Source organism: Amaranthus tricolor, chromosome 12, assembly GCF_026212465.1.
Source record: "Amaranthus tricolor cultivar Red isolate AtriRed21 chromosome 12, ASM2621246v1, whole genome shotgun sequence".
Lineage (NCBI taxonomy): Eukaryota > Viridiplantae > Streptophyta > Magnoliopsida > Caryophyllales > Amaranthaceae > Amaranthus > Amaranthus tricolor.
Genome location: NC_080058.1, coordinates 15,212,016 through 15,284,104, shown reverse-complemented (window position 1 = coordinate 15,284,104; position 72,089 = coordinate 15,212,016). Strand labels below are relative to the sequence as shown.

Here is a 72,089-nt window from a genome sequence, read left to right as displayed (position 1 = left end):
GGTCTTCTGAAAAGCAGTATTGCTCCTTCAGCAGCGGCAACATGATTGGGTCCTCCTCACTTATGCGAGATGCACAATAATGCAGCCATTTGCAATCTTGAGAGAGATCTTTTAGCTCCTCATCAGTCAAAATTGGAGTGCTTGGCATCGACTTTGACCCAGTCGACACCTTTGCTGAGGAACCGACCTCTCTACAAGATCCCTTTGGACTCTTCTGCTATTTCAATTTATACAATTAAATTAGTGTGAGCATGCAATTAAAAAAATAAAAATAAATAAGGTACAAATGATTCTTACCATGTTAGTGAATCGGACCCAAGCATATGGCCATGTGATGAAACTACCTAGGGCGTCTGATAGTTTCTCAAGGTTCCATGCTGGCATTGGAATTGGGAGTGAGAAATCTTCAAACCCCTTTACAATAGTCTCCACGGCCACACTGATGTGGCCACTTGTAACAGGCATTGAATGCACTGTTTGGCCCTCTTTATTTGGCTGTGCCATACCATATGCAACCTCAGTTAAGTCGCCATCACTAGCAACACCTAACTGAGGCAGCAAAAGAGAACAAGGAGTCGCCTCCTGAAAATTGTGTCGTTTAGTATAATAAGCATCATAATAAAATTTTAATTACGCGTTGCAATTTAAATTAATAAGTGCTTATATATTTAAAAACTATGTACCTGTAGCACTGGCTCCGGATTTTGAGCAACGAAGTTTATGTTTTCCCCTTCAGGGGTATTAGTAAAGAGCTGGGGTGCTACGGGGGTAATGGGCTCGGGTGTTGGCTCGACCAAAGCGTTAGAATCCCCATGTTGACTTCCCTGATCCTCGACAATCAGGTTTGCCAAGTCCACAATGGGTGCACCCATCTTTTGCAACACGGTGGCCACCTTCGCGAGAACGTCCTTCGTAATCTCCGCTCGGAGGGTTGCTGCTTCTTCCCGCAGTGCCGTTCGGGATTGAGTAGCAACACACTCTTTGCCGAATGCCTTCTGTAACCCCACGCGAACGCCTCCTTTTCCGACTACCCGCCCACTGTGGTCTTTCCCTAAGACCATATGCAATGCGTCAACATTGCCTTTTGGGGTGAACTCCCCCGTAGCTTCTTTTTCCTTCCAGCCCATCTGTTCAAATAAAAAGTGACATATATAGTAATTAGTATAAGTACATCAAAGCCAAAGAATACAAAACAAATGAAGAATATACTTAATAATTTCAAAACTCACCACAGCATCAGCAACCTTCTTCGTTCCCGGATCATTAATGGTAAATTTACCACTTGCATCTCGGGAATGAAGCCCGCAATACCAATCACGCACCCGATCTCCAGCAAGAGTATGTACGGATGCGGAGGTAGTCGTAGATGAGGGTGTGGATGAACTTTGATTGGGGTATAAACCCGCATCCACCCACTCTTTTCGGACCTCATCGTACGTTTTCTGGCCTAAGCGATGGTAAAACTTCCTTTTGCTTGCAGAATCAGAAGCTTTACCACGCTTTTCCTAATTAATCAATAGAAATCGAATGTCATGTATTAGTTTAATGACTGAATCAAAAGAAGTAAATTCAAATTGGTAAACTATAATATAATATAAAATACTTACAACTTCTATGAGAGTTGTTCTTTTGGCAACAAAGGCCTCCCAATCCCTCTTCGATATGTGAACCCATATTTCGTAAGGCATCTTCGAAGGTGCTTGCTCTCCACCTTCGTTTCCCGTTTTGACCTTTTTGGTCGTACGGGCACGGGTCTTCGTAATCCAGCCAGTTACTAGCTTGGATTTGAAATCTCTGAATCTTTCAGCAACAGCTGAAAGAAACACATTCTTCTTGTCCTCATCGCTCTCGATGTGGAAAAGATTCTACAAAAAAAATTTATATTTGTTACTGTCAATTAAATTAATTTTAAAATGAAACTAAATGAGTAACAATAGTAAAGTTGCTTACCACAGTATCATTCCATAGAGAGTTTTTCAAACCCTCTGGAACCTCGTTCCATGCGTGCAATATGGAAATCTTGCGGATACATAGGCCTACTTGTTTTCCATATTGCCTACACCATTTTCCGCAGGGTTGACTCAATGCATTGTATTCCAAATGCATTGGTTCTGTGACTTTGAGGTTTTTTGTAGGACCTCGCCCTTTTCTTTTCTTACTGGTAGTGGGAGCATCCATTGGTGGGGCGTCTTCAGTCTCAAAATCATTGTCTAGAGGTGGAGCGTCTTCAGCCATACGCTCGAATCTCACAATTTGGTCCTCTTCACTGTCGTAACTACGATGCTCATTATCCGAGGTCTCAATCTCGGGGACAATTTCGTCTCTGAATAGATGCATTATATATCAGTACCTGAAAGAGTATGAATAGAAATATATTAGAACATAAGCTAAGTAATATTAAGAATATGACTATGATTTACAATTCTAATACGTACGTTCAACACAATAATATATAACAAATAAGTGTTCTGTGCAAAGTTTCATGCAAAACAAACCAAGTGCCAAAAAAACTTTTAAAAGTTTTAAATTCATACCTTGTGAATCACTTAATTCAAATGTATTCCTTCCGTGTGATCTACACGCATATAACCAACATCTACATCATCTACATCATCTTGATCCACTGATATTGGATTGATAAAGGGAGGGGAGTCTTCAAAAGCTTCATATTCTTCCTCATCCTCAACATCACCTATACCAAGAATGCTTCTTTTTCCCGGTACAACAATAGACCATTTTTTATCAGACGGGTCTACAATATAGAATACTTGCTTGGCTTGTGTGGCTAGTATGAATGGCTCCTCACTATCACGCAAACGAGCTAAGTCTACAAGAGTGAATCCACAAGGGTCGTCATTTTTTATGCATCGTCGATTATTATCTACCCACTTACATTTGAAAAGACCAATATTGAAAGTAGAGTAGTCAAGCTCCCATATTTCATGTACCCGCCCGTAGTATACCAATTTAGCATCAACCGGCGCTTGATCCTTCGCACTCGCGTAAAATGTAGATGACGCCAAAATAGAAACCCCAATATTCTGTAGATACGATGACTTCTTGTCTTGACCCTCAGTCCAAAATGTGAAGCCATTGACATCGTAACCCTCATATTTGTTGACATCATCACGAGGACCAAAAGCTAACCACTTAACAATTTTGGATACACCCTTGAGTTCTTCGCATATTACTCGATTATGAAACCAATTAATAAACGTCTTGTTATGCAACTGCATCAATGCCCTATCCCCTTTAGAAGGATGTTTTGCGCGCAATATATCAAAATACTCACTCAAAAAAGGATGAACTTCCGGAATATGATGCAACACATACAAGTGTGCTTGTAGAAGGCTTTCTCGAGGAGGTGTGACCGATTTGGAGCCAATTGTTCCTTTTCCCTCAAGCCTTCCTTCATGTCTAGAGGTGGGAAGTCCAATAGGCTTTGCCTTGGTCAAATACTCGGCTATAAAGTTACTAATCTCATCGCTCACAGTGCCTTGAATCATACTCCCCTCGGGTTGTGCTGGATTCCTCACCTTGTTTTGTAAAACACCCATGTGTCTTTCAAAAGGATAACACCACCTTAAAAAAACTGGACCCAAAAGTTTGATCTCACGAACGAGATGGACAATAAGATTAACCATTATGTCAAAGAAAGAAGGTGGAAAATACATCTCAAACTTGCATAAAGTTACAATCACGTCGAGTTGAAGTGCATCAAGTTTAAAGGGATCAAGAACTTTACTACAAATTGTGTTGAAGAACGAACATAGCTCGGTAATAGCATATCTCACATGTTTTGGCAGTATTCCACGGATTGCAATTGGTAAGAACACTTGCATCATTACATGGCAATCGTGAGATTTCATGCTTCCCAACTTCAGCTCACCATTTAGGCTAACAAATCTCTTTATGTTGGATGAGTACCCAGACGGAACCTTAATGCCATACAAACACTCACAAAATGTCCGCTTCTCTGCTTTGGACAATGTGTAGCAAGCTGGAGGCAAACAAACTTTGTCATTAAGCATCTTCTTCTTACTGCCACCAACTTCATCATCAGCTCTATTTCTTTTCTTACTCACCTTAACATGTGCCCACAACTCCGGACGAAGACCCTTACATTCAAACCAATCTCGCACGGCCCTAACATCTTTTGTCTTACCCGGAATGTTCATGAGAGTCCCGAGTATGGCATCGCATACATTTTTCTCTATATGCATAACGTCAAGACAATGCCTAACCTGTAGATCTCTCCAATATGGAAGCTTCCAAAAGATGGATTCTTTTTTCCATAATCGGCCTTCACCTCCTTGCACTTGCCCCGTTTTACCAAATACAGTCTCAACTCCCTTAACCTGTTCATAAACCTCATAACCGGTCAACGGTCGACGAGCTACACGGTCCTCAACCTCCCCATTGAACAACTTCTTCTTCTTACGATATTAGTGGTCTCGTGGGAGGAACTTTCGATGGTGCATGAATACGTGTTTGCACTTAGGAATCCACGTGGATTCCATGTCATCGATACATATCGGGCATGCTTTCTTCCCTTTGTTCTTATACCCCGATAAGTTGCCATATGCCGGAAAATCATTAACGGTGCATAAAAGCATTGCACGCAAGGTGAACTCCTCATTAGCATATGCATCAAACACTGAAACGCCTTCATCCCACATCTTTCTCAAATCCTCAACGAGAGGTGCAAGATACACATCTATGTCATTGCCAAGTTGTTTAGGACCCGAGATAAGAAGCGAAAGCATTATGTACTTACGCTTCATACACAACCAAGGTGGCAAATTATAGATCACTAAAAGTACCGGCCAAGTACTATGTTGAGAACTAAGATTGCCGAACGGGTTCATTCCATCCGTACACAGTCCGAGCCTTAAATTACGAACCTCATCCCCAAAAGTCTTATGCAACCTATCAATACTCTTCCACTCCGGAGAATCAGATGGATGTGTGAGCAAGTGACCTTTCTTCACCCTATCTGCATGCCACCTCAAATTTAACGCATCTTTCTTTATAGAAAACTAGCGCTTGAATCTAGGTATTATTGGAAGATACCACAATACCTTAGCCGGGGGCCCTTTAGCATTCCGAGCCCCTTTACGCTTGTAGCGCGATAACCCACACCTAGGACACTCTTCTAAGTTCTCGTTTTCATTCCGATACAACACACAATCATTCGGACACGCATGAATCTTCTGGTACTCTAAGCCGAAAGGACACATGAGCTTTTTGGCATAATATGTCGACTTTGGAAGTTCATTTCCCTCAGGAAGCATCTCACCTTACGCTTCTAATAACATTGTGAAACTAGCGTCACTCCAATTGAACTTTGACTTAATGTTGAAAATTGTCAACACTGCTGTTAGTTTGGTGAACTTTGTACATCCAGGGTACAAAGGCTTTTGAGAAGCCTCTGTCAACAAGTCAAAAACACGAGGACGTTTTCCTAACTCATCCTCGACTCCCTCCATCATTTCATCAACACGATCCACATCCTCATCGACATTCTCTTCATCTGTCTCATACCCATCAACATGATCTACTACATCCTCATTGACATCGGCCACATTATTGACGCCCTCAACAACACTTTTCTCTTTGTAAACTCCCTCCTCACCATGCCAAACCCAAACATGATATTGAGGTCTAAACCCACGTCGAAGTATGTGCTCCCAAAGGATATCAACACTATCTACCTTTGATACATTGCCACAACTGACACATGGGCAATAAAAACCAACTCCCCCCGTCCTAACTTGATGTTCAACCGCAATACTACAAAATTCTAATACGCCATCAATAAATTCCGACGATTCAATGCTTCCATACATCCAAGAACGATCGTTTGTCATCCTAATTAGTGTGATTAATTGATTCAAAACAAAATTAATACACAACTTTTAAACATATATACTTATTTATAATTCTAATAAGTATAACAATTAACAACAAACCACATTTTTAATAAATATCAAAACATCCGAATTAAAATTAATTTTAAATTATAAGTCAAAGTATTTGACTTATGATCTACTAATTTTCTTAATGAATTCAAAATTTGATAGTTGTATGAGTGACAAAAAGCAACAAACCTCCACACCTCCCTTAGTTCGTATTCTTAGGTAGGCCTTTTATAACAAGAATAAAAAGTGATCAATCCATGTGGTAAAATTGTTTGACTAGGTTTATCCTTTAAAGTATATACCAAGGGAAAAGTAAACAAACAAACACCAATAATACACAACTACAACTTTTAAATTTATTGTATATTGTATTCAATAAAAAATATTTATTAATTAATTATAAAAAAAAAAAAACAAAGTCATATTAAGTCAAGGGTCACTGTTTCATTTATAAAAACCCCAAAACCAAATAAAAATCCTGTTGTTTAAAAATCCTTTTCATTTCTCATGCCCATTTATATTTTTTTCATCAAGATTGGATAAACGATATTTTATATGCAATTTAATCTTTGAAAACTTCTTTTTTTTGTCAAATTTAGATATTTACAAACCCACGTACATCTTCATTTTTAATTTTAATTTTTTAGTTTTCTTTGTTTTGATCATCATCTAGATTAGATTGAACTAATATATAATCTAATCAATGAAATAATAAGTGTAAAACAATCACATGCGACCAGCAACAAGAACAAAGCAAATGCGACCAGCAACAAGAACAGAAGCAACAATGAGATATTTCAATGCTTATTGAAATTAAAAAGAGAAATAATACCTAAATTCGTGAGTTTTGAAGATGAACAAGCAAATGCCTTTGGTTTCAAACAACGGTTTTGAAGAATGCGCACACAGTAGAACAAGCAAATGCACGAAACAAGCAAACGTTTGTGAACACAGTAGAACAAGCAAACTTTTGATTTCTGGGTTTGTGAACTACAATGAAGATGAACACGTACAGTAGAACAAGCAAACGTTTGTTCTGGGTTTGTGAATGAAAATAAAGATGAACACGTACAGTAGAACAAGCAAACGTTTGATTGAGAGAACAAAGCAGCAGTAGAACAGCAGTAGCAAACGTACAGTTCTGGGTTTTTGGTTTTCAATGGGTTCGTTTGAGAGAACAAGGCAGTTTAATCGTTTTGTATGAAGGGTTTTGTGAAGGGTTTATTGTGAAAAAGAAACTGATGCTTATGACGGGTTTTCTAAAAATTCCAAAGCTCATTTGCTGCGGTTCAATGGAAACCGGAGCAATTAAGTTATTTTCCCGGTTTATTTGCTGCGGTTCATGAAAAACCGGAGCAATTAAGGAAATAATGAAGAGCTATTTGCTGCGGTTTGGTGTTAACCGGAGCAATTAATGTGTTTTGAATAGTATTTGCTGCGGTCCTTGGGTTAACCGCAGCAATTAAAGGTTTTTTTTTTCCTTATTTATTCTCCTCTTTATTGCTGCGAATATGAAAAAACCGCAGCAAATAATGAGCAGCAAATACAATTTTTTTCACTAGTGTTTTGACTCTTTCAACACAATATCTCATACCTGATTGTAAGATATTAGAGGTATTAAACATTCACTACTTGCTATCTCTTAAATACCACCTAGATCTAAACCCAATCAATTGAATCCTCATTCAATCCCTAGATAGAAACTCCCCACCAAAAGAAAGTAGACTCAAACACCAATACCTACATCCAAACCACCTCCTCCACCACCTGAACCTAAGACTACGCCAAGAGTGAAGTATGCTGCAAGGAAAGGTACTACACCACTAAAAAGGAAGTCAACACCACCTTCAAGCAATCCAACACCATCAACTACTGTTCCAACTCCCCTTTCTTCTTTCACGGCACCAACTCCATTTTCACCAGCTGCTGATCTTCAACCACCCTGCACTGATCCCACACCACCCTGCACTGATACCACATCACCCTACAGAACCACTACACCAGCTTCACCACCTATATCTGACCCAACACAGTACACAGATCAGCATCCACAACATTTATTGCAGCATAAACATGCACAGAACAACCACCTCCTCCATCTAATTTACATGTGCATATTGGTAAGGGAAAAAACTTGTTGGTAAAGCAAAAAGACCAGTCAATAAACCCTAAATACCAGTTCATAAGAAGAGGAAACTTCTTTCAAAGGGAAAGGGTAAAGAAAAGGTTAAGACCAAGCCCAAGCCCAAGGTAAGGAAATTGGTGTTTAAGGATGATTCATGTGATGATTCTGAAGTAGATCTTAAAGATGATGACTTTGATGATAGTATAGATGCAGATTTGTTCTTTGAAAATGTTGGAGAAATTGTGTTTGATTATATTAATAGGGTTGCAGTTGGTGGGTGGTTTTCACATGTTGAAAAGAAAGTTTCTGACGATAAGGAACAAGATTATGCTTTTGATGAGCTACTGTCTGAAGAAGTAGAGTAATGAGGAAGAAGGTATCCAATGTTTACCCAGAAACTGATTTTAGTAGGAAGATTAATTTGAAGGCTAAAATCGTATTTCCAAATGTTGAGATTTTAAGAGCAGCAGTTCAACAACATGTTGTAGAGAATAAGTATGATTTTTTTTTTCTATACACAACAACAGTACAAGATTTGATGCTATTTGTGTGGATAGATGTGATAAGTGTCCATGGAATAAGAAACGTTCTGTGAGAAGTAGGTATACATTTCACAAGCAGACTTGTAATTTTTACATTCATGCAAGGGAATTAAGGGAAGAGCTCACAATGCAGATAAAGACATGTAGGTTAGAACATCAATGTTGGAGTAAGTACCATACTGGAAGATTACTAGCAAATTTCTCGCTATTAGGTATCTTGAGGTTTGGAGAAGATATCCAGAGTGGGATTTAGTCAAGGGCCTTTAGAATAAAGTGAAGGAAGATTATGGGATTGTTGTGGGTTATCACAAATGCTGGTATGCAAGGGCTAGAGAAAAGATTATGCTATATGGTGATGGTGCTGAGCAATACAAAAAGGTTTATGACTATGCAATAGGTGTTTTGAAATAAAATCTAGGTGGCACTACCTTGGTTGGGGTGATGACAAGTCTTGAAAGACCTATGTTCCAGAAGATGTTTATCTGTTTGAAGCCTGTTTTGGATGGGTTTTTAGCAGGTTGTACACCAATTATAAGATTAGATGGTTGTCACTTGACTGGTGCATACCCTGGTATTTGTCTAACAGCTTTGGGTAAGGATGGAAACAACAACATATACCCCCTAGCATAGGCTGTTGTTGATGTTGAAAAGCATCAAACTTGGGTTTGTTTTTTGAGTCAACTAAAAAATGCTTTGGGAACTAAAACATGTAAAAGGTTATACTTTCATGTCAGATAGATAGATGGGCCTAATCAAGGCACTGGATAGTATTTTACTAGAAGCTTCATCAAGGTACTGTTAGAGACACCTTTGGAGCAACTTCAAGCAAAGATGAAGTGGTAAAGCTTTCAAATTTGTTTTATGGGCTGCAGCAAAGGCTACAACAGAGGTATCATTTGCAGATTTGTAACTTGTGTAATAATTATTATTAAATACACTTTAATGACTTAGATATCTTCTGTGTTGATAGATTAAATTTAAGGAAAAGATGAATGAGTTTAAAAAACTAAGCAATGAAGCTTATGATTACATGGCCTTCATACCTCCAAGTGCTTGGAGTAGACTTGCTTTTGACACCCACTACAAATCCAACATGTTACTCAATATCACGTGTGAGTCTTTCAACCACGTTTTAAAACCAGTTAGGGATAAGCTAATCTTAACACACATGGAATGGATGTGTAGGTATATAATGTAGAGGCATCACAACAAGAGAGAGGGTGTGTTGGCATTGAAGATTGGGCTTTTGCCTTATGTGAAAAAGAAATTTGATTGGGCCACTAAAGCATACAAAGGTTGTGTTGTTAGGGTTGCAAGCAGCACTATTTTTGAAGTAGATTTCAAAGAACACACATGCCTAGTTGACTTGGTGGAGAAGTCTTGCACATTTTATACGTGGTAGCTTACTGGTATTCCTTGCCATCATGCTTACGCTATAATAATGGAGAGTAGGGGCAATCCTAAGGCGTTTGTGCACGAATATTACAGCAAGGCTACATATGCAAAGGCATATGCACTTATCATTAAGCCTATGCCTGCACCATCAGATTGGACCTAACACAACACACTCAACCTGATCGATCACCATACAAGAAACAACCTGGTAGACCAACAAGAAAGAAGAGAAGACTAGAACCTGGTGAGAAGAAGAAAAACATCAAGAAGCAAAAAGTGGGGGTTGAAAAAGTTGGGAAGGAGGTTGGTAAGAAAACCAAATGCTCTGTGTGCAGGCAGGTTGGTCACAACAAGAGGAATTGCAAAGCTAATAAGCCAACACCAGCCCCTGAATCAAAAGGAAAAGGGGGAAGGCCTATGGAGGATGACCCTTTTGTAGAAAAAACAAGAGCAAAGAGGCTTAAAAATCAAACTTCAACATAGGTAAAACAAATATATTTTATACATATGCAGGCTATTTAATGGATGCAGACATAATAATATGCATATGCAGGCTAGCACTAATTTCTCTCAAGCATCCACTGTTATCAATGACCAAGACTACCCAGATAGCCCTACGTCTGTTTGTGTGTAATGACTGATGTAGTTTTAAAGTAGTTGCTTAGTATATGTATGTAAAAAATGTAGGAGTTATGTATGTTTTTTGGATGGAACATTGGGATGGATGTATTTTTATATACTTTCTGACATTGAGGATGTATGTATTTTGCAACTGTCTATGAATTATGAATAATTCATGTGTTATGAATGACAAATGTAATTTGATAATTTGTGCTTAACACAGCCATAATTTGTGCTATGAGGATGTGTGCTTAACTCATGGATGGAACAATTTGAAAGTAAATTTGATAATTGCAACCTTGAATAACACAGCCACAAAAAAATGCATACATAAAACGTTTTCGATTACAAAAAACATTGCATACATTACAGTGCTATTCAATCACCATTCCTAAATAAATTAACTAATTAGCCAACTAACAACAAGAACTACAACCATACAATTCATAATCAGTCCACATCTTCAAACCCTTTGTGGGTAAGCATGTTCATCACAATTCTATCAGATGTTGTTTTTCGAATCTTCTTGTTCGCCAATTCTAACTTTCTTTGGAAAATTTCAACGTCCATTTGAAGCTTACTTCTTTCTTCCATTAGCTTCAAGATCACATCTTTCAGCCAATCAGTCATGTCGCTGTCCACCCACCAGAAATAATTGCAACCTCTGGTATTGTTGTGCACATCGTAGTCGAAACAAGCAACAAACCATCTACCAGGATTTTTATTAGTCCAACCATGTTGAACAGTGACATCATACCCACAGTAGCATTCCTTTTGCTTATTATGGCTCAGAGAACAATATGACATCTGCGAAAATTGAAATTAGGGTTCGAAGTTTCAAATTGAAATTTAGGATTTTTAAGGAAGAATAAAACATTAAAAACTTTGCTGACCTAAATTGCAATTCATTAATGTACAGAATAAAAGAAAAAGAAAACTTTACCTTCTTTAACAATGGAGCCTGTAAAAATAGTGGTCTTTGAATGTATGCCAAACAATGACAAAAGGGAGAAGGGCCTTTTAAAGGAAGATGGGTAGAATACGTTGGTAGTTGCTTGGGTTAAATGTTAACCCACAACTAATTTAATGGAAAGAGAAAGGGTCAAAGGTAAAAATGCTAATCAACTGATCAATTTGTACGGATTCGGTCACCTGGCCTGAATAGTGGTCAAAAATGAACTATGGAGGCTGTGATTCGCAAAATAAAATTTAAAAAAAAAAAAAAAACATCAAAGCTATAATTCGCCAAACCACTAAACATTAAAGCCGTAATTCGCAATTAATTCTTTCCAATATTAGTTCCAAAATAAAAGAGAATAATATCTTGATACAGCAAAATCATTTTTTAAAATTATTTACCAACTATAGAATAATTGTATTCATAATTATATTTACATGCAAAATAAATTCATATTATTGCTACTTATCTACTCCATATTTATATTTGGTTTAAAAAATAGTTTTATTATTAAATAGTAAATTCACCTATAAATAAATTTCTTTTTTTAAAAAATTGTACAATGGTAATATATTTTCAAAATCTTTAAAATGAGACCAAATATGTAACATTTTTGACTTTTTTAAAAACATTTCAAAAAATCATTCAATTATTCAAAAAATATTAAGCTTTATTATAAAAAAAAATAATTTATTTGAATTTATTAAAAAATTAAATTAAATTTATCCATGAAAATATATTTATTAAAAAAAATATAAGATCCCACATTACTATGTTTTAGCTATATAAGGTCGAAGAGTGATCTCTTGCTATATTTTCCAAAATTCATGTAATCATGCCATTGCTACCTGCTTATTTCCTATTTCTGTTTGCTTAAAAAATAGTTTTGTTTAATAAATGGGTAATTTCATCTATAAATAATATTTTTTTAAAAAACTATATGAACGGTTATAATTTTTCAGGATCTTTCAAAATGAAACCAAATTCGTAATATTTTTGACTCCTTTTAAAAATATTCAAAAAATCTATCAATTATTCAAAAAAATTAAGCTTTATTATAAAAAATAAATTAATATTAATTTATTAAAAACTTTAATGTTTATTTATTTTTAAATTATAGTTCTCCAAAAAATAAATATAAAATTTTACTTGACTATGGTTTACCTAAAAGAGGTCTAATAGTGACTTGTTGTCCGTTGAACAACCAATCGACAGGGATAAAGTGATATAGTTTTACATGTATGAAATTAACTCAAAAACTTTTTTTCAATCTTCGTGCATAGTACGGTTATTTATCTAGTATTTGTGACTATTACGATAACATGCCTATAAAATGTACAGAAGAAGTTAAAATCCTTCACTGAGAAGAGGAAGTGAAATTAACTCACTCAAAAATCAAACACCTTTATTGTAATTAGAGGATTTCATTCAAAGCCCCTTCAGTACTCCATCTAATCTAGTAATTGTAGCTCGTTTCTCGAATGCACTTGCTGATGTTACTGATGGTGATCTTAGATGATTCCACATCTTTCTGGACCACTACAAAATGATTTCAGCAATTATCGGTAGGAAATAATATTAGATTTAATAATACTGAACTACTAATAGAGTTCATTGACGTTATAAACCCGACTCAACTCTTAAATTTGCTTGTTTTGATGAAACAGTTTTTGTGCACCAAGACCTAACCCGACATCTTTCAACCCTAACCGATTAAAAGACTCGAATGCTCACCTCTAAAATGCAAAAGGAATTAGCTTAGCCTTAAAAGAGGAGAGTTTTATCAGCCTTACCTGATGAAATCAACTTTGAAATCGAGGTGTTGAACGTGTAAACTTCTTCTTTCTCCCCAGGTCCTAAGCTTGATTGCTAAAAGGAGTATGAAATATTCACTCAGATTTTTCAACATTTCTGGCAACACTCAAATCCTGCAAAATTTCTATATGTAATACTTACCCGACTCGAAAACTTATATCTAACACGAATACGTGCTTGAAAAATAAAATGTTTCTGGTCCAAAATGAAGCATCCAAGTGTAGTATCGTCCATCATCATGGATTCAAATTAAGATCACAGGTAACCAAGAGTGAAAGATCAAGGCCATGGTGAAGGCAGAATTTACATTCTTAATCCAATTAGTAGTAGCATTTAGATCATTATTTTCTATAGCTTCACCTGCTTCACTTAACTTGTACATATATAGTGAAATGCCTTGATTAAATTTGCACATATATAGTGAAATGCAAGGGTTTTATGGGTTTTGGTGAAGAACTAATGGTTAATGACGTAATATAACAGAGCACAAAAAATAGAAGAGTAAACACAAAGATTAATGAGGTATCTAAAGATACCTATTCCTCAAAACAAGTTTCTTATCATTAAATTAATCAACATAAATCAATGAATAAACTCACTCAACCTTTGAAATTACTCTCTCAAGGTAAAATACCTCGTCTTTAATTATGATCTCTCACAAACGCACTAATACATGGAAGAACTCTATTGGTGATAAACCCTAGTTACTTCTAGTTTATTAGCCTCTCTCAATGCTTTCTAATGATATTCTAAGACTCCCTTATGTAGCCTACAACATATTAGAAACCCTAGTGGAATTGCTCGGACCAGCCACTAGGGTGCTCGAACGAGCGCCTGCTTCCATCCAACTACTATCTTTGTGGTTTAGCTGCCTTGTTCGAATAATGCCCTCCTTGTGTTTTGCCATGTTCAAGGCACACCCTAAAGCCTTCTTTGAATGCTCTCTTGCTTTGAGCAAGCGACCCATTTACAAATCATCATCACTAATCACTTCATCCAGTGATCCAAACCTTAACATCCCATTCACCATGGCACACCCCACACCATTCTCAAGTGTGTAAGACATTGCATGACCTACAAGATGCTCAAAGTCATCTTCAATATCATGGGAATTGGTTATTTCTTCAACATATAGATATAAAACAAATCCATGGTTTCGACACAACTGCACATATTACTTATCCATCAAAAGAGATGCTTTTGATTTATGACGTAATTAGGTTTAGGTGTGTTCATTTGGGTCATCAAGTGGATTTCAGGTCAGGTTTTGAGGTTAGTTCAAGGTCAAGACTTGTGTTTGTGTTGCTTTTTACATAATTATAAATTCATTTTGAAGGGTCAAATTGAGTTCGTTTACAAGGTCGAGTACATTAGTGGTCATCAGGTTTATTTCAACACTTTTAGGTTTGTGTTAATTGTTTCACAAAAGAGTACAGAACAAAAATGAATTGTTATTTCATGTTAAGAAGAATAAAGGATACAAGGAGCCTATAATATAGGAACCTAAACTAGAAAGTTGTTAAAAAACCTTGTAACTAACTGATAACAAAATAACAAACTATAAAACAACCCTCTATGTATACATGAAGCTAAGATATGTATAAAATCATCTTGTATGCCAAAATTTTGACCTAAGCTTGATATGTCTATTGGTATAGAGGAGTTGTAGTTCTGTTGTTATACTTAATATCCCTCCCTCAAACTACGGGATGAAGGAATTGAAATTCCTAGTTTGTACAAGAGCTTTCTAAAATGAGAAGAAGGCAGAATCTTGGTTAAGACATCAGCCAACTACTAATGAGAAGGCAAATAGGCAAGTTTAAGAAGACCTTCCAAGATTTGTTCTCTTGTATAGTGGCAAGCAAATTCAATGTGTTTAGTGTGATCATGAATAATCAAAGTTCATGAAGGAATCTACCTACCCATACAACCCTAGATGGAACATTGTACATAGCTTTATACTTAGCTTCTCCGCTAGATTTAGAAATAGTGTTTTGCTTTTTTGATTTCCAACTAATTAATGAATTACCAAGAAAGAAAATTTATCTTGATATTGATCTTCTAGTATCAGAACAGGCTGCCCAATCATAATCAGTATAGGCATTTAGGTTTGGTTAATTTGTTCCTTTGATAATAATGTCGTGGCTATGTGTAGAATAGACATAATTCAAAGTATAAGTTAAGACTTTCTAGTGAGATGTCCTAGAAGTTCACATGAATTGACTTAGATTTTGGACAATAAAAGCTAGATTAAGCCTTGTGTTTGTTAAGAAATTTAACTTTCTAATGAGGGATCTATATTTATAAGGGTGTTCAAGCAAACTGCCTTCATTCATAGATAGCTTTAGATGCATAGAGAGTGGTGTAACAACCCTCTTAAAGGTACTCATCTTAGATTCTTTTAGCAAATATTTTGAAAACTTAGACTGAGTAAGAACTATACTTTTAGGAATATAATTCACTTTTATCCCAAAGAAGTAACGAAATTTTCCTAAATCTTTGATTGTGAAGGCTTTGTCTAAAAGCCAATTCACATCTCATATTGATCATTCCCTTTAAATAAAATATCATCTACATATACTGCCATGGTTATTAAAATCACGATTTTGATCTACGATTCTACAATTTTACGATCCAAAAATAAACGAGCGATTTGAATCGTAGGTAGAATCATAAGTTGGTAGAATCTTATGATTCTAATTAAAATAAAACTTGTAGAGGTAAAATCACAACACAATTCTACGATCTTACGGTTTAACGATTCAATTCTACAAATTTATTCTTAATTTTTTAAAAATTTTCTTATATACCATCTATCATTATTTTTTCTTACAATTTAACGATCCATCATCATAATTTTTAAGTAAATTTCTTCATCGATATGAAGATATAAACTAATTATTAAATATTTTTCTATTGACCCTTTATGTTTTGTTGATGACTAAATTTTACTAGTATCAACAAGTTAAATTTTAAGAGATCATACAAATACGATCCATATTAGGATCAAGGTACTACAAGATCCGGAGTAGGATCGTTGATGATAGCACCAAAGGACTTGGTCAAGGACATTTTGATAAACTATGGTAACCAGAAAGTTGAAATGTAGACAAGAGGTCTGTTGTTCAGTTTGTTGTTCCTAACTAATATCTCAGAGACAATGCAATGTTCCCACGAATCAAGTCTGGAGTTTGACTTCAACTCAGAAATTTTGAAGACAAAGTAGTTTTTATTTTTCTAGTTGAATGTATGGATAAATTTAGTGAGTTGTACATTAAAATAGTAATTAATTGGCAAAATAACTTAAATTGAATTAATCCTAGTATAACTGCCACATACCTTGTTTAGTGAAGATAAATACTTCTATTTTTTCTCCACTTAATAAGGGCAGTTTTTATTGGTTAATTTGATAAATTCAAAGTGCGCTTTTCCTAGTAAAAACCGTAACACATTTTTAGTTATACACTTACCCACTCCTTCTTTATTTTAGGATCAAGGGGTCAAGTGGGTTAGTTATTTTACAAGAGCTACATGATTTTTCTAATATAAAAAAAGGAAATTTAAAATCAGTTAAACTAAGGAGCTTACATTTTTTTTAATTGCCATTAGCTAAGCAAGTTTTCTAGTGCAACTTATTGATTTTGATCCTTAATTTTATGAAGTTCTAAAGGGTTTTGAGTGAAACCAGTAAAATAGACTTGGAGAAGTCTAGGGGAGAGCGTGTGCTTCATTGTCGAAACTTAGGCTTAATAGTTGAAGCTTGTGAGAGAGTTTGAGTTTGTTGATGAACTCAAAAGCCCTAAGAGGTTAAGAGTGAGTTTTATATAACTGTTGATCAAAATTTTCTAAAACATAGTAGGTCGTGGTTTTTCTTTCTATTTAGGCCTAAAAGTTCTTCTACGTAAAATCATGTGTCTCTTTCATTAGTGTGTTGCAAGTTCAATCTTTAATTCCACAAAATCGTAAAAAATGCTCCAACTAACTCATACAACAATACACCCCCTCTTGTTGTCTCTAAATAAGACTATAATTGGTATTAGAGACTTGTTCCTCATTTGTTTAGGAAATCCTGAGAGCGAAATCCTAGTAATTTAGAGATGATGAGCATGAATGAAAACCAAAAATTAAAAAAACAAAATAATTAGATTTGGATTAGGTTTGGAATTTTAAGAGAGCAAAAACCGAAATATTTAACAATTTATAGCATAGCCCACTAGCCCAGGCCCAAAACTTTAAACTACATGCCCAGGTCGAAAACCTAGGTGCTAACTGCTAAATCTAATTATTTCCAACCTAAGCCCTAGTGGCATCCCCTACTCCCCGCTCTTGTCTTTCTGATTCCCCTAATCCTCCTTCATTCTCTCTTCACTAATCCTATTCAGCATTTCCGCCTCATCCTGTCTCTCATGTCCATTTTCTCTTTTCCCTATTCCACCTCCAAAGTCCAATCTCTTCAAGGTTAGTTCTTTCTTCTTCCAATCTCTTCATTTGATTTATGTTTCTTCGTTTACTTCAATTGATCTATGTTCTTTCTTCAGTCTTTCATCTCCATTTTTTATGTATTTTTATGTGTCTTTATGTTTAGTCAAAATGTATTTTATGTTTTTTTTATGTATTTTTATGTGGTTTTTTTTATGTATTTTTATGTATTCAACAACTGTATTTTTATGTGTTTTGTTTTTAATCCGCTGTTATGTGTTTTGTGTATTTTTCGTTTTTAATCCATTTTTATGTGTTTAATCTAGATGTAATCTATGTTTTTTCTGTTCAACCTCTAAATTATATATGACTTGTTATTTTGTAAATTATTATAATTAGGGTTAAAATGCTAATGGGTGTCAAGCTAAAAATTCGGTCTGGCGGTTTGGATTTAGTCTACAAATGTAAAATACGATTCGGTTTAGAAATAAATTTGGTTTGGATTTGGTCTGAAAATATGAAAACGGAATAAAATATGGTTTGATTTGGTTTTGATGAAAGTCCAAAATGTTGACTGAACTTTCACCCGTATTTGTGATATTTAAGTGAAGACAAGCATCAGCGCATGCTAACCTCTGAAGATGTAGGCCATGTTCCCGATCTACGCCTTAATTTGTTGTGTGGGAATTCTCTTAATCGAGAAAGCTTTCAACATATCTTTAGTGATGATAAGTGGAAATTATCTAAGGACTCTTAGTGGCTTGAGTTGAGTTGTGTTGCACTTTGTAGAAAACACATTTCAAGGTATGTTTTGATGAGTTGTATGAGATTGAGGAAAGGTCTTCTCTAAACTTATGGCATTGAAGGCTAGGCCATATGAGTGAAAAGGGATTAAACTCTTGGTTAGCTACTGATACTGTAGTTTCTTTTAACCCTTATGATTACTGTTTGGCTGGCAAGCAACATAGAGCTTCTTTTTCTAGGAAGTCTACTAAGAGAAAAGAAAAATTAGATCTTTTGCATTCTAATGTTTGCGATCCAATTAATGTGGAATCCCTTGGTGCAAAAATGTACTTTGTCATTTTTATTGATAATTCTACGCAGAAAACTTGGGTTTTTATATTGAAAGGAAAAAGCTAGGTGTTTGAGATATTCCAAAAATTTCATACCATGGTTGAAAGGGAGACAAAAAAAAGCTAAAGTATCTTTGTACTAACTATGGTGGTGAAGACACTTTAAATAATGTTGAAGGTTATTGTTCACATCATGGTATTAGGAACGAGAAAATTGTTCCAGAAACCCACAACATAATGGTGTAGTAGAAAGAATCAACGGAACCATTGTGGAGAAGGTGGATGTATGCTTAGAATGTCAATCTTCTTAAGCCATTTTGAGCTATAGTTGTGAATGTCGTGATTTATGTTATTAATCAAGCTCCATCAATTCCTTTGGGTTTTGAGATTCTAGAGTAAATGTGGAAAGGTAATGATTCTTCTTATTTGCATTTGAGGGTAATTGGGTGCAAGAAATTCATGCATGTTCCAAAAGAGCAGAGGCTAAAGCTTGATTCGAAATTAACTCCTTGAATATTTGTTGGGTATGGTGATAAAGAGTGTGGTTAAAAGCTTGTTGATCCTGAAAAAAAAGAAGGTTGTGAGAAGTAGAGATGTGGTGTTTTATGAGTACGAGATGGATGCAAACCTTTTAAATGTTGATAAGGCTACTACTTTAGATTTTCCACTTGCTACTAATGATACTTCTACTCATATTCCTATTGATCGTCTACAAAATAAGAAAGTTCATGAAGCAACACTTGATGATGTTGGTGAGGTATATCCTAATGGTGATGTACTTGATCAGCCAGAATATGCAAATGATGATCAAGAATGAAGAAGAGGCTTATAAGAAGGGGAAGTAGCTTGTACCATCGATCCATGATGTTTAGAATGTAGATAATGTATAGGTTTAAAGGCCTAGTAAAGGACATATACCTTTAAAAAGATATCTAAGCTTAAAATATATCCTAGTCACCCATGAGGGGGAGCCCTAGGACTTCTAGGTGGTATTGTCTCAGAAAGACAAAGATTTTTGGATCGACGTAATGAGGGAGAAAATTGGTTCCTTGAAAGAGAATGACACGACGAGATGGTAAAACCTCCTAAGGGTTGAAAATCATGAAGAACAAAAGGGTTTTTAAGAATAAGAAAGACAACAAAAAGATAGTGAAGTACAAGTTTAGATTGGTGGTGAAAGCTTACAACCAGAAAAGGGTATTAACTTTATGAGATCTTCTCACTGGTTGTCAAATGGACTTCTTTCAGAATAGTGTAAGGATTTGTTGCAAGTCTTGAGCTTGATTTAGAGCCGCTTGATGTGAAAACTGCTTTGTTACATGGTGATTTACAAGAAGAGATCTACATGGAATAGCCAGAGGAATTTGATGTTAAAGGGATATAAAAATTTGTTTCCAAGTTAAAAAAGAGTCTTTATGGGCTAAAGCAGGCACTAAGGCAGTGTTATAGGAAATTTTATTTGCTTATGACAAGGAATAACTATTGGAGAACTTTTGTTAATCCTTGTGTGTATTTTAAAAATTTTTTTGATGGCAACTTTATCATTCTTCTTTTATATATTGATGATATTCTGATATTTGGGCAAGATGCCGACAGGATTCACAGTTTGAAAGAAGAGTTTGCCAAGTCATTTGATATAAAGGATTTGAGTCTTGCTAAGAAAGTTTTAGGAAAGAAAATTGCTCGTGAAAGGAAGTGTAAGAAATTGTGGTTATCAAAAGAGAATTATACTAAACGGGTGCTTGAAAGGTTCAATATGAAGCAAGCTAAGCCAGTTGGTACACCACTAGCATTACACTTCAAGTTGAGCAAGAAAGCCTGTCCTACAACAGAGAAGGAGAAAGCAAGTATGTCTTCCATGCCTTATTCTTCTGTTGTTGGTTCTTTAATGTATGCCATGGACAATGATGTGTATTAGGCCAGATATTGCAAATGTTGTTGCATTGGTTTGGTATGCCTATATTTATCTAATTCAGGTAATGTTCATGAAGTACTAAGTAGTGAAGTTGATCTTCAGATACTTATGGGGCACCTAGAAATTGAGCTTATGCTTTGGGATTTGTAATCCGATTCTCCAACACTACACTGATGTAGACATGGCTTGGGATGTTGATAGTAGAAAGTCTACCTCACATTACTTGTTTACATATTCAAGGGGAGCCATTTCATGGAAATTCAAGTTGCAAAAGTGTATAGCATTTTCTACTACTAAGGTGGAGTATATAGCAGCAGTGGAAGCAGGAAAGGAGATGTTGTGATACCCTTAATTGAGCTTTAAAAAGGATTGATAGACTACTCATATCAACAAGGTGCAAGTTCTTTTCTAGGGAACTCATTTAATAAGAACTCCATAATTAAGCGTACTTGGTGGAGAGCAATTTTAGGATGGGTAACTTTATGTGACATCTTCCTAGGTGCGCACAAGTGAGGACAAAGTGCGCTAAAAAGACTTGTGTTGGTTTGTGGGGCCAGTCTTCAGTCTCTAATGGATAGTAACCAACGATTTGATAGGCCTAGGTGTTATAGATGCTTTGATTGAAAAGGTTCCTTCACGAGTTGGATATGAACCAAGATGAGTTTGTAATTCTTTGTGATAGTCAAAGTGCTATGGATTTGAGCAATAACGTATTGTACCACGCTCGTACCAAACACATTGATGTTAGATACCATTGGTTGCGAGATGTGATTGAGGAGAATCAATTGAAGCTAAAGAAAATTCACACGCACAAGAATGGTGCAGATATATTGACAAAGATTGTTCCTAAAAGAAAGGTCGAGCTTTGTAACAAGGTTGCTTGATTGAGCTTCAAGTAATCGTTGTCTCCTTCATATGGAGCTAAAGAGGGAGATTGTAGGATATCCAACCTATTTATAATACTTCCTTCATTCCGAATTACTCGCAACATTAGGAATATTGCACTATTCATTCATCATCATAAGTTTGTGATTAGTGTTTAATCTATAAGTTAAAACATAGTCAAGTGGCTTCTCATTTGATTTGTCTCAATGCAAAGATTATTAATATCCAATTTTTATAATTTTTTTCTATATATAATTTGAGATATTGAGGATTGAATTAATGTATTTAACTGCGTGAAAAAGCAAACGTTGCAAGTAAATTGGAACGGAGGTCGTATTTTTAGGTCACTCATGTTTGAGTCTACTTACTATGTTTTTGCGATAGTTTATCTTATAAGCTTAGGGTGTGTTTTTTGTCTTAATTTAGCTTAGAAAACAGCTGTTGGGACTGCTACTAAGGGGCAAGAAAAAACACACACAAATCAATAAAAGAGTAACGAGAGAGTAAGTGAGTTCGATCCAAAATTCAGCTTGTACATACAGTCTTCATTAAATGGCATTGATAGAAGGGCTTATGTATTGTGGTCTGTTTTGGCTCATTTTTGTAGTATGTTGTTGAGGACACGTGGGGCTTCAATCTGAACAATGGTGATTGAATTTAGTGGTTCGTTGTGCCAAAAATTCAGGCTGCACTATTTTGGGTGGATTTTTTTTTATTTTTATCTCTTATTGTATTTCTCTTGTTGTTGATGCTTGATGTTAGGTGGTGCACTTTTTTGGTTTGCTATTGGTGCATGTACTCACATTTTATCATACACAAATTCTTGCGAGAGGCGGTCTCTTTGAGAGACCATCTCTAATTGGGCTGGCCTATTATATATTTTTTAAAATATTGTAAGTAGGCATTAAGAATGATATAAGTTGACATTTAAGATATTGAAAATAGGTATTAAGGATACAATAAGTAAGCATTAAGAATAATACAAGTAGGCATTAATTTTTAATGGGTTGGGTTTGAGATACGTCTTTCAAAGAGGTGGTCTCTCAAGAGACTAGTTGTTTATCATAATAAAAGTGACCTGGGTGGACTCCCTTGATTAGTTCCATAATTTTTATCCTTCACAACGATGGTGTTTTCCATGTAAAAATGCTTGTGTGTTGTTATTTGCTATTGTCCATTATTGTTTGTGCCATTTATGCTCATTGTTGGTTATGTTTGGTAATTGAAGTGAGTTAGGGTTTTGTCTTGGTTTGGTTGATTCTCTTGCTAAAATTGATCTTAGAGTGGGCGTTGTTGGTGATGTAATCAACCCTTAGTGTCCAACAATTACGCACATGGATTGTCATCCATAATCTAAAAAAAAAATGTGATTTTTAAAGAATCGATTAAGCACAAAATTTGCAATATTATTGTAAACCAATTAAGGATATTTAGATAAAAAATAATTATCCTAGAAGAGCAAATATTGCGATATAGACAAACAAATTAAAATTATTCGTTACATGGTAATGATGTGGCTAAACTTATAAAAACAGACGAATTAGTTTTATTTTGATAATATAGTATTGTAAAGAGTTTATTATAAGCTTTATTTTTGCAAATATGTCATGAAGTTTATTTAGGATAAAAACCAACTAACATTAAAAAATATGGAAAAGTTTTTGTGAAACTTACTCCCATATATGATTAATTAAAAACTGGTTTATACTCTATAAACCCGAAAATTATGTTTTAGATTATTATCATTCTATCTTAATCCTAGTCTACTTATCTGTACACTTCAACCACGTAATTATCATTACCTATTAGTAGGCATGGCCACGGTCCGGGTTGGTCCGGTTCCGTTCCGGTTCCATTTGGAACCTGTCGCGAACGGTTCCGGTTCCGGGCGGTTCCAAACGGTTCCTTGGCGATTCATGAGGCAGTTCCGGCGGTTACAACTCACGGGACGGGCGGGTCGGACCATCAGTTCCATTTTTATTTTTTCTTTAAATATTTATATAATAAAAAAATACTATAATATCGCGGACGTACCTTTGATGATTACTTGATTATTAGCGAAATTCATTGCATGTCAAGTTGTCATCGTTATTGAAATATTTACTAAAAAGAATGAAAAAAATAAATTAATAAGAAACGAATCAATGATAATGTCGATAAAGATGATTAATAAAAAAAGAGGGAGAAAATGGACTTGAACCTAGTACCCAAATGAATACTAAGCTGCCTACGTATCCCGAAGGAATCAAAGCCCACGTAGTTCTTTGTCATACATTTTATTTATAGTTGTTGAATGTTGATTTATCGTTGTCGTTTGTCGGATTGATCCTATTCGTCTTCGTCATCATCATATGGTTGATTAGATGCTTCCGCTGACTCTCCTCCTGACGATGATGCAGATGTATCCATCATCATCCATGGATCATCATCGTCGTCTTGATCATCATCATTCCTTAGTCCTTGTGTTCGAATCTCCGCTTGATCCCAATCTTTCTTGCAAACACATATTTGAATACTATGTGGAGCAAGACGAGATCGCTTTTCGTCCAAAACTCTTCTACCTGCACTAAAAGCAGACTCCGACGCAATTGTTGACGCGGGAATTGCAAGGATATCCTTTGCAATTCTCGATAAAATGGGAAATTTAACAGATTTTTCTTTCCACCACTCCAAAATATCATAGATACTTTGGTCTATTTCAAAGTGTTGTTTAAGATAACTATCTAGTTCTAAATATGAGGTCGAGGAAGAAGAAGATGATCCTACAAAACTATCATCTTGAGTCATTATGTTAGCTATTACCGAATTATAGTAAGAGGGACGTGCCGAAACGCTAGCACGCCTAGACATATCGCGTTTCGGGTTATATACACTAGCGTAAAAATCATAGAGTTCTGCTAAATATTTTTTACATGTTCCTACATAATTATGTACATCAGTAGACGGGCGATCTAACGATTGGTAATAAAATCCTATTACTTTAGTAAGGACCTCAGTTTTAAAACGTGGGTCCAAAATGGTTGCGATTCCATAAATATAAGGAAAATCGGTAAAATATGCTTGCCATTTTTCCATCATATCTGCAAGAATCGGCCTCAATTTTGGGTTAGTATCTTCATGTGTATATTTAAGGAGATGATAAAAAATAGTAATACATTCACTTATTACTAAGTGAACGTTTGGTTCATAAACATAAGAAAAAATCTTAGTCGCGTGGTCATACGCTTCTAATATGTTATGTACACCTATAGCTAATTCCCAAGTGTCATCAGCTATGAAACTATCTGTACACTCACTATATAGTTGTGTTATTACTGGGCGATAAGCAATCGCCTTTCTTAATAAATCGTTGGTTGAGCCCCAACGTGTAGGAGTATCTAATGACCAATACACTTTTTAAAGTTGGTATTGGTCACATAATTGTTTATATCGTCTTTTTATCTTTCCGATCCTAAGCCATTTCACTATATCCCTAATTGGTTCTAATAAATCACTTAATTGTTTTATGCCTACTTGGCAAGATAAGTTAATTATATGCGCACAACAACGTATGTGTAATAAGCTACCCCCAAGGATTAAACTAAAAGCAGGTTCGTTAAACAAAAGTTCTATACATTTAATGTTCGCGGTTGCATTATCAGTTGAACAACAAAATATTTTATCTAATAAGTTCCATTCTCTACATATCTCTACTAATCTATATTTTATGTTTTCACCGGTATGTCTTTCTGGCATTGTCTCAAAAGCAATTATTCTTTTTTGCATAATCCAATTTCGATCTATCCAGTGTGCTGTTACACACATATAAGGTTCTAAATGTGGGGGAGCAGACCAAATGTCAGTTGTTATGCTAACCCTACCATTAAACGATTTAAACATTTCAACTAATTCATAGCGCATTGATTCGTATAATTTAATTGTGCGTCTTTTAAGAGTGCTCATAGGGATTGCTCTATATTGTGGTTGCAAAGTTTTTCTATTGAGATGCTCGTATGCCCTACTTTCACCGTGGTTAAAAGGCAATTCATCACAAATTACATACCTAGAAAATTCATCAATCATGTCATTACGATTGTATCTAAAAGGCATACCTGTGATGGGAATGTCCCATTGTGTCTGTCGGCTTCCACTTGTGGTCCCGCTCCCGCTTGCTGCATGAGTTTCTTTTGTGATTCCATGCTTCTTTGCCAAATGTTTGTTAAAAGATCCCGTACCACCACCTAACACGTATTCACAAAACACAATAAATAAATGTTTATAAAATATGAATATATAATGTATCAATGTATTATGTATGTCAGTATGTATAAAAAACTTAAAAAGTATTTACCTCTGGCGAAACTGTATGAAACTAAGGGCTTTACTCCTTGACTTTCACAAATTTGACAAGTGCATAAGAAAATATCTGGATTCTCGGTTGGTTCTTTTGTGAAATACGACCACACATGTGAAACAGCTCTACCACTAGGAGGTGGCATTGCCGGAAAAGGTTGTCTTACTGGTTCATCTTCATCTAAATAAATAATTTAAAATTATAAAACTATAATTAAATAAATAAATAATTTAAAGTTTAATTAATTTGAAGAATAAAATTATAAAACTAACCGATAGTTTGGAAATTGACTCGTTTACCACGAGCTTGTCTTTGTTGTTGTTGTTCTCCTTGTTCTTCATGTGATCTTGTTGATGACTGTCGAGATATATTTATCCCAATTGGGGTCGTTGGTTCCTCTTCTTGTTCTTCTTCTTCATCAATTTGTATTTCTCTTTCCATTTCTTCTGCATAATTATGTAACTCCGGGTCGTACCCTTCCGGATAATTATGTTCATAATTATAATTACTAATGGAAGGTGTTGTTGATACCGACGGAGTAGAAGTGGCCTTTCTTTTGGACGAACTGGAACCTCCCAATGATTTTGCCACTTTAGTAACTTTTTTTGTGGCTTTTTTCAAAAATGAAGACATGATTGATAATATTGAAGTAATAATAGAAATATAAAATTAAGAAATAAATAAATAATTAATTATGTAACTAACTAAATTAAGAAATAATTAAAAGACTAATTATTTAATTAAGAGAATAATTGCGTAATTAAAGAATTAAGTAGAGAGAGTAAGTAGAGAGAGTAGGAGAAGAGATGAGTTGTGAATGAAAATGATTGAAATTGATGAGTATTTATAATGAAAAATTCAACGGCTAGTTCAACGGTCATAAACGGTAACTTTTGGCGAACCGGTTCCATGGAACCGGTGGGCCGGTTCAACCTGACCGGTCCCGGTTCCGGTTCCACAGAACCGTTGAGCCGGTTCAACCGGACCGGTTCCGGTTCCAGAACCGGTTCCATGGAATTGTTGGACCGGTTCTCCCGGACCGGTTCCGGTTCCAAACCGCGGGTTTTTTACCCGGTTCACGACGGTTTTTTCCGGCGGTTTCACGGTTCCGGCAACTTTTTTCCGGCGGTTTTACGGTTTCGCGGTTCGGGGCGGTTCGGAACCTGTCGCAAACGGTTCCGGTTCCAAGCGGTTCGGGAACGGTTCGGTTCCGGGTTACCCGCCCCGTGGCCATGCCTACCTATTAGCAAAAATAACACTACATAATTTACTCCTACTAGTATATGACTAATATCCAGGCTTATATCCAAGCTGGAATTGTCATTATCAAATGGAGTATAATTAAATTACTACTTTATAAAAGGGAAAAAAAAAAATGAAAGTGCGTAAAAAGATTCGAACAAGTATTGGGTGGAATGACAAAGGAGGTCGTCATCTTGTTGCAAAAAATCAAGCTTTTACGTTAACAACTGCGTTGATACCACTAAACTTGAGAATCATGTTATTTTATGACATGTAAATAAATGCCCAAAAGGTGTCACTAACAAATACGCACAAATAGCGATGTGGGACGGCACATAGCGTCTTCTAGCTGATGTTAAATGGTTTTGCCAACCGCTTGGCGACGACTTTCAGGTCGTCTCTATTTAATTGAACAAATCTAAACTTAAAAAAATACATATTGTGTGCATACTATTTTATAATATGTTCATATTTTATGAAAGAAAAAGTTCTTATTATTTAAATTTTAGTTTCATCACTTTAATTAATTTTCAATATTATTGTTAAGATTGAAATTTAAAAATTACATTTGATTATAAATTTGCATGTAAAATATGTTTGATCTTTAATTTAAACAGTTAAAAAGTCAAAAATAATTTTGATGTTGCCTTAAAATTTATTTTTCCCTTTTTTTTTTTAAATTTAAATGATTAGTATTAATATATGGTCTTATGACAACATTTTGGTTTTATAATTTGAGTTGTTGACTAAATGTAGTTTACTTAATTGATAGTAGTAGATTAGCATAATATACTATTTGATTCCCATCCTTTTTAATATTCCTACTATATTTATCATTTAGTGGTGCTTCAATTCATGTTCCCTCAAAGACTATCTTTTTATTATCATATAAAATTTTGTTAATTAGATTAGTTTTTATTTAAGGACCTAATATGTAATGCTAGTTATTGCTTGTGTGAATATGTCAATGTGTCTCATTCCTATATTATTTAGCTAATGATTTATTTATCCTATCTTTATGTGTTTGAATTCTAACACTCCAAAAAGTGATTATATATTACTTTCTCCATTTGGCTAACATCTAAGTATACATTATTTACATTTTAGAGTAATTTTATAATTTGTTATATTTAGCAATTTATTTTTGTTAAAACGCTACTTAATAAAAAATATTAATGTTCAGTTACGTAGTGTTTTAACTAGCGATATGCGGTTTGACAACTCTCTAGAAAACGTTGATAATTATGAATTATCATAGCATGTAGTAGTTAGTTTCTTGCAAAACACAACTTGACCACAAACAAAATAGAAAATAATGGTTGGTGATTTTATAATTTCATATTCTAATTATTACAATTGACGATTATTGAGTATCATGTTATACGTTGGCTAGAAGTCATAATAGATGACTGAGATATGATGACCAGATTCAGAATTTCTAACATGAGATGGGTATAAGTGTTTAAGTCATTTCTCTCCTTATTTACAAAATGAAAGTTATTTAAAAAATTATGAATAATTTACGAATTATAATTTTAAACTTAAAGTTTTATGTGTTAATTATTTTTTATGAATTTACAGGCACTAAAGTATCAAAGTCTATGCCATTTAGGTAAAGTCATCAAATTCTGACTAATTAATCTTCCAATGACCATTAATCATCCCAAATTACATTTAACTTATAAATTTTTTGATTTTATTTACATTTAACTTATAATTTTTTTGATTTTATTGATAATTTTTTGCAAATTTCAAATTTGATCGTAGACAAATCCTAACTTTACAATGTTCAGATTGACCAGTGAGTTTCACGAATCAATCGTTCAATTCAAGAATAACAATTCAACATAATAAACCCTAATTTTACAAGACAAAACTATTCGATTTTCCATTTAAGGAAAACAAACTGTGAGTAGATGAAGGTAGTTTTATCTATTGAGCTCCTTTGCAGTCCTTTTCGACTTCCCTTCAGATTTTTGATTCCCTTTCATAACATGGTAGTTAACTTTTTAGGCCAGAGTTTGAATTTGAAAATTAAAGCATATTTTCAACGATCTATTTGGTAGATGGTATTAAAAGGTGCTAATGGGAATGAAAATTAGTGTAATTTTAGTTAAAAATTCTCTTAGCTACCTTGATAACCATGTTTGTCCAACTTCAATCATCTCATTTTCTTCATAAATTTCATTCCAACGCATTACAGTCTTAAAGTTTAGAGCTTTTGCGAATTACAGGCTCAATGTTCAATTTTTGCGAATTACAGCCACTTAAGAATGAAAGTCTACATCGCTTAGTCCAAATCATAGAATTCCGACCACTTAACCTAAAATTATGACCACTAAAATGGTCAAAATTATGTGAATGGGCCAAAATGCTGTAGACTTTGATAATTGGTGGTTGTAATTTATAAAAAATAAACATTGAAAAGTTTTAAACTTTAAGGCTGTAATTTGCAAGTTATTCTTTAAAATTAGAAAGTCAAACGTCATTAGAGATGGTCAACGATTATTAACAATTTTGTTGGTCGGGTGACTTGGCCTGTATGGGGTAAACTTTAATACTTTGGTGGCTCTAATTCGCAAAACAAAAAAAATTCAGGATTTAAATCGCAAAAGACCTTAAGTTTAAGGCTGTAATTCACAGTTTATTCTAAAATTTATCAACAAATCTTGTATGAGACATTTTTAGAGTAATACAGATTCATTTAAAGAGTTCGAATTCAAAAAATGAGTATTTTAAGTATAAAAGCAAATGTTTAAATTAATTTAGTTGAACTATTTGATCCGGTTTAGCATTATCTCATAGTAAGACCGTCTTAAATACAAATTTGGGAAAATTAAATTGAATTCTTCACTGGTTATTTTAATCATAATTATATTACATTTTGTTTTATTACACTTAAATTATATATTATTATATGACTCTTAACTTCTTAAGTATATTGAAATTATAAATTGATTTTTTTAAAAACTGTAAAAGTATTTCTATTAGATTGAGATACATATTATTAATATATTATTATATAAAACAAAATCATAAAATTATGCACTAAATAATATAGATTATAAATACTTACATAAAATAATAGAAAATTTCTACCCATAAAAAATAATATAAAAATAATTTAAATGTTCAATGTTTTTGAAAAACCTTAAAATAAGTTTTAAGCCTAAAGAATATATTTTTTTAACTATAATAATTAACATATAACTTAATTTAAGTATTTATGTATTATAAACTTGTTAAACATAGGTAATAAAATTAATAATTTACATAAATAATTAATATGTTATTCGATAATTATTCATTGTAATTAAAAGATATTACATATATTAGATGATTGTATATGGTAAAAAATTAGTAAATAAGGTAAAGTTTTAAAACGTTTTGTAACTAATCAATTAAAGAAATCTAATCACAAAGATATTACATAATATGCTAAAAAATATTTCCTAATAAGAAAATGAAGAGAGCCGGAAAATTTATATTGTAAAGTCGACATGTTTCCTAATCATTTCTTCATTAGTATATTATATAGATTATTGTAGGAATATCATGAAAATTTTGAACTATCCTTGGTAATTTTTCTTTGAGATATTAGTGTTAAATAAAAAATTTATTGGCCTCATGTGTTTTGAGCAATATTTTACAAGCAAAAAAGAAACAAAATATTATTTACAGATGATGCTTGTTCTATTTCTACAACATATTTCAAAGATATTTTTATCAATTTCCTGGTAATTTTATTGTATAACTTTCATGGGCAATAGAAAGTTTCCATGTGTGATCTCCTTTGTAAAACAATTAAGGAAATTATTTTAAGAGACAAAAAGAGGAAGTCTTGCTCCCTTCAGTTTACTCCATTTGACCATAGTATTACCAAATCAAATTCATTAGTTTTTTTAACAAATTTTCTTACTTAAACAAGAACAACTTCAAAAATCAAACAAACCTTCAACAATTTAAATAAAAAAAAAAATCCCAAAATCCCAAATATTCCCGTATAAAAACCTGTTACATCCACCAGTTTGATTCCCTCTTTTCTTGATTCTTCCATAATTTTACCACCTTAAAATCACTGTTGAAAAAGAGGGAAATTATATCAGTTGTCAATATCAGTAATATTACAAGCTTAATGATTGTTTCTTCATAAAAGAATTCTGGGTTTTAATTATTTTGCCAATTCTTGAATATTCATCTTTTTAAACTGAGATCTTCAATTTCAATTTGAGTTCTCTAAATGATTTTTCATAGCATGTTTGAACAAGATTAACAAATTATATTTTGGGTACTTTGTAAAAATCAAAGGGAAAAAGGATTGAGCTTTCTGTTTTAGTTGAAGGCTATAAATTTTCAAATTTGTTTACATTTAGAAGTTCAGATTATGTACAAAATAACGAGATTCTGTAGATTGGTTTCTTTACTGTTCTTGCTCTTCACATCCCACTTAGGTAATACTTTTTTCTTAATTCAAGATTATTTCTTTTTGCTGTTATTTTTACTGATGTATAATTTATAGGAGAAAATAAATTAATTTTAAGTATCAGATTGGTTCTTTATAGTTTATATGGAAGGATTCAATTTGATCACCTGTTTTCTTGTGATTTTATTGTTTGAAATAATTTGAATTGGGTGGTTTATTTCAGTTTGAATTTTTAAACAAAATACTGAGATTGGATAGTTATCTTAAAGTTGCATGTCATTCATTAGATGGGCTAATGTGTTTTTTTTTGTTTGTTTTTTAAAATATTTGTTTTTGCTGTAAATTTCTTTGTGTACAGTTATCTTTCTGAATATGGTTGATTAGTTTTGGAGGTGCAACTGTACAAGATGTAAATTGTGCTATGAATCAATTTTTACAATATGTTAAATTCTGTTCCTCTTGTGATCATGTAAGGAAATCTTACTAGTCAAAGTATTTAGCTTTGATGAACTAGTTAACGTCATTGTGAGAGTGATTCTGGTATCTTCTCTGGGTTGAATAGCATAGCCCTCCATTATGATGTGAAATTTGGAATTTTCTTGTTTTAGTATTTTTTTCGAGGTATGGATAATCCCCTATAATGAAGAGGGGGTGGGGGGTTAATCGTCTTGTAGATGAGAATCAAACTGTTGTAAGGAAATCCTTCAACCACTAGGCCAATCTGTAATTCTCTTCCATGTATGATAGTTGGCATAAAGTGGCTCTTACCCTTCATTTTTTCCTAAATTGTTGAACATATTGAACTAATTTGAATAGGATTAAAGGTATGTTTGTATGTATTTCCATGTCCACTCAGTGCTCATTTCATCTCAAATAGCCATGTCGGTTACTTGACACTTTGACATGAGTACCGTCGTACTATTCTACGCCTTTATTCATACCATTGGCGTGCAGTTTTTGTACAATGGTTGGACTCGTAGCTTAGTTTGAGTAGCATTGATCTCAGTGGTGTTTACTGTTTTTTGTCCTTCATTTAATTCAATTAGTGCTCCTACATATTAAACTTTCTCACTGAGAATGGGCGTTTCGATCTTGACTATCCTGCTTCTGTTCCTTCTTCCAGCCACTGCGACAGTAACTGCTTTTACTGGAACTTATGGCATAAATTATGGTAGAATTGCTGACAATATCCCTTCACCAGAGAAAGTTGTTCAGCTTTTGAGAGCTGCAAAGATACGGAATGTTAGAATATTCGACTTTGATCATAGTGTGCTTCAGGCTTTTAGTGGAACTGGACTTGAGTTAGTTGTAGGACTTCCAAATGGTTATCTCCAAGACATGAGTGCGAATGCCGACCATGCATTGAGTTGGGTCAAAGAGAACATACAACAGTTTTATCCTCAGACTCGTATCGTTGGTATTGCTATTGGAAATGAAGTACTAGGGAATGATCAGCAGCTCTCGGGAGTTCTTTTAGGTGCGGTGAAAAATATTTATAATGCAACAAAGAGTCTCAATCTTGATAAAATTCAAATAACCACATCCCATAGTTTTGGCGTTTTTGATAATTCTTACCCTCCATCGAATTGTACATTCAGAGACAACGTCAAGCAATACATGTTGCCACTTTTGAAATTCTTTTGGCAGATTGGGTCTCCCTTTTGTTTGAATGCTTATCCTTTCCTTACATACATGAGCGATCCAAAACACATTGACATAAACTATGCTTTATTCCTAAAGAACCCCGGAATCGTTGATTCGCAAACAAAACTCCATTATGACAATCTACTTGATGCTCAGATTGATGCAGCTTATGCTGCTTTGGAAGATGCAGGGTTTAAAAAGATGGAGATTGTAGTTACTGAGACTGGTTGGGCATCTCATGGGGATCCAAGTGAAGAAGTTGCTACTCTTGAAAATGCGAGGACTTATAACTTCAATCTACGGAAGAGGCTTGCTTTAAAGAAGGGAACTCCTATGAGGCCAAAAGTTATGCTGAGAGCTTATGTGTTTGCGATTTTTAATGAGGATGACAAACCCGGGCCAACGTCTGAAAGAAATTTTGGACTTTGGAAACCCGACGGAAGTATCTCATATGATGTTGGATTTCCTGCATTGAAATCATCGGCTGTAGCTAATTCACCTTTTTCATTAAAGGTACGCGATTGATATCCATATTTTATAATTCAAGAATAAAATGTATGGTTTGGATTATGGTACTGCTTTGATCTAATGCCTTTTTCAGAAAAGAAACAAGCTAATAGAATTGTATTGCAAGGCTTTGGAATTTCAAATTATAGTTGTAATGCCAGTGAGGAATGTATTAGGTCCAGTAAAATCACTTGTATGACATAGAGCTTGAGAGAGGTTAAGCCAACTTTCTAGATTGTATCCCTGGTGCTTCCGAAGCTAACGTTAGAAGACTTTGCAATGGTCGATTATGAAATAACTTAAGGTAGTGTTTGGCAACAAAGATTTCATTTGACAATTGGAATTTCAAATTTGAATTTTTAAACTATGACATTCAAATCCAAATTCAATGTTTGGGAAACTTGCAAAAATTAGGGTTTAGAAGATGGGAAGGAGTTTAGTATTTCAGAAGATGAACCGATTATTTGTGTTTTGTATTTCCTAACGACAGCCCTTAGGCTCTTATTTTCAAATTTAGGCCTCTTATTTTTTTTCAAATCTTTGGAATTTGGGCCAAATCAACATTTTAAAATTCTAAAGTATCCAAACAAGTAATTTAACTACAGCCCAATTCTATCAATACTACTTAGCACCCTTACCATTGCTGCTACTTTTTCAACTTCTTAACACTATTTTTTTAAGCTTCACAACTCAAGTGGGCACCTGAGCTCTGAAATCTTCGGTGTAGCAACCCAGGGCTTTAAAATACTGATGCAATATGATTTCATGAGGCACACTTAAGGTGCGAAATGGTGCGCTGAGGTGCTCTGATAGCTAACACATAGAATTTTGTTAAAGTGTTGCGCCTTAGTTCGAAGAGGCACGTGCCTCACACCTAGGCTCTACGACCCCAATCTCCTTGGTTTACCATGACCCTTTTTTTTAAGAAGTTGGATATGCATCATAGGATGTAAAGAAGTATTCCTCTCTTTCAGAATATTGTATTGCGAATGATGTGAAGACAGTCTCCTCTTTTAATTAGAACTCTCATATCATTTGAGTTCTGTGTAACCATCTTACAACTTGATCTGTTAAGAAAAATCACAATGTAAGTGAACCATCTAAATCTGCTAAAAAAATGAGGTGGGTTTGAGTCTTAGGATAAGTTCTGCTTATTAGGCATACATATACTTGTTAACCACGAAGCTGTAGTCTTTCTAGAGTTTGAACGTTCAAGTCTCCCTTGTATAATTATAAGCTTATAAAATATGAGTTTTTCTTTTTAAGGATTGAGATTCGGTTCTAGATTTGAGGTATTCAACGAACAGCTATCTAGTTGGCGCACTGCCATATATTAGACTCTGGATAAGTGTCATTATTTCTGATGAGCTGCAGCTCCAACTAAATTTTATAGAGCACCTTCAAAATCCAACAAGCATCCATGTAGGTTTGGTTTCATGTTTTTCTCTTAAGAGGGATTTTCTGTGCTACTGCTATGTGACCCTTGGATGATTCCCATTCCATCTTTGATTTTATGCTAACAGCCTTGAGCCCTTGACTCTAGAATGTAGGGTTTGGATGCTTCTTTTTTGTTTTTTTTCGTTGTTCATTTCTGCGACGTGCTAACTGCTAAATTTGATTATTGTGTAACTGTATTAACCTTGGTGACTAATTTTCATAGTGGAGTAGTTAGATAATTTATAAAACATTACTACATATCACAATATCCATCATGCCGGTTCTTAGTTTCTTATCATGTGCACCACTAGAGCCCCTTACAACATTCAGGGATATGACTTAGGATCAATGACACATGATTTGCTTATCTCCTCTTAAAATGAAAATTTAGAAAAATGAATTATGGTTAGTTTTGGGTTAGTTTGGGGCCATTTTGAGCAAATTAGGAATTTAAAAGGCGAAGTAGCTGACAAATCATGTTACGGTTTACACTGCTTTGCATAAATGACAAGTCAAATGCCTATTTCTAATGTTATTTAACCATGAAATCCATTTTTTCTTGAACCAATTGTAGTTGCAAAGGGGTGACAGTACTCAGGAGTTTTCACAATTGTTTAACCACTTCATCTATTTCCCTATGTTTGGAACATTTTTGTGTCAGTTATTTCCGAACAAAAGACTATCCCAATATCTTTTAGATGAAAACTTTGAGATACAAGGTTTAAGAATTGGATTAGTTTTTTGCGATTGGCCATAAAAATAAGCTAATCCTCTCTCAAATTACCATTGCACTGGATGATTCATTTCAACGTATCCTCCTTAAAAACAAATTGTGGATGTGTCTTGCGACAATTAAAACCAGGTCAAACCTTTAATCTCGAATTGAGCTTAGTGGCCAATATGAGGTTTAGAAAGTTATGTGCTGATGCTAATACGTAAAATATTGTTCATTATTGTAATACTTCAGTGGTAGCTCATAACATTCACCACAAATTCAAAAAGATTTATCGGCTGCAATGTTAGAGAATTCAATTCAGCATGTTATTTCATTCGAATAAGTCGTTATCTGACTTCTTTTTTTTTTTATAATGATGATCAGGATATACGAGCTCAAGGCTGGTTGACACCTTACTCCACATTATTTACTATGTGTATGATGATATTATTTCTGCTCTTGAGATAATGATATAGCAACGATACAGACCAGTTAGCAGGTATTCTTGAGAGTGTTCAGTCAAATATCTGCCGTGCTGATATTAAGCATGTTTGATCATGTTTCCTGCAGCCATGGATGATTTTTGTAACCATTGAAATGCTTGCTAGATTATACTCATAAGTTTTGTTGAGTTTAGCAGTATATATGAAGTATATCATTTTCCATAGCAAATAAAATCTTCCTTTCTGCAAAATGCAGAGTTGCCTACTGCTTCTTTTCCATTACAATATTTTTCGTTGTTTTGCAATACTATTAGCCCTTCAGTGGGATGTAAGTGTCTATATGAACGTTGTATTGGCACTTGATGTCGGACGAGTGAAATTATATCTGTTAAGAAAAGTTTGTTGGTACTTCCTATGTTTGAAATGGTTTCAACGAGGCAATTTCCGAAGCTGTCAAAAATTATTTGATGTTGCTGTCAAGGAGCTTCGATTTTCTGGAGCTTCCATCCAATTTCATAAATTCCGAAATGTGTTGGAAGGCTTGAGTTTGAACCTATAAAATGGATTGTGAAGACAGTTCTTGATGCAATTTTGCTTGTAGACTTGGTATTTCCTTGGCCAAGCACAAAACAAGACGGTGATCTTTACTGTGTATTGATTATCAATTTAGAGAATAGTGATATGTGGCATTACAAAATTTATCTTTCATTTTTTTTATTGATATTGCGCACACGACCTGACCCGAACAAAACTGGCCAGCCCTTTAAGAGTGAAGGAGGGGAGGAATACTCGCCTCGATGATCCTGAAACATGACCTTGCTCATTTCCCAAATAAGATCTATGCACAGAGCTACAATGAAGTACCTCCTCCTCTTCCATCTCTTTCTCTTATCATTACCAGTCTTCTCAACTATATTCCAGAGGCAGTTTATTAATTTGTGTTCTTTTTACAAAATATCTTTGGAAGCTTGTAATTGTAATTGATTGATTTTCGGAATTGTGAAAAAAAGGGAACAAATAAGAGGTTACCTTTGGAAGCTAATAGTTGAGGCCCCAAGATATGTTATATACTCTAACACACCCTTTTATACGAGAGCCCATTGGACTAGAAGTGTGGACGCGCATAGGCGCTAAATATTCCACTTTAAATAAGGAGTGGTTGAGATTCGAACTCGTGACCTATTGTCATGTTGGCTTCTGATATCATGTCTAGGAATCAACTTAACCAAAAACTTAAGCTGATAGTTGAGGCCTTAAGATATCTTAACAGTTGATTTGATCTTCTTATGAGCAGGAATTCCTAAGCTTTGGATAAAATGATTCATAGCTTGTTTTGTTAATGGAATTTGGTGAGAAAATCAGGTATATTCAAGAGAAGTGCCATCCTCATTACACATAGGGGACAAGGATTTTTAATGATTAATTTGAAATTATATCTTTTTTCATTATTATTGAAGTGTGTATTCATCAATATTTTTTATTTTAAAAATATCAATGGATTAGCTTTTGTTTTAGGCCCTGTTTGGTATGGAGTTTTTAGATGATGAAAATGAATTTGTATATCCATTTGCGAAACTTATTTGGTTAAAGTTTAGAATAACCATTACCGTTTCTTCTGAATTATCTGTCATTAGAGAGAATCTTCATCATCACCATCATCGATCAACATCGCCACTATCTTCAAAACATTATAAAAAGTATTTATCTTTGATCTTCATCAAAGCAACAGATCATAATCATGAGGATTAGTTGTTAAATAACGAAAAACAATTCGTAACTTGTTTGTCTAACATTGATATTTCATTTGATTCTAAATTCCAATTCCAATTCCATCAAGCTTGTGATCATCACCGTCTAGTTAAAGGATAATCCTCTTTTTCAGCAACAAATAAATTTCAAAATTGGCATAACTTTTCACCATCTAATTGTACTTGGTACTTGCAAAGTGTTTGATGAATAATCTAATGGACCTTCTTGTCATATGATCAATAATCATCTCTTTTGGTGAAACTTCTTCATCATCATCCTACCCAGTGTATCCCGCTCATAGAAAATTATGGACAAGATCTTGGGAGGGAAGCACGGCAGCAACTCATACCTATAACGGAGAGCGCAGCCAGAGGAGTCCCCCGGCTTGAGAAAGATCAAGAGAAGTTTTTGCAACAAGGAAGATAAATAAAATGCATATAGATAAAATAAATAAGTAAAAAACAATTAAAAAATAAAAATAAAAATGAGAACAATACTACTAATAATAATAATAGAAACTAGAAAAACAAGAGAACAAGAACATTAATAAGTAATCTAAGAGGAAATTAGTGGTCTAAAACATGGATATGACGCCTCCAACTATCTCTATCCCTAGTCAGGTCCTCAGAGAGATTTAACTCATGCAAGTTTACTTTTATTTGCTCATCCCAAATTTTTCTAGGTCTTCCTCTTACCCTCTACTATAATGTTTTCTACCCTCCTCATAGAGGCATCGAAAGTCCTTCTCTGCACATGTCCAAACGACCTCAATTTTTTCTCGCGCATTTTTCCTAAAATAGGGGCAACCCCTAGTTTGTCTCTAAACTCTTGGTTCCTAATTCGATCCATCAATGTGTGCCCGCACATACACCTCAACATACGCATTTTTGTGACTTTTATCTTATGTTCTAAAATCTTCTTCACGGGCCAACATTCTGTCCCATATAGCAACACAGGTCTGATTGCCACTCGGTAAAATTTTTCTTTTAACTTATTTGGGACCTTCCTATCACATAGCACCACGGTGGCTGCTCGCCACTTGAGCCAACCCGCTTATATACAATGTTTTACATCTCCATCAATCACCCCATCCCTTTGAATGATCGATCCCAAAAACTTGTATTTGGTCGTACCTTTAACAACTTCTTCACCAATGGACACCTCTGGCTCACCTATCGGTGATGTCCCACTGAAGTTACAACGCAAATATTCGGTCTTCGTACGGCTAATGCGCTACCCTTTACCTTCTAAAGCTTCCCTCCACTCATCCAATTTATTACTAACCCCTGCTACCAGTACGATATCGTCAGCGAATAGCATGTACCATGGTACCGTCTCCCAGATAGATTTAGATAACTCTTCCATAATGATCGTAAAAATGACTTAGCGCCGATCCCTAATGTAGTGAAACACCCGAATTTTCTCCCGTCCTTTACGGTTTTTGTTTTGTTAAGGGGTCGGAAATTCTGAGGTGTAGTTTTACTTTAACCGAAAAAGGCTCTGTTATCCCCACCGGTGATTGAATGTTAGTGGAAATTCTGTCATATAATAAATATACACCAAAACTTGTATGCAGTCGCCTTACGCGTGCGACAAAAAAATTTTATATTTGCCAAATTCAAGTCTTAAAACACCCATTTTAAAACTTAAAAAGTCAAATCTAAGACTTAAAACTCTTACTCCAGCCTCAATCTTCCTCTCCAGAGGCTTATTTTAATTTTTTAGCTATCGACTTTAACCCTTAAAACACTCATTCCACCACTTAAATGCCAATTCTTACTCTTTAAACCCCTACTTCAACTCTTAATTTTATATTTTACTTACCTACTCCAACGGTAAAATATTCATTTCAAGACTTAGATTGTCCATTTCAATAGTTTAAAGTTTGTCAAATCCAAGACTTAAAATGTCTATTTTATGGTCCAAAATGTTCAATTAAAGCTTTAAAATGAAAACTTCATAATTATAAATTGGACTTATGAATAGTTGCATATATACGGCCGTTTCACGGGACATTTGCTCATAAATATAACATTTGCTCATAAATATATAAATAATTACATTACTTGTTCGAAATCAAACAAATGATAAGCTCAAGTCTTAGTATCTTTTCCCTTAAATATTTTCATTCGGTTACATTTTCACTTTTAATACCGAATGACTCCTTAGTCTCTTCTTCTATTTTTTGTCCTGTTAAGTACTTTTCTATAATGGTCATGTTAAGGAAACATCTATTTTATGGTCCACTTTATGATACTGAATTTCATATAGGGTTCTGCAAAACCATAATGCTACTCTATTTATGATTTTTATTAGGAAACGATTAGAGTCCATGGCTAAATGTAACTTGACCTTAGTGCACGTCAACATATATTAGGCTTTGCTTCCTACCTATTTTGACCAGATTCGCAAAGAAAGATGATTTGTTGCCTAAGAGTACTACTAACAATGACCTCTTATAAGTGTTGTAACCTTAACTTCTATCTTATTCTTTATATGTTGTTATTTAGAGCGTATAATGGTTATTGAAAATAATAAATTAAATAAATCAAATAAATTAATTGAATAAATAATTAATTAGAAATATCACAAGATTACAAAAGTTTCTGTTTTGGTATAAACACAGGTCGCGGCTCGCGAGTTGGCCTGCTCGCGGCTCGCCACTTTTGCGCTGGTTTTTGCAATGTTCGTTTTATTCGGTTTTATTAGTTATGCTATAACTATCTACAGTTGATATGGTTATATTAGCTGAATATATTAGGATGTATTGATTTATACTCGACATTGATTCGTGAATCAATGTCGCGGTTCATAAAGTGACATATTATTTCATGGATGGTTGTATGCTCTTCTATAAATTTAGAAGACATGTGTAAGTTATTTTTTTGACATGAGAAATACATGGAATAGACATGTAATTTCTGAATTTCTTATCCTCTCTAGCACTTTACATAGAGAACTTGCAATCCTCTATTGTAAATTTTCGTTTCTTCTTCCATTAAGTTTTCTCATGTCGTTCTATTTTCCTTGCGCTAGGAATTTAATGAAATTCTTTGTATCTAAAAAAAATTTCCGGTATACATTCCCAAGCATCGTAGTAGGGAGGAAATGATGTTTAGGAAGAGAGTCTCGCCTAGAATTCATATCAAGTCACATACAAAATCTTCTTGTTACTATGTTCGATATATGGTGATTTCCGATGATGAAGTTCACATTTGGTGTATGTTAAGTAAAGGTTTGAACTTATCATATGTTTTTGTAACCTACTAAGTTTATGTAACTTTATTTTATAAGTTTAATTGTTAATTTAAAGTCACATTTACAACAATATAAATCATCATCTTTTTAAAGTAAGTTTGGCAAGTCTCAAAGTTTTAACCACAAACTTTGTCAAAATTGACAAATTTGTTGGGAAAGTTTTAAAGTTTGGTTATATGAAAATTATACCATGAACGGGTGATGAGATAATTGTAGAGATTTTTGAAAGGATGTATTGGTTCGATAAAATAATGCGTTGGTTCGATAAAAGGACACGTTGATTCATGAAGGCCGTTTCTTGCTTTCATTTAGTTATTTAAGGAAGATGGACAATTACATGGTAGAGATGATACTTCTCACGTATGTAAGTATTGATAAAATCTACAAGTTAAGTAAGATCTTTACTACTATTTACATAAGTAAAAATTTATTAAGTTCCCTATGGGAATTTCATTTGTCTATTATTTTTATTATTTTATGATTATAGAGAAGTATAATATATTACATGTTTAAGTAAGTTTTTATATCCATGGAAATTGGTAAGTAAGTGATCATGGTTATTTGGTCATGTTTATCATTTGGTGTAAATGATGATACTCCATTTTATTTATCAAAGAAATTTGATGGTTGGAAGTATAAGTAACTTACCATGATTTTATGATAATTAATTCTATCATCAAAGATGGATAGATTATGCTTTTTTTTTTTAACAAATATTGTTTGATGCATGAAAAGATGATAGAATTTCATTGTTATGTTTTTGAACATTTATCTTGTATTATTTTGTGTCATGTTATATTTCATAGAAAGATAATAAGTGTTATTATCAAGATTAATTATTTTCATAATTGCATTAATAGTTCATTAATGGTAATATATTAAATATTTGGGTCCTTGCATGTTTTATATGGCAAGATAAATTTTGTTATGCAAATTAAGCATTATGTGTTGGTTATGATTGTTTTCTTTTGACCAATTTCAATAATGATTTGTTATTGATATGTGTTTTACCATTTGAGTGAATTGATTTAAAAGGTTGAATGATCTATGTTTAGTTAACAATAAAGTTAATTGAAGTATAAAATATATTATTGCAATGTTGTTATAAACAAAAGTTTATGTTGCATTATTTTGTTTCATGTGTAGAAATATTTCTACGTATTGTGCATGATTCAAGTTAGTTTTTATTATATATTCTTTATTAATAATAGAAAAATTTTCCTGAATAGTCCCCACTTATCGTCTATCCACTGTGAAAATTTTCTACTTTGAATTACTTTCTAATAATCCAACCTTTGATACCAATTTGCTCCTAGCAAACCCAAGTGACTTGTGCCCGGTTAAATAAGTCACTTCTTATTTAAATAAAAGAAAATAAAAACACAAAGCAAAACACATCCCTTCTCCTCCCCTTTCCTTACGACACCTCACCCCCACCAATAGCACGGCAACTCTACACCCTCCCCAACCGCAACCCATGTCAACCACAACCCCTCTTCCTATAACACTTCTCTTCCACACCAATATATCGAGCAACAACACCACCATCATCCTCTTCACCACCCATCTGCAAACAACCGTTTGAGTAAGTTTGGTCAATTTCACTGCTCGTATTTTCAATAGCTTCGTGATATGAAGAAGAACATAGCTTTGGCTTCTTTGTAAGATGGTTGAATGCATCTACTATAGGCTTCAACTATATTTTTTTGGTCTAGCGTTCAACTCCTCTTGGGTTGTTGAGGTGGTGGAGAAAGGGTGGATGGGGTGATAGTTATTATGGGGTAGGAGGTTGGAATGACAAAGCCGATAGGATAAGGGTGGCAAAGGTGGTGAGAAAGGGGGTTAGGTTGGGTGGCAGTGGTGGTAGGTATGAGGTGGCCTTTTGTGAAAAAATATTGAGGGTATGCTAGGTTCAACTTGGTACCAAAGGTTGGATTATTAAAACATAATCTAAAGTACGGATTATTCATAGTAAAAACTCTAATATATGGATTATTCACAGTATATAAATAAAATATGAGACTATTTAAGACACTTTTATAATATATGGATTATTCATAGCAAATAAACGATAAGTGTGACATACAAGCACCTAATCTTATTACATGTATATTAAACTAAATTTAGAGAAATAAATTTTATAAATCGTACAAAAAAGTTTATTGTACATCAATTTGATGAATGGCTCTTAAGTGATACTTTACCAACAAAATTGGAATTAAAGCTCCCAAGATAGAGAGTTACCCTCATGTTGTCATTTAGAGTGTATAATGGTCATCGAAAATTAAATTAAATAAATTAATTTAAATAAATTAATTTGATTATATCCCAAGGTTTCAAAGTGTGTGTTTTGAGCAAAATATAGTGGTCACGGATTGTGAAACAACTCGCGGCTCGCGAGGAAGGAGGAAAAGTTTCTGTTTTGGGGAACACACAGTTCGCGGCCTGTGACCCAGCTCGCGGCTCGCGAGCTATCTGTGCGAAGTTTCTGGTTTTTGCTGTTTCCTTTGCAGAAGTTAGTTTCTCGTTTTGGTTGGTTATAATATAACTTTCAATGGTTAATTATGGTTATATTAACCATATGTATTGGGATGGTTTTGTTCAAAGGCGACATTAGTTCGTGAACCAATCTCGTGTTTCGTGAAGTAACATGTTGCTTTGTGAATTGATGTAAGCTATTCTATAAATATAGAATACTTGTGTGGTTTTAGAGACATGTAATTTCTGATTTCTTTTCTTCTCGAGCACTTTACATCGAGAACTTGCAATCCTCGATTGTAATTTTCCGTATCTTCTTCCATTTAAGTTTTCCTTACATCGCTCTAGATTCCGTGTGCTAGGAATTTAGTGTAATTCTTTGTATCTCAGAACATATTTCCGGTTTATTCCCAAGCACCGTAGTAGGGAGGGAATGATGTTTTAGGAAAGAGCATCTCGCCTAGAATTAATATCAAGTTCAAAAAAATCTTCTTGTTACTTTGTTCGGGTTTGAAGATCCGCTTATCGGAGTTCTCGGTGGTGTACATAAGCATGGTTCTTGATTGTCATATGTAATTTGTTTCCTTCTACAAACTTGTAACTTTATTTTATTGTTTATTTAATAAATAAAGTAACATTTATAACACCTTATACTGCATAGCTCAAGTAACAAAAGATATAATTTTGCCCTTGGGATCATTTAACCTCTTCAACAATTTACCTTCCTTTGATACTTTTATAATTGTAGCCTTCTTGTGTGACCCATTCACAATCTTCAATAAACTTAGAAATGCTTCTCCTATGTGTTTTTCTATATTTGAGGAGTGCACAAATTTCACATCTTTTGTTGTAATCTACATGCATTACAATACCAAAAATATATTATGTTATGCATTATAATCTTTTGGGATTAAGCCGGGGCAGATCAAAAAATATAGCATTATTTACATTATGATGTTTAGAAAATTGAGGCCCTTCATCAACCATTAATAGTAAAATAGGGATTAAACTTATCAAAAAAAATTAACGTTGGTAGAATTTGAACTCTTAACAACCAATATATATCACAATAAGGCACATCACCAACTAGAGGCATTCAATTCGGATCATCGGGTCAATTTTGAGTAAGGTGTTTAGGGTCGATTCAAATTTGGGTCTTGTGTGCACATTTATTTTTACATTATTTTAAATTCATTTTGAATTCGGGTTAAGTCAGGTTCAGTTCAAAGTTCGGGTAAATGTTAGGTCATTGGTCTGTTTTGAACACCTCTATCACCAACGAAGCAATGCTTGACTAATGAACTATAAGGAGTTTGTTAATATGTGACACTACAACAAAATTAACTTTTCGCGACATAGGATTTAGCGTCATTGAAAAAAAGTCACTGATTTCTATTTTTAGTGTAATAATTGTTGATTTTTGTATTAAGTTCCACTATTGAAGTGATTTACTGACACTTTATTTGGTCTTTAGTAATATATGTAATTATTACTATAGTTTATAGTGACATTCATGACTAATGTCACTAGGTTCTATTTTGCCAAAAGTTTAGTATGATTTTTTGTTTTGCTACTAAAGAGTTTAATAAATATCACTGAATATATCCTACTAAATGTATATTATGTTGTAGTGTGACACTCATTTTTTCTAGGGAGGGGCCTAGTTTATCAAAAATTAAGAGTATATAACATATTCTGGACCTCAACCGTTCGCTTAAGGTTTTGGTTGAGTTGGTTCCTTGACCAAAAACCAACTCAACCAAAAGGTTGCCGATGGTTTCGGTCCCAGGATATGATATGTACTCTAACAGTCAGGCACCTTAAATGGGCCTAAAACCGCCCTTGAATTAAGGATTTGACATATCCATGTTATACTGGTAGAATTACAATGCAAAATAACGAAAAACATAAATAATATTATTTAATTTGTAAGTACAATGTTTAAATCTTTGGAATATTACTTATGTCGAATTATATGGTGCAGAGATCGGAGGAACTATTTTATAGTAACTAGGAAGCATATGATGATGCAAGCACCTGTATCAATGCAATCCAAAACAAATCATCTGAATCAAGATTGATGTTATCAGGTGCACCAGGATGATTATCTATGAAAAGTTCAGTCTTTCCTTAAAGATCTCCTTGAAACCAATACTTAAGGCATCTGAATGTAAACAATACGGTTTAATACTGTCATAAAATGGGGTCACAAAATTTACAAAATTTAAGAGTCATGATAAGTTTAAATTTAATTTTTAAGGTTTTTTAAATTTACCTATTAAAAGTTTTATAAGAAACAAATCTCTCAAACAATAATCATTTTAATGGAAAGAATCAATTATAAAAAACAAGTTAAAGTTTGGGTCACACCTAAATTAATGCGTAATTGTAACAGACCCTTTTTCTTAATCTTAAATATTTTGACAAATTCAATAATCGTTTCGTTTTATTATTTTCTTTTCAATGTCGTTTCGAAATTTTATTCCAATCGTTTTTAAAGTTCTTGATTTTCTTTTATATAATTTATTTCTCTTAAAATAAATTATCTAAATATTAAGTCTAGCTAAATTACCTACAATAACTTAATTTTTTTATTTCCTATATTAATTTATGATTAAACATAAAAATATATATAATAATAATAATTAAAAAAAAAGAGAAAAAAAAAGAGAGAAAAAGTTGGCGGCAAGAATTAGGCTAAATGCCAAAACAACATAATTAATCCTTATCCTAATCTTTTTTCTTGCACATTAAGGAAAATTAAAATAATAAAAAATTACAATCTTAGCCTATTTATACCCAAAGAACCGTGGGTAAAATAAAAGGAGGAGAAAAAAAAAATCAGAAAATTAATTCATAAAAGCAAATTCCTAAAGAAAAATTCTAAAAAATCCTAGAAAAATTCCTAAAAATTCTCAAAAATTTTCTAATAATAGTATTTAGTGTTAGTTATAGAAATTCAAGGGGAAGAAGTCAATTTTGTGGCTAGATTTTCTACAACAAAAGAAAAGGATTAATAGTAAAATTGTTAAAGGTATAAATTCTTACATATATTTATTTACATAAAATTATTTTTATATGTGTATTTATTATGTATAAATTAATATTTCAGGAATTTTTAGTGAATTAATTCGTTGTATATTATTTTATATGAATTATTTATTTAAATTGCCCAACACCGCATAAACCGAAATAATTTTAATTAAAATAGTAAACATTAATATTTTTACACGAAAATTTTTCTGTACATATATATATATATATATATATATATATATATATATATATATATATATATATATATATATGAAATATAAGTTGTGTATCAATTTCGTGAATTATAGTGGAGTATAAATATTATTATAAATTTTTGCTAAAAAACTCATAAAATAAGGAAATTCATAAATTTGGATTAAAAATAATTATTTCTGGGAAAAAAATAAATTATTTTAGTTACTGTATTTCCAATTCATTTAAGTTATTTTTGTGAAATTTTGTGATATTTAAATTTTAAAGAAAGAAATTAATAAATTAAATGGTTATTGTAGGCAAAAAAAAAAGAAAATTGAAATAATAATTAAAATTAATTTATTTTGGTGAATAAGAATATACGCCAACTCATTTAATAAATTATTTATTTTAAAATATTTCGTGTCGATTTCGATCCTAAGAAAATTAATTATTCATGTACAAAATTTAAAAATAAGTTATTAAGAAAATAATAAAGCATAATTGAAATTTATCTATAAATAAATACTAAAGACCCATTTTTAGTTTCGATTTAGTTTAATATTTATATGCAAGTTGTTATTAATTTATTTTCTATTATATGTTATTGTAATGTGATGTATGCACTTTATACTATATTTTTATGCTCCTTTCCCTTGCATTTTATGGCATTTTGATGTGTGATTTCGCATTTTCCATGTGGTTTTACGCTTGGTTGGAGTTTTTGTGTGTCTTTGATTATTTCAGGCAATTTTACTCCACTCTTGTATTGGACGCGGATCACTTCTGAGCATTAGAATGCGTGCTTCGAGATTTGGCAGAGTTCGAGACCGCACTACGGCACTTTTGTGAGCTCACGGGTCCATTCAGATATGCTTTTAGTCCCATTGGGTCTCGTTTGTACTTTTGCCGTGTTCTAATGAAGAAAAATAAGCACATGATGATGGGCCCGGGCGGGTATTTTCATACCCGAGCGATTTCAATTGAGAAATAGGAATGTAAGCCTCCAAGCCCAGGACCCGGTCGGGTATACTCTAAACCCGGTCGGGTCTGTCAATAATCACTTGCATGAATGCTCAGCTTACGGACCCGGTCCGGTCTTGCCTAAACCCGGTCGGGTCCTGCGATTTCTGCTCTCTGAAAACTCCCAGCATACGGACCCGGTCCTGCTTTAATAACCGTTTTTCGCACGGTTTATATTTTATCATTAGGGAATGTAATAAAAAAGGAGAGACGTTGTTCCTTTTTCTTTTTCTCTGTTTTTTTGAGGGTTTGGTATTTAAAGGGATTTATCATATTACTTGCCTTGAGGGATTGTTAATCAACGCTTCGACATTGTAATTTTAATTATATTGAAGGTATTAATTTCAATTCTAATTTCTTGTTCTTGGTTATTATCGTTATCTTTGAATGCTTGTTTCTCTATTAAATTTAAATTTGATTTTCTCCATGAATTTCATTGTTGAATCTCTTGTTAGTTTTAATATGCTTAGTGAGTAGTCTTATTTCTAGGGTTTGGTGAAACTATGCAAAAGGTCATGATTCTTGTTCGATTTTAAGATTTAAATTTAGTTTGTCTAGGCGATTCAATTGATGGGTTTTAGATTGATTGCATGTTTGGCCTATTTGCAAGTTTTATTCGCTCAACTCTATAAGCGAGAGTTGCGAGTTTGAGTGAACGATTTCCTTCTTTGAACAATTAAGCCTTAATCGCAATAGCTTGTTTTATTGTTTGATTGTCGAATTTGTTTGCGAGAGCAACATCTTCCTTCGCCTATATTCATTCCTATCCCAATTGTTGTTCATGAATCATGATCGATGCATAGTGAATCCTTTTAGCCCTAGGTTTTTAATTATTGTATTTTATTCATCTCTTGTTTTTGCGTTCTACTTAGATAAACAAAAATCCAACATTTGATTGTTAGTAATAGTGAACTTGGTTCAAATTGTGACTTTATTTGTCCTTCCTCAGTGGTTCGACCCTACTTTCCCAACTATACTAGTTAGGTGAATTAGGAATTATTTTTGGTAGTAAAATGACCTATCAAAATTTAGCGCCGTTGCCGGGGAAGGGCAACAGTTTTGCTTTTTGAATTTAGCGTTTTCTTTTGCTAACCCACTCGAGGAACAACTGTTCTTCGAGCGTATTTACGTTTGTTCTAGTGTTTTTGTGCATGACCAGGAGTACCAACAAGCAACCTTTGCTTTTTGATCCTGAGGTTGAGGCAACTGCTCGTAGAACACACTCAAGTGCAAAGAAAAGGAGGGCGGAGGCTCGTAAACAAGCTCAACAAGCCTCTCAATCCCTTGACATGGCGGCTCAGGCTCCCGAGAGAACTCTTAGGCAGTCTACACAGCCCAAGGCTAGCAATGTTACCGCGAGGATTAGGATGCCGACTACTAATGCTGGAAACTTTGACATCAAATCCAATGTTATGAATATGATCACTGGAAATCAGTTCTATGGTCTTGACAATGAAGAACCCGTTGATCATTTGCAAAAATTCCTTCAAGCATGTTCTTTACAAAAGATTACTGGGATGACTGACGACGAGCTGTACTTGTACCTCTTTCGTTTCTCTTTGGCAGGCAAAGCTCAACGTTGGTATAACTCTCTTCCCAACACCATTACTACTTGGGCACAATTGTCTGATGCTTTCCTAGTGAAGTATTATCCCGGTTATAAGACTCATGACTACAGAGTTAAGCTCTATAGTTTCTCACAAGATGCGGGGGAGACTTTTCATGATGCGTGGGAGAGATTCAAAGATTACCAATATATGTGCCCTCATCACGGTATTGAGAAGGAATTTCTTATGCAATCTTTTTATAATGGTCTTGATAATGAGACTAAGAGGATGGTAGATGGTGCGGCTGGCGGCTCTTTCATGAACAAATAAACTTCTGAGGCTATTTCACTCTTGGATACTCTTGCTGAAAATCAATGGAATAGCTCATCTAGGCGCGCAGCTCAAGCACCAAGGAAGGGGAAGCATGAAGTTGAAACTTATTCCCTTCTATCATCACAAATCTCAGCTTTGAATGCGAAAATCGATGGGATGCGCATGAATGCTAATACATCTATGCCCGTCAATGCTATGGCTACCTCTAGCCAAGGTGGAGTTGCTTGTGGTTATTGCGGTATGCATGGTCATTCTCTAATGGAGTGTTCTGTTAATCCCAATGGAGCTATGGGAGTGCCAGAGCGAGTCAATGCTTTTCAAGCTCGTCCTCCTTTCAACAACAATAGCTACTATCCTGGAATTCGGAATTATCCTAACTTGTCATATCGCAGCAACAATGTGTTAAATCCTCAACAGCAACACTTTCCACCACAAGCACCACAACAACAATATGGGCAACATCAGCAATTTCAGCCCAATCAAGGACCACCCGGTTTCCAAAGGCCTCCTCAAGGCCATCAACAGCAGCAATTTCAGAACCAATAACCCCAATCCGAATTGGGGGAATTGAAAAACATGATGGCCCAAATGGCCAAACAGCTTGAGCAACTCGGTACTCACAATAAAATGCTTGAAACTCACGTCGCTCAATTAGCTGCATCTAGCTCCTCTAGACAAGCAGGAGCATTGCCCGGCCAACCCACTCAACCACATGGCAAGGAGACCGCCAATGCAATCACTACAAGGAGCAGGTTGAGTTATGATGAGCCACCCATGCCTCGCAATGAAGAGTCAAATTCGAAAGATGTGGGCATTCCTGAAGTGGTTATTGATGAAGCACCTTCTGAGGCAGTGCACGAGAAAGAGAAAGCAAAAGAAGAGGCATTGCAAGTGCCTCCCATCACACTTCCTTTCCCCAACCGCCAATTGAAGAACAAGCTTGACAAGCAGTTCGGTAAGTTTTTGGAGGTGGTTAAGAATTTGCAGGTAACAGTTCCTTTTACTGAATTAATCACACAAGTGCCTGCTTATGCTAAATTCATGAAGGACATATTGACTAGGAAAAGAGCTTTTAGTGAGGTGGAAACAGTTGCTTTTACTGAACAATGTAGTGCTTTGCTACAAAACAAATCCCCTCCAAAACTGAAAGATCCTGGTAGTTTCTCCATCCCCTGTCACATTGGGACATTGTTTATTGATAAAGCTTTATGTGATTTAGGAGCTAGTGTCAGTGTAATGCCTTTTTCTGTCTGTTCTAAACTGAAAATGAGAAATCTAAAAGTTATCAATATTACTTTACAAATGGCCGACCGTTCTGTTAAATATCCTTTGGGTATTTTAGAGGACGTCCCTGTTAGGGTAGGTAAGTTTTATATCCCTGTTGATTTTGTTGTTCTTGATATGGAGGAAGATCGACAAATTCCTATTATTTTAGGAAGACCTTTCCTTCATACGGCAGGAGTAGTTATTGATGTGAAAAATGGTAGACTTACACTTTCTGTGGGGGATGACAATGTAACTTTCAATTTGAGCAATGCTTTGAAAGGTCCCATGCTTGAGGAAAAATGCTATGCTATTGATGTAGTTGATGTGATTTGTCATGATAACTTGCCCCTAACTCTTATGAAAGATCCTTTGGAGGCCGTTCTTTGTCTTGAATCTGCTACAGGTGATGCTAGCATTTGGAAGACTAAAATTGATGCTATTGAACAAGCCCTTTGTAATGAAGAGCTTAGTCACAGCAAGAGCAAGAGAGTGCAAAGGTTAGTCCGGCCTATATGCAAGGTTGAGGTAAAGAAGCCCGAACTAAAACCTTTCCCTTCCCATCTTAAGTACGTTTTTCTTGATGAGCAAGAGCTCTATCCTGTTATCGTCAGCACTACACTCAATGATGCCCAACTTTCCCAACTTTTGGATGTTTTGAAAACTCATAAGAAGGCCATTGGGTATAGTATTGATGACATCAAGGGTATTAATCCCTCATTCTGCACTCATAAGATGCGGTCCTTTTGGTTCTAAAGGTGGTGGTTCAGGCCAGTAATCATTTATTTGATCTTGTGCCAAACACTGAGGACCGTGCTTGGACTGGCTTGGGGGGGATAATCACTTCTCATTCACTCTCTCGCTCATGCATCTGTATAATTTTATTATTTTCAGCATATAGAGTTAGGTTTTATTTCTCACATACAAAAAAAAAAAAAAGTGTTATGGCTTGATGAGAACTGTTGGAATCTCCTGTATACAAGTAACACTGTCCTTTTCCCTAAAATGAATTTTGCAAAATGTTTTGACTGGTATTTTGGCATGTGATACTGTTATCTGGATGTCAGAGGCAAACCGTAGACACTCCTAATTTGAGAACCAGTTAAGTGGCATTTAATTGTCTCATGAGCATGAGTAGGTTAGCTGGTGAGTAAACCTAATCAAATGTGTGGGCATTATCTGCTAGGATGCTCATTAGGGGCTAGACTAATCTTGACTTTGCTTTACTCCTCCTAGAATTTGACTAGATGTACCTTGTTGAAAATGATTTTCAGGCTTAGATGTTACTTGAAACCACATGGACTAAAAAGCCACCTTGCACTACTTTACTTTAGGTTTTTGCCCTCTTGAGCCTGAGCCTATTTTCTTTCAACCCGCATTACTAAAGCTCCACAATCCTAAAATTTCCCCCTCTACACCTTAGGGAGTGAATTGGTTATTTGAGTTTAATGTTGGTTGTTGGTGTGGTTACCATCCATAATTGTAAAATTTTGAGTTTCTTTTAAATTCCTTTGTACATAGATACCCCCACGTATTATTACTAAAAAAAAAAAAAAGAACAAAAAAAAACCAAAAAGAATGTGATTTTTGTTTGTAGTTATAAATTCAATTAAAAGGGGTTATATCTTATTCTTCTAGAAGCTCGAAATTTCATTGGTTAAGTTCATTTACGATTGGCTGTATGATGTTCATGCTCGAAGTGTGCGTAGTTGCGAGAAAAGAGTTTTCACTCCCTATTGTCCCTACTAGGTCTCATATTTTTAGCACGACCAATAACCTTAGCCAACGTTACTCCCATTATTAGCCTGATTTGATTCTCTTGGTAATTGAAGCCTATTTCGAAGGAGAAGGATAGCAAAGTTAAAGTGAAAGTCTATAGAATGTTGTTTGCATTGGAGGGATCTTTTTGTCCTTCTAAACACATGAGTGTGAGAGTAGGGAGGGAAACACTGCTGGGGAATGGAAGTAGTCATTTTTACTACTTCGGTGTGTGTAATGAGTCCTAAACTCATCGACGATGGAGTGGTGAGTTGCCCCGTGAGTACCTCCTCATTTGATTTATGATGTGTTTACGATGGCCTTAACTGGTTACCTTTTGGATGAATCGTGAAAGCCGAATTGCGCTATGATATTCCGGATTGATGTTGAGTGCGCCTAAATGCCGAGTCGTTGAAGTTGCTATTAAATGAATTTCGAAAACTTTTGGGGAAGAACTTTGTTGACCTATATGATCTCCACTTTTTTTTGATGGTCCATTTGCTTGGGGACAAGCAAGGGTTTGGCTTGGGGGAGTTTGATGTATGCACTTTATACTATATTTTTATGCTCCTTTCCCTTGCATTTTATGGCATTTTGATGTGTGATTTCGCATTTTCCATGTGGTTTTACGCTTGGTTGGAGTTTTTGTGTGTCTTTGATTATTTCAGGCCATTTTACTCCACTCTTGTATTGGAAGCGGATCACTTCTGAGCATTAGGATGCGTGCTTCGAAATTTGGCAGAGTTCGAGACCGCACTACGGCACTTTTGTGAGCTCACGGGTCCATTCGGATATGCTTTTAGTCCCATTGGGTCTCGTTTGTACTTTTGCCGTGTTCTAATGAAGAAAAATAAGCACATGATGATGGGCCCGGGCGGGTATTTTCATACCCGAGCGATTTCAATTGAGAAATAGGAATGTAAGCCTCCAAGCCCAGGACCCGGTCGGGTATACTCTAAACCCGGTCGGGTCTGTCAATAATCACTTGCATGAATGCTCAGCTTACGGACCCGGTCCGGTCTTGCCTAAACCCGGTCGGGTCCTGCGATTTCTGCTCTCTGAAAACTCCCAACATACGGACCCGGTCCGGTCCTGCTTTAATAACCGTTTTTCGCACGGTTTATATTTTATCATTAGGGAATGTAATAAAAAAGGAGAGACGTTCTTCCTTTTTTTTTTCTCTGTTTTTTTGAGGGTTTGGTATTTAAAGGGATTTATCATATTACTTGCCTTGAGGGATTGTTAATCAACGCTTCGACATTGTAATTTTAATTATATTGAAGGTATTAATTTCAATTCTAATTTCTTGTTCTTGGTTATTATCGTTATCTTTGAATGCTTGTTTCTCTATTAAATTTAAATTTGATTTTCTCCATGAATTTCATTGTTGAATCTCTTGTTAGTTTTAATATGCTTAGTAAGTAGTCTTATTTCTAGGGTTTGGTGAAACTATGCAAAAGGTCATGATTCTTGTTCGATTTTAGGATTTAAATTTGGTTTGTCTAGGCGATTCAATTGATGGGTTTTAGATTGATTGCATGTTTGGCCAATTTGCAAGTTTTATTCGCTCAACTCTATAAGCGAGAGTTGCGAGTTTGAGCGAACGATTTCCTTCTTTGAACAATTAAGCCTTAATCGCGATAGCTTGTTTTATTGTTTGATTGTCGAATTTGTTTGCGAAAGTAACATCTTCCTTCGCCTATATTCATTCCTATCCCAATTGTTGTTCATGAATCATGATCGATGCATAGTGAATCCTTTTAGCCCTAGGTTTTTAATTATTGAATTTTATTCATCTCTTGTTTTTGCGTTCTACTTAGATAAACAAAAATCCAACATTTGATTGTTAGCAATAGTGAGCTTGGTTCAAATTGTGACTTTATTTGTCCTTCCTCAGTGGTTCGACCCTACTTTCCCAACTATACTAGTTAGGTGAATTAGGAATTATTTTTGGTAGTAAAACGACCTATCATAATGTTGCATTTATATGAAAACAGTAACATGATAATTAAAAGGCTTGATAGTAAGGAAATGCTGATCATGCTTCCGGCATGTAAAAAACGTGGGACGTGTTTTCCGGCACGTAAAATACGGCGAACATAGTAAGGTTGTTTAACCTGACTTGTGGCTCGAGCAATATTGTACTGGAGGAGTGACGACTCCCACTAAGTAAGGGGTTTTGGTTTACCTCACCCTAACAGGCCCTTACATATATCAAACAAACATCATATGTGTTGCATTCATTAAATAAGTAATCGGATTCCACGCCCTAACACTCAAGCAGAAGTGTTAGTAAATCGTGCCCTGGTACTCAAGCAGAAGGACCAGAAGAAGCAGAAGTGTTAGAAAATCACGCCCTGGTACTCAAGCAGAAGGACCAGAAGTTTAATATATATAAGTGAATCTAATATAAAAATGAATTCCCTATAATACATAAGATACCTTGCATATTATTTATTGTGATGCACTTATTTTTGCTTATTACTTATTGCCCTGCATATACTATCAATACTTGTATATTTGCGGTAAGTTTTTATACTCGGTTTTTTTTAAAGCTGACCGATTTTCATCGGCTGTTCCCATATTTCGGGAACAGATGCTGCAGGAAATTTTACATGAAGTTATTAAGAAGCTATTGTATTGTCTATGTGATGTTAGTATATATGTAGTTTATATTACTAGTATGTAAAAATAATAATTATGTATTAAAGAAAGATGTAATACGTAAAATTATATTTTAATGATTTAAGTTTTCTTTGTTTTTTTGAAAATTCTGTTTTGTCTTATTTGTTTTTCGCAATAATCACGGTACGATAGACTTCCGCTTAGCATTACTTACTATATTTTATAATAAACCTACAATAGAAAAGAACGTTCCGTTACACTTGGTATCAGAGCCAACGATATTCGAACGGTCGGATCTTCTTATCCGATACTAGGAAACACCGTGATAAATTACGTTTTGGAAAAAAAAATTAGTATTTTAAATGAAATTTGTTTTATGTGTTTTATGTGTTTAAAAAAAATGTGATTTTCGATTTAAAATATAGCTTACGCAACACTTCCCTACTTAATTAAAGGATGCCAAGAGGTGGTAGTACAGGGTATATCGTAAGAGATGAACCTTTGGAGATCATTATGATGGTTTACACCAGGAGCTTGAAGTTGAAGGTAAAGTAATTTCTGGAAAATTCCCTGTTGGTAATTTAACAGCAAATGTTTTGTTTGATTGTGGAGCTGATAGGTCTTTTATTTCTAGTGCTTTTCTCCACATATCTTCTATTTCTTTGAAACCTCAAAAATCTCACTTATGTATCAACTTACCTGATGGTACACCTTACCTGTGTGACCGTATCTTTTATGATTTTCCATTGGAGAATTGTGGGAATCTTTTACCAGCTGACTTAATTCAATTCGATTTGGGAACATTCGATATAATTTTTGGTATGGATTGGTTGGAGAGATATTCAGCGGAGATTTTGTGTAAGGAAAAGGTTGTTAGAATAAAAACTCCTGAGGGAACGAAGTGTATTCGGAAGAACTCAAAATCTCAGCTAGAGACAATTTCTGTAATTCAAGCATCATAAATGATAAGACAAGGAGCTGAAGGGTTCTTATGTTTTGTTACTACTGAAGAAGTGAAACCTAAACCTAGTTTGCAAGAAACCCCGATCGTGCAACAATATTCTGATGTGTTTCCTGAAGAATTACCCGGTATACCTGCAAAAAGAGAAGTAGACTTTCATATTGACCTTATTCCTGATATCACCCCTATTTGTAAAACTCCTTACCGTTTTGCTCCAGCTGAATTGGCTGAGTTGAAAAAGCAGCTAGATGAATTGCTGGAAAAAGGTTTCATTCGACCTAGTGTTTCACCATGGGGAGCTCCGGTTCTCTTTGTCAGAAAGAAAGATGGGAGTATGAGGCTATGCATTGATTATAGGGAGATCAATAAGATTACCATCAAGAATCGTTATCCTTTGCCAAGGATAGACGACCTTTTTGATCAGTTGGGGGGGTGCAAGGGTCTTTTCGAAGATAGATTTGAGGTCTGGTTATCATCAATTAAGGATTGCTGAAGAAGATATTCCTAAGACTGCATTCAGAACCAGATACGGGCACTATGAGTTTCGAGTAATGCCATTTGGTCTAACGAATGCTCCAGCAGTATTCATGGATCTCATGCAAAGATACTTCAACCCTTACCTGGATAAGTTTGTAGTTATGTTTATTGATGATATATTGGTGTATTCGAAGAATGAAGAGAAACATGAGAAGCACTTTAGATTCAATTTGTTCAATACTTTGATTGTGAGGTGAAGCAAATAAAATTAGGGTTTTGACTTGTGAGGGAGAGAATTAGGAGATAAATCAATGTTTTTGAAGTGAAAATAAAGAGAGAAACTACTATTGTTGAAGATCCAAGTATGGAGAAATAAAGACAAAAAAAATTAACATTAAGAAGATGTTGGGTTAGCTTAAAAGCAATTTGAATAAGTAAAAACGTAATTTTGAACTCCAACAAGTTATCTTCACCAAAATTTGACAACCTGGCTACAATGGTTGCGCTTTATGATTCATAGTGGCTATAACTTAACCGTGTTAGATTTAAAATTCAAACCCATGGGTAGCCCTAATGTATAGAAGTAAATAAATAGATAAATCTTAAATAAAAAAATGTAAAATTATTATGCTCTAAGGAATTGAGGATTAAAGTCTGACTTTTGAAGGGGTCGGCAGATTCAATTTGAACAAAAGCACCACATTTAAGGGCGAGGAAGAAGGAGAATCGACCGAATAAGTAGGATGATGAATGCAAAGTATGAGAGAGATACAGTGAAAGCAAAGAAAGCCCTACATGTAAAAATTCAAAGAGTGTGGGTGAAGGCTTAGGTTTCCTCTCAAAATTGATCTTTATAAAACAATCATGGGTAACACGTGCTACCCAATGCTATATACTAGATCCGCCTATGCTCGTTAAATAAATAACTTCGTTGCTATAATTTACAAACAACTTAAAATTCAAGTCTTTTTTTTATTTTTTTTAAATAAATGAACTTTTAAAACAAATATATACCAAGTTGATATAGGTATTATAATCTAATGTATTTATATATGGTTTTATTGAAAGAGTATAAAAAGGTCAAATACTTCCTGAAAAGTTTCGCACACCACAAGGTAGGTCTTATCACTTGAGACTTGAGAGAGTTACTCCATTAGCAAAGTAAAGATTGTCGATGAACTTTGACGTCACCTTACTTTTGGGAGTGTACTTTAGAAGTAGTCCATCGGGCCTGGCTTCTAATAAATCCAAGTACCAATTGTGAAGACCAAATTTAGTGCATGTTATGCTAAAATACAAGTTACCACCTTTGCTTTCTATTATACCACCTGTAAACCTATGTCCATTTGAAATATTGTTGTATTTAGTACCAAAAAACAATCAGAGTATATAAATACAACATTTTATTATCTTAATGTCATTAAGTGATTCCCACCTATTTCCCTTGTTAGTGATGATAACACTGACAAAAATTTATTTTTAATTGACCCTTGTAGACAAGCATTATGTCCAACATCACAAAGATAATAAGTGTCGTGATTTAAGGAAATATTTTACTTTATTCTATTATAATTTGAAACAAAAAAACTATAACTCATTGGCTACATTGAAATGAGGGACATATAGGTGTATATCGATAAGGCATCAAAATAATCATCTGCATTATGCATATTTGAAGTATGTTTTGATATACGTATGTAGTGTGGTTTTTAGGGCGATAATTTAGAGAACAATAGCAATATTGATAATTTTAGAAGCTCTTTTGTTAGGGATTGTTATGTATTTGGGCCTATTGTATATTATAGTGTGGACTTTATATTAGGTCATTTTGTAAATGCTTTTGTATATATGCCTTTTATTTATGAAATAACATTCCTAAGGGGTTAAGTTTTCCTACATCATCCGTCTTCATTATAGGTTTACTAAACCCGTTACTAATTTATAATATATGATATAAGGGTTAACGAACTATTACACAATGGATTAAAGGTAGTCAGTGTTCAAGCATTTATATAAAACTTAAGATTTGTTGCTCGAGTCTTCAAAAATACTAAAAAATTTATACATTGTAATTATTTTATAACTAAAATTAAACACAAATTCTTGTGAGAGACGGTTTCTTTAAGAGACTATCTCTAATTAGGCTGGCCCTAATAAGAAACTATATAGTAAGTTTTTCGGTAAGCATTAAGAATATTATAAATACTTAAGTACTTACTTGGTGGGCATTAATTATATTGTAAGTAGGCATTAAGAATATTGTAAGTAGGTTAGTAAGCTAAGTTTCTCGGTAGGCTTGAATAATATTGTAAATAGGCATTGTGGACATTAAATATATTGTATGTAGGTATTAAGGATAATGTAACTAGGCATTAAGAATACAGTAAGTAGACATTAAGGTTTAATGGGTTGGATATGAGAGATGTTTCTCAGAGAGACGGTCTCTCAAAAGACTAGTTAAAACTTTATCAATTAACTTGCCTTTTAAGTGACTTAGCAGCCTTTATTGACATTTTCAAAGCCTGTTAACTTTTAAGTTCTAAATTACTGAAGTTTTCTTCAAAAAAATCTAATATTAATATAAAAAGTTTTTAAAAAAAGTTTCGATCAATATATTTGACTGTAATTATGTAATAATTTCGCTAGTATATAAGTTATTTCTTCCGAATACAATTTCTAACTAACCACTAGATTCTTGTAATACGTATGTTATAACCATGATTACTACACAAAAATAATTTTGCTACAACGTACACGTATGCGGAAAAGTAATAAAGTTGTTCAGTGTCACATATGATAATACCACCCGCAGTTGTGGTCTGTTAACCTTCTTTTATTGCTCCAAGGAAACATGTTTTACATTTTTCTGATCCATCCATCTCTACTAGCTGTTTATATCCTTATCCATATATATATATATCCTCTTGATCTTTCACATGTCCTTCCCTTATTTTTGTAGCTTTCTACATTTGTCCAAATCATCATCATTTTACTCTCTATTCCTTAGAGTTAATCACACTAGGTTTTTTTACGAAAATTAAAAAATATAGAATCTTTTAGATTGTAATTATCTTATTAGATGATAGTTATATTATTTTATTCAATAATAAATTTGAGGATGGAAAAAGTGGAGTCCATAAACACTAAAAAATATTAAAATATAGTTGGTGAAAAAATATAGGAACAACTATTAAAAAATATTTTAAAAAAATTAGAGGTAAACATAGGGGACCATAAGCTGTATAAAAATGTTAAAATGAAGTATGTTGAAGTATGTAAGAACCTTAAACATTTTAATTATACCCAAAATTTGTAATTTAAATAGAAAAATTCTAATAACAAATAGAACAACCCAAAATGACAAATTCGAACAAGTTTAAAGAACGGATGGAGTACTTCATAAGTTCAATAAAATAAATAAACCTAATAAATTAAAGTTATTTTTGTAACAGATCATAACTCGGTGATAATATTACCTCAAAATAAGGTGCTCATATGCTAATAGATTTTATTAATTAATTCATAAAATCTTGTATAAGACGGTTTCACCGTGAGACGTGCCTCATACATGGATAAAATATTACAAATTATTAATATATGGACTTCATGTTTTAAGGTCGTGATCACCGAGAGATGGTTTCTCACATGAATAGCTATAATTAGTTTATTCAACTCTCATAATGAGATCGGGTAATACATAATCACTTTTGAAGGGAAGGATTGAAAGTGTAATGCTTTTGCAACTTCTCGAAAATATCTATGTTTCCTTTCTATGATCCTATTTTGTTGGGGTGCTTCCAAACAACTAAATTGATTTACATCGTTTTGTGTTATATATTAGTAGGGTATTTCCAACGAAATTCCTTTGCATTATTAGTTCTTGATGCATGTACGCGTGGTAAATGCAAGGAAATAGATTTGATACGAAATGGAGGGATATTTCAAGACTGATGCAAAGAACGCTTTGACATGAACTGGACTGCCAGGCTTCAAATCAATGCAATCCTAGGCTTCCTCCTTCGACCTACGATGGAGTTTTCAGTGTTCTTGGATAGTATGAAGTGTAATCTTGAAGGCTGATCAAGGGTTTACACATTCATGAAGGGCAAACTGACCCTAAGTAACCCAATTGCAAACAATTGAATGAAAATTCACTCAAGGAATTTTTTCTGAATTTTATTAAAAATCAACTTGTCTTTTACAATGCATGAACCCCTATATATAGGATTAATGTACATGATCAGAAAAAGGAAGAAATACATGTTTAGGCAACTAACATAACGGTCATATGGCTCATGTGCATTACACGTGCCAATTAAAATATCAAAACAGAACAGAATACAACAGCTCTTCTTGAGTATTCTTCAGCTGAACGCTCGACCTTCACCTTGATTTTTCTTGCACTAACAGTGACTGTAAGGATGGTTCTTGGGCCTTGAAAGCAAGGTCCATATGGAGAGATTCCAATTCTACGCTCCACGTCCTCCCATGAACTCTGGTCACACCTGGGCGGGTCCGTCAAGGTAGCCTGGTCAGAAGGTTGGATCAACAGCTGATGGTTCTTATCTGCGACTGGGTTCCCTTGTGCTTCTATTCTAGGTGATTGTGTGCACTTCCAACATGTTTCCTGGACCTTTATGGCTAGGCCCATGTATAGAGATGACGTCCCCATGATTGGTTAGGTTCAGATCTCCATGGTCAAGGCTTGGGTCATGCTGCAAGATGGGCTGATCAGCGGATTTTGCTGAGTGTCTGATTTCTCTTGTTCTGACGTTGCTGCTGGCTTTCCTTGCATGAACCAATATGGTTCAGTTCTCACCATCTTAATTTTTTTGTCAAATTGTGTAATAACAACCTCATTACATTGCTTGAACAATGTAAAAAATAGATTTGTTGTTATTGATTAATTAATAACCAAGTAAACCTTAAATAGTCATCAACAAATGTGATGAACATGTCATGTTTTATTCTAAAAAGGTATCTCAAAGGATCCCACATGTCTACATGGACCAAATTGGAATATATCAGTAGTCATTTTTCTACTTTTTTAAAAACTATTCCTAGTTTGTTTGCTAAGGGGAAAATAATACAAAGGCATTCTTTGTTTACGTTTATGCCACTTAGATTGAGAAACACGTATTATATATATTGTGTCATTGTAAAACGAAGGTGACCCAATATCAGGTTTTACATTTGCCAGCAGTTGTATGTTTTCTCATTAGAAAAAGATGTTGCCCGCAGTTTGTTTCTTGATTTATTTGTGCCAAAGATTTTTTTACACATAATATAGGCTATTTCTTAGTATTTTGATCTATATGTTCTATGTATGTTAGTTTGTTATTGTTTGTTCAGCAAGTTTAGGATAAGCATGTACTGATCTAGAGTGAATTTTCCTCAAATATGTTAGAACCTTGAATATTTCTCTAACTACAAGCAAAATTGGCCTTATTGGGCCCACCCTCATCTTTCTTCCAAGTATTAGACTTGTAGTTGAAAGAGTATATATCCATGAATTTTCTAATTTATCCATGGTGTGTCTATGGATCTTACAATGAAAACAAATAAAAATAAAAAACAGTGTATATTGTCTTTTGGCTTTAAAATCTCGTTTAAATTTATTCTTGTTACTAAAGTTCATTCTCTTTTTTTTATCCTGCATGCATGTAATGGAAAGTTCTTAGTCATTATTGCTAAATTTATTGAATTCTTGATGTGTTTGTTATTGGGTAAGAAAGTTCTTCATCATCAAGATTATGCTTCTTGTGTGTTTTTATATGATATTCAACTTCATTAGAAACAAAATGAGTGTACGCCCATGTTAACTCTTAAATGTCCTTTGGGACAAGTTGCAAGTAGAACCAGAACAATCACATGTTTGTAAGAGATCTAAAGCTTCCTCCTCATTTCACAAGCCTTTTATTTTTGAGTAGGATTCTTCTAGTGTCATATCTTGTGTTTGAAAGGGCTTATTGATTTGTGCTTGCACTATAAAGTGTTGTGCTTATGAGGATTCACCAAATCTTTGCTCCAAGTTATCTCAATCCTCTTTTGTTGTTTTAAACCATACCATACTTTGAAAGATCTTCTCATCCATATTACCAAGAACCGATCCTGGAATAATATTTTTAACATTATCCCACGCATTTACAAGAACAACATTTGGTTGAAGATTTCCACACAGACCCATTTACAAATCCTATTTTATTTTTTCCATAATGAAACCCACACCAATACACACATTTGGAAAAATTTTTAGAATAATGAATGTGGGATGCCAGTAAGTTACATAAAAATTTATAAGATACAGGATGATTCAAAGCCTGTTACAGCCCTGATATGATGTTAAAACTAAGGCTAAAAGATATGTAAAACAAAAGAGTAAAGTTTCCTTTTATTTTCTTCACCAAAACCAATACATACAAGCACAAGGGAAGAATTTATGTACTAACTAAAACGAAAAGGAAAAAGGAAGAAAGTTAGTTATAACAACCTTATAACTAACTTCTTTATAAAAGATTCTTGTAACCAAATCCTAAATACGATCCTAGCAATATAAGCTAATATACACCTAGTTATTTCTTTATGCTTGTAAGATGGTGGCGTGCTACATCATTAGCTATCTCATCTAGAGCGCTCATCATATTCAAAGGAACACCTATTGTTAACATTATATGCAACTGTGGCTAGGTATTATGCTAGGGTCTTAGGAATATGATTTCCTTGGTTAATAATAGGCTTTACAATAAACTTAGTAACTTTTTTCCCTTGAAACAAATCATCCCTGTATTATATCTAAAATTTTGATGGATGCTGCAATGGGTTCAATTGTTCAACAAAAGATTTTTTTTTAGAGCATATTGAATGCTGGATTTTTTTTCATTTGACTAGGGAGCCATTCTTTGGGCTATGTGTTAAGGGTATTACCTTGCCGCCATGGTAGCAAGTTCCCACTTTAAATTGTTCCCCCAAAATTATATATTGGTTTTGGATTATTTTTATTAGTGAGTTTTTTGCTATTTGGCTTGGCAATAATTCTTTTGGTTATACTGTTGATAATGGTGACTAGAAGATTCTCAATCAATGGGGAAGATGAGTCATAGTGGTCGAGTACAGTGGTAAAATTCAAGTAGGCTTTTGTGGTGGCTGGACTCTAGACGAGTCATCTTATATTGCTGTCTTGAAAGAATTTTCCAGAGGCTAACGCTGAGTCGGTGTCCATAGTGCTTGGGGGACAATCGACTCGGCTATGAAGACTGCCAAAATGCATTTTTTGTAACAGAAGGTAAAGTCGATTCAGCGACTGGGATCACTTTGTGATAGTCGAGTCGGCGGCAGTTGCGGGAATGAAGGAGCAATTTCTTCGTGCATTGTTGGTCGGTTACTTGTTATTAATTAAGCACCAACTTCTTTTTCTAGGGGATTACTATATACACTGTTCATTTATTAGGGTTAGTTTTTATGACAAATACAAGAGACAAAAGTGAGCCATTCTAGAGAGAATTTTGTGATTCATCTTTGTAAATCTTTACATTCATAGTGAAATTATTTATTCTCGGTGTCGGTGGATGTAGCTATCACATTGCTAGTGAACCATGTTAAATCTCTAGTGTTATTTCTTATTGTTTAAATTGAATTTCTTGTTGTTTTATTATTGTTGATCAATTGTTGTTTCCGCTGTCACACAACAATTTGCATCAAGAGCTCAGGTTTAAATCGTTAGAGAGTTTTTGAGTGAAACAATAATGGCAGGAGATACTACAATAAGAACAGAGATATATTCTGGGAAGAATACCTTCGGACTATGGCAACTTAAGATGAAGGCTCTATTGAAACAACAACAGATCCGGCGCTCGTTGGCTCCAAAGAGTACTACTATTCCACTTGAAGATGGATTGACTGACGGGCAATTAGCAGTGTTGGAGGGAAAGTCTCATTTTACCATTTTGCTAAGTTTTGATCATCATATCATCACGAAGGTTGCTAATCAGGCGACGACAGCTTAATTGTGGCTGAAATTGGAGTCATTGTATATGACTAAGTCGCTGAACAAAATTTTTTTGCAGAAGTAGTGGTTGTTCAGTAGGGGTGCTTACATTATTGATGTTGCACTCGATTATATCCATTCAGATTGTTGGGGTCTTTTTAGAGTTGAAGGTATGGGAGGTTTCCGCAATTTTGTGTCATTTGTTGATGATAAGTCTTGATATACATGGCTCAGGTTGCTTAAGTCAAAGGATGAGGCCTTCAAAACTTTTAAGCTATGGAAAGCTTTGATGGAGAATCGATAGGGTAAGAAGATCAAGAATCTATGAACCGACAATAGGCTAGAGTTTTGCAAAGAAGAGTTTAATTAGTTCTGTGCAGATGAGGGTATTGGTGGGCATCATACCGTCAAGATGACACCACAGTAGAACGATGTAGTAAAGGGGGTGAATTAGACACTTCTAAGAGAGTTTGATGCATGCTCTCTGATGCAGGGCTTGGGAGGAGGTACTAGAGTGAAGTTTTGATGACAGATTGTTATATCATTAATAGGGGTCCTCATTTAGGAATTGACTTTAAAATCCCATTTGAGATCTGAAGTGATAAGTTTCCTAGTTTCTCAAATTGAAGGTTTTTAGCTGTGTTGCTCATTACCATGTTAGTAAGGGTAAGTTAGATCCATGAGCTAAGATGGGGTGTTTTGTTGGGTACTGTGATGGTGTGAAGGGGCTTAGGATATATTCACCTTCAAAAGGTCGGGTCATTCTAAGTAGAGATGTTACTTTTGATTAGAGCACCATGTATTCTAAGAAGAGTACAGAGACTTCTAATTCAGGAAAGAAAGGGGAGATCTTGTTTCAAATAGATGGGGTGCTTAAGGTACATCAATCTACCGTTGCTGATTCACCTCGAATACAATTTATTGATGATGATGCTGAGGTTCCAGTGCCGGGTACTCTTGAACTTGAGGTTACTCCTACTTCTCCTAACTCAGGGGAGGAGTTGGAGCAGTCTAATCAGGGGACATCTAGACAATTTGACACCATTCTTGAGAGACCTAGATGAGTTATGAAGAAGCGTATTAGGTTGATTGAAGAGATGAAAGGTATAAATTGTTTTTTTGAGGAGTTGACAGGTTATGCATTGAGTGTAACAGATGATTTAGAGTCATATGAACCCGCCACGTTAAAACAAGCAGTTAGTTGTAGTGAGTCGGCCAATGACTTGCTGTGATGGGTTAAGAGATGGAGTTTTTTTACAAGAACAGAGTGTGGGAGCTGGTGAAGGTATTGGAAGAAAGGAAGCTTTTATGGTGTAAGTGGATTTTCAAGAGAAAGAAGGGTCGTCAAAAACTAAGAAAGTTCGTTTTAAGGCTAGGATAGTTGCTATAGGGTTCAGTCAGGTTAGAAAGGCTTGATTTTGTAGAGATATTCTCACTTGTGGTTCGACATAATTCTATTCGAATGCTATTGTCAATTATAGCATATTTTGATCTTGAGCTGGAGTAGCTGGATGTTAAGACAAGTTTCCTTCATGGTGATTTGGAGGAGGAGATTTTGATGAAGCAACCCGAGTGATTCGAGATTCCAAGAAATGAGCACTATGCTTGCAGATTGATCAAGTCATTTTATGGACCCCCCCCCCCCTCCCCCCCCCCCCCCGACAGTGGTACAAGAGGTTAGATTCTTTCATGGTGTCACATTGTTTTGATAGAAACTCTTATGGCTGTTGTGTGTAACATAGTAAGCTGGATGATGGTTTCATGATTTATCTATTGTTATATGTTGATGACATGCTCGTTGCCACGAATATTGCTTGATTAAAGGAGTTGCTTAGTTCGGAATTCGACATGAAAGATTTGGGTGCAGCTAGGAAGACATTGAATATGGAGAACCATAGGGATCGGGCTAGCGGTAAGCTTTTCTTGAATCAGAAAACCTACGTCGAAAAGATTTTTTCTCGATTTAGGATGAAAAAATCAAAGCCTATAAGTACGCCAACAACTATAAGTTGTAAGTTGTCTTCGTCTATGTCACTTCAAACTAAGGAGTTAGCTTATATGTCTAGAGTTCCTTATGCTAACACGGTTGACTGTTTGATGTATGCTATGGTCTATTTTAGGCTGGATATTACGCACGTTATTAGTGTTGTAAGTAGGTTTATGGCACGACTTGAGAGGGAATACTAATAGGGGTGAAAAGGATTTTTCGCTATTTGAGAGAGACAGCTGATATTGGTCTTATATATGGGAATGGTAAGGAGTGTTTGGTTACTGGGTATAGTGATTCTAATTATACAACTGATGTGAATACCAAGAGGTCAGTGACGAGGTATGTGTTCACTTAGGGTGGTTCTGTGGTTAGTTGGAAGTCTACATTGCAGGTGGAAAATCATAAGTTGCTGTACTTGGAGACGAGTATCTGATGGGTCTTAGTTAGAGACTTATCGAGATGGGTCTTAGTTGGACACTTATCGAGATGTATGGCTAATGCATGAGTCTTACATCGGTTTTATCTTGAGATACGTTCACTATGTGTTGATGGAATCATTTGCTGACTACGAGTTCTCGTCAAGGTGGAGATTGTTGATAATGATGACTCGAACTTTTGTCTCAATCAATGGGAAAGATGAATCATGGTGGTTGAGTACAGCAGTAAAAGTCGAATAGGCTTTTGTGGTGGCTAGACTCAAGACGAGTCGGCGTATGTTGCTGTGGTGTAGGAAATTTCCTAAGGCTAACCCCAAGTCAACGTCCATTGTGTATGGAGGACAACCGACTCGGCCGTGAAGAGTGCCAAAAAATGCAGTTTTTTTCAAGAAGGTTAAGCCGACTTGGCGACTTGGGTCACTTTGTGACAGCCGAATCGGCAGTACTTGCGGGAAAGAAGGAAGCAGTTTCTTCATGCATTATTGGTTGGCTACTTGTTTTTTTAATTAAGCACTAACTTCTTTTTCTTGGGGATTAATATATATATTCTTCATTTATTATGGCTAGTTTTATCACAAAGTGTGTCATTCTAGAGAGAATTTGTGATTCATTTTTGTAAATCTTTGTATTTATAGTGGAATTGTTCGTTCTCGGTGCCGATAAATGTAGCTATCACATTGATAGTGAGCCATGTTAAATCACTAGTGTTATTTCTTATTGTTTGCATAGAATTTTTTTATTGTTTTATTATTGTTTTTCGATCGTTGCTTCTGCCGTCGTACAATATATATCTTATGGTTATTGATTTACTTCCATGGTAAAATTTTTCATTTTAAACTATTCCACCAAATTATTTTGACAACAATTGACTTGAATTTTTGTTGTATTTCTTACTTTTTTGTTATATTCCTTTTGATTTAATTGAGTTTTTGTTGAATGGATTTGTTTTGCCAATTGATTCTCGCTTCTTGATATGTTAGCAAAAGGTTATAGTTTTCTTGGATTGATTACTTGTAGAGCTATTTAACAAAAGAATCACATGTTTATCCAAGAATGTCAAGCATATGAAGTAGGGTGAATATTCCTCAATGTTCTCTATTTAATTTACTTTGTTGTTCATTATTTGATGTTAATAATTGTTTTATGGACTTAGACCATTGTCACATTTCGGAAGCTAACCTGCTAAAAAGAGCTGCCATAACATGTTATATTAGATATTTAACAAAGAAGCAAATTCAAATGAATACTACGTTTAGACAAACTGGTCATCGTCCACAACTAGCATGGTCGTCTATTAACATGTGCAAAGCAGTCCACCGTATAGGGCCTCATTATCAGAAGGGTCCTAAAAATCCATTTTTATACTTATTTGATTTATTATTTCAATTACTGCAAACACATATATACTATTTTACACGAGAGTAAACAAGTAATAAAGAGCCAAATAGTATCAATTGTAATCAATTGAGAGATTTTATTGTATTTTAGTATTTTGATTTGTTTTTTTAATAGTAAGGGTTTATACTATAAATTTGACACAGGAGCCTCAAAATTTACAAGACAGCCTGACAACTAGCAACCCACTCATCCACACTAGACTTCGACTGAACACCTAGAGGAAGGGGGTTCATTGGGCGGCTCAATAGGGAGGGGGTTAAAGTCATCAAATTGATGGGTAACGGAAGTGTATATTTGTCTTTTTTGTTAAGCTTTAAATAAATTGAAACCTTGATGTTACTAGGAAATTTTGAAGGAAAACAAGTATTGTCACTTATTTTTCTATATCTTTTACTGTTCATTTGGTTAATGGTGTTAATTGATGGTACTAGAAATAATTTGTAGTTATAATTTTCATGATATATATTATATCATTATCATGGTAATGAAAATTTGATCGTAAGAAAGTTTTTGGTCCATAATCTTCCACTACCACCTATATACCACATGTTCAAGTGGTAATGAATTACAATGAATTTTGTGAAGAAAATGTGATTGTTGAATGAGAATTAGTATGGTCATTAAATTTGTCAAGATATATTTTTTCTAAAATTACATTAAGATTTCATTACTATTCACACCATTTAGTACCGATTATCAAACAGGTTGTTAAAAATTTGTTACATTCAAGAGGTTGGAAAGATCAACAAATTTTCGGTTTCAAATTTCTTTTGAACTCCTTATTAATCCATTCATTTTGCATATAAATTTGTATCATTATTTAGAGCTCATGATGAGAATTATGAGGTTTCATTCTAAGCTAATATACTGCAGGTATAATGATTTTGTAATCTCTGATTTATTTCTCTTACATATCAAATTATGAATGCTTATTTATCCTTATATTATTTATTAATAATAACTAACCCCTGTAGGAAAAATGTAGAAAAAAAATATCAATAACTTGACTATTAATAAACCTAAATGAATATATATCTCAAATCAACATTCTTTTTCAACATTGTATATGTAAAATATAAATCATAAGTAATTATGGCAGAAAGCTATTGGGAGGAACAAATTAACGTTAATCTGGGAGAAATTAATAAGATTAGAAGGAAATCTGGCAACATTTATCTAGGAGGGTTGAAGAAGCATCGAACGTGCATTAGAAGTATTAGTGCATGAGAAGGCCACGTGCGATTGGAAGACACTTGTCCATTATTGAAGATTATTACAAGTTAGTGGAACACGTGTTAATAGAAGAAGCAAAGATCGCCATATAAAATAAAGGAAAAATAACCAAAGTAAAGGAGAACTTGACTCGTCAAGGACAACAACAGTGACATGCAAGGGAATTTTGGGGATTAATGAAATAATAGAATGAATGTTCTACATGCACAATGATGGGCTATAAATACTTTCAAGGAGCACATAAATGAGGTAACAAAATTCTACTATCGAGAGAGATACAAAGAACTCAAAGTAATTAATTGTTAAAGAGTTATTACAACTGAATTTCAAGGACCCATATTTATTTTCAAAAGAACATTGATAACACAATTATATATCCAAGAGAGTGATTACAATTAATTTTCAATAGAGCATTTGTCAGATTATCATAAACACCTCACGTCTAAACAAGTCCTAAGCGTTAATCCACCTTGTAGCCACTGTGATCCTGGAAAGACCTATTAGGCAATTTGTCTCAGACTGATACTAACTTGGGCGTCGGAGTGGGTCCCCGGAAGAACGTTCTGGGCCCTACTAACCCCTGGTTGCAATTTACAGGTACAACCATCTTCTCAGGTGATCTTATCGCTTAACATGGCAAGATAACAAAGACAGACTTCCACCAGCAATTAACTCTTTAAATCAAGGGATTAGGGTTTTCATAAATTGTCCTGCAAAGCCAAACAGGAACAATTTAGCGCTAGAAGGAGGGCAAGTTTTTCTTTCTTAGCCAAAAAGATATCTTAAGAATTTTCAATAAGAAAAGATACCGAGCAGTTGACAGAATCAGAGCTAGAACACCGACCAGTCCAGAGGGAGTAAACCTCACAGAAGCAGATCACAAAAAAGGAGATCTGCTGAAAATGATAATATGATACAAAGAAGGGTAGATGAAAGACGGTCTCTGAGGCAGTCACAAAGCTCTCAAAGAGAGCAACAAATTGTGTCGACCTCCCAGACACCTAAAGCAACTCCAGAGACACAATAAGTTGGGGCAGTACAGCCTCAATTTACTTTGACTAGAGATACTTTAGTCCTGCTAGCAACTGCACTGGCTAATGCTATCAAAACTAGAAGGGAATATGCTACCCTATCATAGGGAGAGCAGATTTGCTCTGAGAAAGGACGGGAGGAGGAAGATGAATCATACATTCCTCTTTCTAGTCAAAGACAGATGGCAAGAAAGTCAATTCAATTGGGCTCCCGTAAAAATAAAAGTGTTCATTTTGAAGTTGAGAGAGAATCGCATCCAGAAAAGAAATATGCCTGGTACAGGTCCCCATATAATCTTAGAATTTTGTCCCAGTAAGGGACACATATACAAAAAGGGTGGACAGAAACAGTCTATCCAAAGACAGATTCTCAGGCAACAATAAGAGAATAAGAGAATTCAGGGAAGGCAAAGAAGACAGAAAGAATTTTGCAATGCGTAGGCTGGCGAAAAATCTATACATGTGGCAGAAAGCATGCAGCCAGAAGTACATTCCCTAAAGGAGAAATTATGTAGCCAGAAGTACATTCCCTAAAGTACATACCTCCAAAAGTCCTAGAAAATCAAAAAAATAAGATTTTTTTTGGGAAAACTCCCTTTGTAGACTCAATTAGGAACGGGAACAGCAACAAGAGGGGGGGGGGGGGGGGGGGGGGGGTGAATTGTTGTTGTTACTAGTTTAAGCGTTTTTGCCCTATTTTTGCGGAATTGAATAAAATAAATAAAGCTTAAACTTAGAGCGAAATAATTAAAAGAGACAAACGATTTTTACGTGGAAACCTTCTGGGCCTAAACAGAAGGAAAAACCACGACCCCTCGGGATTTCTAAATTCTCCACTATGTTTAAGGCAACTCGTTACAATTACATTAAACATCTTACTTCACTTGAAGCGCATCAACTAGG

General features: G+C 34.4%; 1 protein-coding gene, 1 long non-coding RNA gene and 1 other non-coding gene across 3 annotated transcripts; 2 read left to right on the top strand and 1 right to left on the bottom strand.

Annotated features, from left to right (window-relative positions):
* The first annotated feature begins 31,026 nt into the window (after window positions 1-31,026).
* Window positions 31,027-37,948, top strand: LOC130828844 (glucan endo-1,3-beta-glucosidase 14-like). The gene is made up of 3 exons (XM_057694858.1): window positions 31,027-31,695; window positions 32,791-33,824; window positions 36,355-37,948. The coding sequence occupies exons 1-3, from the start codon at window positions 31,629-31,631 to the stop codon at window positions 36,436-36,438; spliced, it is 1,185 nt and encodes a 394-aa protein (XP_057550841.1). The 5' UTR covers window positions 31,027-31,628; the 3' UTR covers window positions 36,439-37,948.
* Window positions 37,949-46,728: 8,780 nt separating this feature from the next.
* LOC130828843 (uncharacterized) lies at window positions 46,729-48,503 on the top strand. The gene is made up of 2 exons (XR_009047407.1): window positions 46,729-46,932; window positions 47,874-48,503. It is a non-coding gene; the product is annotated as an uncharacterized LOC130828843 (long non-coding RNA).
* Window positions 48,504-49,818: 1,315 nt separating this feature from the next.
* On the bottom strand, window positions 49,819-49,926 carry LOC130797378 (small nucleolar RNA R71). The gene has a single exon (XR_009038846.1). It is a non-coding gene; the product is annotated as a small nucleolar RNA R71 (small nucleolar RNA).
* Window positions 49,927-72,089: the final 22,163 nt, after the last annotated feature.

Coding starts and splice junctions, on each gene's coding strand:
- LOC130828844 (XM_057694858.1), top strand. CDS start 31,629: ATGTACAAAATAACGAGATTCTGTAGATTGGTTTCTTTACTGTTCTTG. Junction 31,696..32,790: donor GCTCTTCACATCCCACTTAG/GTAATACTTTTT, acceptor TCCTTCTTCCAG/CCACTGCGACAGTAACTGCT. Junction 33,825..36,354: donor ATTCACCTTTTTCATTAAAG/GTACGCGATTGA, acceptor AATGATGATCAG/GATATACGAGCTCAAGGCTG.